The sequence below is a fragment of the Oryza sativa genome, chromosome 4 (assembly GCF_034140825.1).
Source record: "Oryza sativa Japonica Group chromosome 4, ASM3414082v1".
NCBI lineage: Eukaryota > Viridiplantae > Streptophyta > Magnoliopsida > Poales > Poaceae > Oryza > Oryza sativa.
The window spans coordinates 34,786,122-34,847,607 of NC_089038.1; the positions used below are offsets into that span (position 1 = coordinate 34,786,122).

Here is a 61,486-nt window from a genome sequence, read left to right on the forward strand (position 1 = left end):
AATTAGGTGGCAAGATTAGCAGCCTCAGATCATCATCATCATCATCATCAATTCAGTGTTTATTTCGTTGCCGCGCATGAGCGAAAAGCCGGCATAATATATTGAGGTGCAATCTTTTTGCGCGTTCACGAAAAAGCGAAAAGCCGGCAAATTAAGCCCAAAGCTTAGCTAGAAAGAGTAGCTTAGCTTGGAGCAGGCACACATACGTGATGTAGTGCGTGCTTGCGTGGTGACCTTTCTCTGCTTATCTCATTTCCTGCCGCTTTTGGTTCCATCGATCGGCAGGTGGCGCTGGTGCCATGCGCTTTACCCAAACCTTAACAGCGCCGTACCTAATTTTTGCAATATTGGAGATGAAATGAAAGGAAGATTCAGAGTTTCAGACGATTAATTTATACATAGGTGTGACTATTATTACTCTGTTACTCCCTCCCTGCTAAAAATAATCCAAATTCATTTGTACTAATTTGGACTAGAATGTATCACATCCACCCAAAATCTTTTACTTCATTCGTTTCACAATATAAGTCATTCTAGCATTTCTCACAGTCTAGATTTATTAACATCAATATTAATATGGGAAATGCTAGAATGACTACTCCATCCGTTTTACAATGTAAGACACATATATGTGTATAGATTCATTAACATCTATATAAATGTGGATAATTTTAGAAAGTCTTACGTTACGAAACGGAGGAAATGGTATAAAGAGCAAATCGATCGAAGAAGCTCTGCAAGCTCTGTAGCCTGCAGAAAGAGGAGGGATGGGAAAGGGTGGTGGACGTCTGTCGAGAAGGAAGGTACAAAAAGCAAGAGGGAGAAGGACCCGGCGCCATAGCCTCTAAGGGGAATTTCAAAGGACTTGGATTTCTAAGGATTAATTTCTATGAAATCCATTTGGTTCGAAGAAATCTAGATATAGGAAAACAAAAAAATTCTTTCCTACAAGTTATAAAAAGAAAACATAAAAAAATTCATCCGCTCTGACCAATTGGAAAATTCCTATGGATTGAAGTTCGCATGCATTCCTATTCCTTCACTTCTCCTATTCTTATGTGTTATTTTTTAAAAAAAAATGAATAGGCCCTGAGAGATGGAGATCAGAGGAGAGGAGAACAGCCAACTCAGGTGGTTTGACCAAGGGCAATATGCCGTCAGTGAATACCACCTTCAATACTACTTTGAAGTTATTTTATACCGGTTTAAGAAGTCGTCATAGCTGCGTTCAAGGGATACAAATTAAATTCAACCTATATGGCTGCGTTCGTTCAAGTGACATTGAGTGAGAAATCACATCGTTTTCCTCGCGCACACGTCCCAAACTACTAAACGGTGTGTTTTTTAAAAAAAATATAGAAAAGTTGCTTTAAAAAAATCATATTAATCTATTTTTGAAATTTATAATAATTTATACTCAATTAATCATGCGCTAATGGCTCACCCCGTTTTACGTATCTTTCCAATCTTCTCAATCCTCTTCTCCTCAAACTCAGTCTTAGGGAGTAGCGTTGGACTTTTTCCTTCTCCGATCGCTCTCGCGGTGATGGGCTGACTTTAGTGGGCCGCACGGTGAAGCACGGCCCAAGAAGTACTGCCCAGGTCGGCGAGAGGCGAGAGCTCATGAAATTCAACTGCAGTTCATATCATACACAGGCAATCCCCAGGTGCAGCTCCTTCTGCTCGTACAGACATAATACTATAAACACGCAAACCCTTTTAGTAATTATCTTATTATTTCAAGCACAAAAAACGACAGCAGACTGGTACAGTATCGGTAAGACTGTATATATCTTAGACGAAAGCCCAAAGCTGTGTCTTGCTATATCGCGTGCAAAAACGCTGGGACCTGACCTCTCGTTGCTTCAGAAGGAGACCTTGATGCCAAGCAATGCCATGAGCTGGGAGATGAACTCCGGGTGGCCAGGCCATGCCGCGCCGGTCACAAGGTTGCCGTCGGTGAAGCAGCGGTCAATGGGATTGGGCTCCAGCCATGTCGCCCCGCCAAGCACCACGTTCAGCTTCACCGCAGGATACGCCGTGCATTTCCTTCCCTGCATATCATATTATCATCCACAATTAGGGAGACTGGGGAGCATCGCTGCGTGCATCAAACAGGTTTGTGTCCATTTGTGTGAGATTTTCGGAAGCAATTCAGTGATCCTGAATAACTACGCTAAGAAGGATAGTGACATACTGATACTGTAATAGTACGTCTTGTTGCCTACCTTACCACACTATGAAAATGCTTTTACTTTGCAGGAATGATTTAATCATTTAATTATCCATTAATCAAGAATAGATATTGTTGCATTATTTTTGTTTTGTTCAAGGTAAATTTTCCTATCGCTAGGTATTGAGTTGCATGCACCGACCAGTTCAATCCAAAAGCTTAAGCTGATGAGGAAAGACGGACAATTCACTTTATATTCCAACACTAGGTATAGAAGTAATCAAGTAAGTACGATTAATGTAGAGCAATGGTAGAAAATTAATCATTATCATGTACCTGAAGGACTCCAGCAGCAGATAAAATCTGTTGGCCATGGCAAATTGAGGCGACTGGCTTTGCTTTATCCATGAAGCCCTTCACAAGGCTAATGACTTTATCGTTCAGTGCAAGGTACTCAGGAGCCCGTCCACCAGGAATTACAAGTGCATCATAGCTTGATGCATCCACATTGTCAAATGATGCTGTCAAAGCAAAATCGTGACCAGGCTTCTCGCTGTATGTTTGGTCACCTTCAAAGTCATGTATGGCAGTTGGGCATTTCTCCCCAGCACCCTTGTCAGGGCAAACTGCATCAACATGGCAACCAAGGGCTTGAAGAGACTGAAATGGTACCATAACCTCATAATCTTCCATGTAATCCTGTTATAAGCATGTAGTTAAGCAAAGAGGTTCAGCAGAGATGGTATGACTTATGAAAAATGAAGAAAATAAGAAAGTAGTCATACGAATTCAATTGAATGAAATTTCCCTAAACATACCCCACAAAGGAACAATATCCGTTTGTTTGAGCCAGTTACAGAGCCTCCAAGCGCTTTCACAAAAAGGCTGATGAATTCAGGATGTGCATCGTAAGCCACTGCAGTGACAAGATTTCCATCAACTGTGCATTTGTCCATAGTATCAGCTTCTTCCCACTTAGCACCAGCAGCAACCAAAACTGGTTTAACAGCAGGATATGCGGTGCATTTACGGTTCTGGACTACTCCAGCTGCTGCCAAAATCAACTGTCCATGGCAAACTGATGCAATAGGTTTCTTCGCATCAGAGAATTTCCTTACTAAATCAAGAACCTTTTCATCCATGGCGAGATACTCTGGTGCACGGCCTCCAGGAATTACCAAGCCATCATATTCATTGATATTAACCTCATCAAACGAAGCATTAAGTGCGAAATTGTGGCCCCTTGACTCAGCATATGTCTGCATGATGAATCAAAATGAATCTAATTTAATTTGTCAAAGCAAACTTATGTTAGAAAGACGAAAAGTACCACCATACTATCACACCTAAAAGAACCAACAATACAGACGATCCTTATAATCGAGTGCTTCAGAGAAAACAAAGATTCCATTACTAAAGGGAGTAGTAGTCCAGTAGACAAAGAGGACCCCCAAATTAGTTTTGAAAGAAGCAACACCATCTAAAGAGAAGCAGGAACTAATGCAATAATATGGGAAACAGACAAGGATATGAATTTATAAGAAATCTCTACAGCAACAGTTAACCCCCAAATCATGAACCAATCAACAGTTCACTTAAGTGACGAAAGAAATAAGAATGGCTGTCTAAGTATATTCAGTATCCAAAATGTTCAAATGATTTTTCCATTCAATCATGCAGAAGAGCTATCCCATTTTGTAGACAGTTAAGGAATATTTCTGCTCATGACTGATTATTCCGTCAAACTTATCTCGCAATGCTAAACCAGATATTTGGAGAATAGAAAGAATAACAGATAAAGCTAATGGATCAATCATACCAAGAAATCTGTCATTTCATTATGAGCTCTCAAAAATAAACCTAGTTGCACATATGTTTTCCCTGTCCCGTTGTGTGACTGTGTGTACTCTCCTTTTCTTTCCCCCTTCTGCCAATTGCGATGAGCAGATGTGTATTAATCCTAGAAATTACATCCTAAAATTACTCAAAGGCAAGAAAGCGAAGATATTCCTGACCACTCTAGAATGGGAATCCGCCATGTTCAATTCATCAGACCAAGCCCTAACTAGTTATACTAAACCCTATCCAAATCGAGCGGAATCGAATCATTCCAAGTACCTGGTGGCCAATCCCCTGATGGACGGCGGTGCGGCACGAGTCGCCGGCCTTCTTGCCGGGGCAGGCAGCATCCACGGACACCCCGTACGCTTGCAGCGCTTGGAACGGAACCATGGCCTGATCCACAAGATTCCAAGAAAACCCCATTGGAATCGCGAGGACACGAATCGAACACACAAGACACGGAACAAGAGGAAGATTTGCCTCACCTCGTAGTCCTCCATGTAGTCTCCGCAGAGCAGGAGCACCTTCTTGGGAGCCATCTCCGATCACTTCTTGTTCTTGGGTTGGTGAGCTTCCCTAGTCTAGAAGCCGAGAGACTGAGAGTAGTACAGTAGTAATCCAGTTTTTATATATGCCACTGAAGGCTCATCCTCTTCTTGTCTTCTTCTTCTCATGATGCAAACTGTTTCATTCTTTTGAGAATTTCTTTTTCAGTTTTTGCGATCGTGATTTATCCTATCTTTTTTTATAATGAAATTGTTACTGGTATTTTTTAGTACTTGCTAAATGCCGAAATTCTTAATTAGGAGTAACATCCAATGTTGTTTCTTTGGGGAAAAACCACAAGCCGATTGTATTTTACAGAAAACATTGCATTTCAGGATTACTCTCTCAATCCTCTCTCTCTCTCTCTCTCTCTCTTTTTGAATTTTAATTTGAATTGTAATTTTTGATCTAACGGAAGAAATACACATGCGCCCTAATACAATTTTGAAGGGCATTTGATGATGTGCAACAATATATGCATTTGGTTGTTGGTTTCCCCGTCCAGAAAGGTGTGCATTTGTTGCTCTTAAGAAGGCCATAGAATCTCACGATTGCGTTCAATGATCATGCAGGCAGATAATTTAGCATATAGCAGTACAGTTTGCAAGGGTATACATGTGAGCTTCCCAGGAGACTTAATATACTGATAATCTCGTGGTTTGCGAGGATTGATTTTCAGTCCTGTGATGATTCAATGCGGAACATTTTGGTCAGAAGCAGAGATCCAGTAGGCGCGGCACGATCACGAGTATATTTAAAAGATACTAATTAAGACTAGAGAAAAAAATAAGCTCGCGCGTTACAACGGGTGAAGGTTATTTTAATTTAGAGTAAAGTGCATTGGCAGTCCTTAAACTCGTAAGGTTATGTTATAAAGGTCTCTAAAATCTCAAAATACATATCCAGGTCCCATAACTTGTCAAAGTGTATCATCTATGTCCCAAATTGATACATCCCCTCTAGAATCCTACGTGACGCTGATGTGGCAATGCCACATGGACGTGACATGTCTTTTTCTCTTTTTTTTTCTTCTTTTATTTTTCTTTTTCGGTTTCTTCCCATTCTTTTTTTTCTTTTTTTCTACACGGGTCATAGAGAAAAGAGAATAAATGGGAAAAAAGAGAAGAAAAAAAGAAAAAGAAAAAATAATGCCATGTCATGTCTGTGTGGCATGTCACATCAATGCCTCGTAGATTTTTGAAGGGGTTATGACGATTTGAGACCTAGATAACACATTATGACAAGTTCTAGGATTTGGATATGTATTTTGAGAGTTCAGGGACCTAGATGACACACCCCTACAAGTTTAAGGAATGTTCGTACACGTTACTCTTTAATTTATTGTTGTTATACGATTTATTAGTTAAGATGATATTCACTCTAGGAATTCGCGGCTTGGATATATATTTTTCTAGAAAATCATGAGTTGCAATTAGGAGTTTGATCATCTCAAGTTAGCATGTGAGATTTTTAAAGAGATATCTTATATGACTCCTTCGATATTTTTAAAAGCAAACGAATTTAAAACCCGACTGAACGGATGTGTATTTCCAAAATCAAACAAACTTAAAAACCGACTCATACACGGATGATATATTAAAGTACTAGCAAAAACATTTTCAATTAGTAGAGATAGAGATGATCGTGAGTTGAGAATCACACTCCGTTAACCTGATAAAATAGTTCGTTATGATTATAAGATGATTATATTTGAATGAAGCAGCAAAATTTTACAGAGTCCCAGACGGCCAAATTAGTTGACCTGATAAAATAGTTCCTTCCCTCGTTCAGAGGCTGATGCCATCTTAAGAATCTTAGGAAAACTGAGGAACCACATATGTACAATCACACATTACTCTTTCGTGAAGAAAAGAACCCCTCCAAAATGGGGCTGATTATATTACCCATATCAGGCAAAAAATTTATCAAAGAAATATCTTGTCTGTTAGTTAGGAAACTAATACAATACAATAGTTTCAGGATAGATCAGATATATGCTGAACACAACGAGTGCAGCAGTTTTTACACGTAAAGCCCTTTTAATTTATGAATCCTACCCCCGCTTCATACCTGACCTATACTTATCAGTTATCAGCCTTATAAATAAAGGCTTTGGCACTATGAACTTCAAGAACAAAACACAAAGCACCAGAGGAATTTATCCAAATAGATTCACTAAGGCAAGCATTTTCAGCTTTGCTGCATGCAACAAAACCAGGAGAAGGCCCACAGAGCTCAAGAGAAAACAACCCCTACTTTCCGAGCAAAATCATCATCGTCATCATACTCTTCATCATCATCTTCATAAGCATTCTCGTCATCGGATTTGTAGTCCTGGCCTTCGATAGGCTCATAGTAGGACTCCCCCTCCCTCTGGTCATAATTATCAGCATCTTGATTTTCCACGGGATCCACCTCAATAATATCTTCAGCCTCAAGTTTGTCACCATGAGATGAAGATTGCCCATGGCCCTCCACAGGGATGTGGCCTTCGTCTCTGAATTCTTCATCGCCAGATCCACTTTTGTATTCATCAGAACTAATTATGTTGTCACCTTCCTTCTCAGCTTCAGCCAGAGAAGCTTGCCTGTGTGAGACCTCGGCAGATTTATCTTGTTTGGGGCTACAGGCAGATGTGCCATTGGCCCATGCTGCCTCTCTTTTCCGCTGTAAGATGACACTAAGGGGCTTTGGGCCCTCAAAATCAAGCGATGCTTCAGGCTCAACACTTCCATTGGCCTTACTGGAGTCCCTCGAGTTTTTGCGATGAGGGAAGTTGTGTGAGTCAGGCACATCCTTTGTCAAATGCTGGCCATCTGCATTCCTGGAACCTAAAGCAAGTTCACTTGATCTCCGCTGGGTCTGCTCTTCATGTTGTCCTGCCTCCCTATGCCTGGTACCCTGAAATTCCGTGCGCCTAACTGGAGACAGCCTGTCCCGGAGTCTTCTTCTATCTCGCTCTTTCTCGGAGCGAGTATCAACTCTGTCAGGAGATCTTCCAGGAAGCTTTATTCTGCCTTGCAGACGAGAGCTAAGAGTGCTTCCTCGAGAGCTCTGGTGATGATCCCTGTGTGAACGGTGACCATGTGCCCTTTCCCTGTAGCGCTCATCCCTCCGCCGTTGCTCTCCATTGCGTTCTGGACTAATTGCCAATGAAGACTCATTTATTCTTCTCCTACGGAGCCGATGACGTAAATCCGATCCATCCATCTCGACACGGTCTCTATCTCTTTGCAGAAACCTTCTTTCTGAGTGGAAAGGCCGTTCCATGCTCCTCTCAGATGATCTACGCCGTTTTCTCTCGTAGCCATCATACATATGTCCCATCTGGTCTTGCTCATCCATACCATTGAACCGCTCTCTTTCATGATGTGCACGAACATCAAAATCAGCTGGAGCATATTCATAATCTTCCACTGGATACATATCTCCTCCAAAATCTTCATCATGTAAATAAGCAGCACCATCTGCATCATTGTCCACGAGAACATCAAAACCTGGTGAAGATTCACCCAAAAGTTCATCAGCCTCCCTACTGTTCTGGGGCAGATCATCTGCAGGGGGCATTTCATAACTTTGGTTCCAATCTCGCACAGGATCACTATCCATTGGAAAATGGTTCTGGTAGCACTCAGGATGATCCCCACCTGAAGAAGTAGTGAAGCTTTCCTTAAGTGCTGCTGGCGTACTACTTTTTACCTTCTCTGACTTAGGACAAGACATTGCATTGGAAGCAACCGGTATTGCAACTGTAGCTGTCCTGGCAGAATTAACCGTTGACCGATCAACGGCTGTTTTGCCCCTCTCATTAGTTATTGGAGCACCATGCTGAATGGAATTAGTAGACTGCACAGAATCTTTAATGCCCAACAAATCATTCTTTTGAGTCTGAAGCTGCTCCAAAGGTAAGGAAGAAACTTTTACCACCTGTTCTGATGGATTATTTCCCACTGATTGTGGTCCATGATAAAATGCGCATCTGTCACCTTTCAAGCAGTTTCCCTTTTTAAAGTAATAGCATGGAACCAACTGCTTTCCAGAGTTAAATGGAGCGTAGTGTGAAGAAACTGCAGGCATTCCAGTAGTTGGAGCACCAAACATACCATCAATTGGCTGGGTAAAAGTAGAAGACAGAATTAGACTCCAAATAACTTCACTGGACAAAATGACCAAATAATATTAAGCTTAATAACTAGGAGCAAACACCCTGTTAGTTTCTGATGAACAGAAACATAACAGCAAATTTACTAGTCTTAGACAATGCTGCTTGCTGGCAAGTATTGATAAAAAAACATAATACCAGTGCATAAGGGGAAAAAGGAAGGAAAGGGACATACCGGATGGCGAAACGGACATTTTGGATTCAAGCAATTGCTATTTAACCAGTACCAGCAGTCTCTAGGGTTCATACGAGCATTATCACTGTGACGAAAATCACATTCGTTCCCCTGATGTAAGGAACAAAAAGAATCATTATCAATTAAAATATTCAAGCTAGAAGTTAGTAACAAATCCATGATGGACAAAATATTCATGGTAAATAAGACACAAAAGCCCATAAGGATTAATGTAGCATTTTTTTAGTGTTACATTAATGTTTATATATAGAGAATTGCACATATTTGCATTAATGTAGCATAATTTTGATAGTATTATCAAACAAGATTACAAAGTTACAACACATCAGATTGTGTGACAGATTTGATTTATGGCAAGCGTTTTGCCTCTCTCTAATTTAACCATAGTTCATCAGAACAGCTCCAGAACTAAATCAGTACAGCATCATACGTATTCCAAAATAATAGAGGGGCTAAAAGCAAATGGAATTCTGAGCCGAGCAAGGATTCCCAAAGAGAAACAAAAAAATTGTGAAGCAATGATCTTGAATAACTAGACTAATAAGGATACTAACATATTGTTATAGTGCTCCTGGTGACAAGGGAAGCATTACAATTCCTACCTTACCGTACTACTAAAAGCCATGTAGCCACTGCAATAGCGATATATTGGGAACAAATGCGATAGTAAATTACATTGTTTTCACTTTTCACCCGAAGGAGCATCAATTCAGGACAACCATACCATTCAAATTTTAAATTATAGAGCCGATTCAGAATTTGACCTAGCATAGAAACCCTGAAAAATTCAGGGGCTAACACCAAGAGGCAACAAATACCCCGAACCTGAAGGCACTACGAACTTATATTATTACGTTATCTACATTAAGCATCACATCTTGGATGAGGGGGAATAGCCATATGAAAAGATTCCATCTTGAACCAAAGAAATTCGTGTTTACTTAGCTCAGAAATCAAGATTCCCGAAACGAGGTGCGGAATTCAAATTCTAAGCTCCAATCGAGAAAAGACGAATTACCACCCCGCCCCAAAAACCAAACCAGCTTATATACGAGGGAAAAGAGACGACGAATCGTCGAGAGAGAACGAGCACACACCTTCTTGCATGTGAGGGGCGAGGCGAGGAAGTAGACGCAGTCGGTGTTGCGCCGCAGCGCCTCCTCCTCTGGCGCCAGGGGCCTCGCGCCGGCCTCCGTGCTCGCCTCCCCCGCCGCCGCCGCAGCCGCGGCACCGTCCGCCTCCATGGCCCCCGTCTCGAGAGGAGCCGCCGTCGGGCCCTCCTCCTCCTCCTCCTCCTCCCAACCCCACCCCGCACGAACGCGGCGGCGGGAGGACGCCGATCGCGCGCGCGCGCGCCTCCGGCGGCGGCGGGGAGGGAGGTGGGGCGGGCTAGGGTTCGGCGGTGGCGGCGGGATTGGATCTACGTGGAGGGGAGGCGGGTTAGGGTTGGGCGCGACGGGGGAAGGAGGGGTTCGCGTTGCGTTGCGCCCTTCGCCTCTCTTGGCTGCGCGTGTCGACTTGGGGAAAAAGGGTTGGGTTGGTGGACGCCGCAGGTTTTTTTTAAAAAAATAAATAAATAGATAAAATAATTGGGAAAAGGTCGGTATTATAGGCAACGGCAACGGGAGGGTTTTTCTGTAAATCCGATTTGGGTTGCGCTTGCGCCTCTCTGTCTATGCAATAGGTTGACCGTTGAATAGCACAGTGCTACTCCGGTTTGAGTACCTCTGTGATGTCTTTGACTCACTGCTCGGTGATGTTAGTGACTTTTTCCATCTATTTAACTCAAAATAATTTTTTATTTAATTATTTATTCATCATATCAAAGTTTGTATAGTAAGACATAAATACATTGAAAATAGATAAAAACAACAATAATTATATTAGGATTTAATAAAGTGGGATATTATACTATTTTTATTTTTGTTCGTACGTGCATAATGAGTGAAATATAAATTTATTTTGAGAAGAGGGGAGTAGTACACCACTACTAGTAGAACAACTCTATTTTACATTTTCCTTTTTTTCTCTCTAGGGAATACGTTTTACATTTGAATTCACTTGTTCAATTATTGGATTTGTTCATACGGCCTAGCTGTGGTTGCACTACAACCAGGCATCTAGCAGCAAGCAGCAGCTTCCTGCGCCATGTGTTTGTGCAGCCGAACGGCTAAGCTGTGCAACACAGCTTAAAACGCTGTAGCAAAAGTCTACCGAACAAATCCGTTAACTCATCACAACACCCTTGTAAAAGAATTTATTATCTACACTTCTCAAACATCTTTTATGGTAGCCCTTGCCTAATGTGATGTTATTGTCTCCAACTATAACAGGGCCAGCAATGACGTATCCAGAAAAAAATAGCAGGATGTCTAAGAAATTAGACAAAGGAACAGCAGCTCCATTTCCATCTATGTATGGCAAAAAAAAAATTGTAGAGATTATGTGAGTTGTCCATAATCCTCGCATCAATAGTAGAGGCTCGAGCCACATCACTCTTCTGATAGAATTGCCCCAAAGAACTAGGATTTACAAAACTAGTGAAAACCGGATGGTGACAAAAACTCGATTTCTCGGGCTGGTTCGAGGACATAAACCGCTTAGTTTAACAATCAAATTCAAAAAAAGTTCAAAGTAGATTTTTATTTTTTTATATAAAAATTAATCAGATTTTGTCGGGATCAAAAAGTTTTTTAAACGGCTTTGGTGAAAAAGAAATTGCTCCCTCTTTTTTTTCTCCTTTTTTGATCGGGAACAGTTTAGTACTATGTGGTCAGGAAAAATAAGGAGGGGGGGGCAATCGGATTGGGATTCGGTGACATTCCCCATGACATTCTCGTGTCACGGGGGAATATCACATAATCCCAATCGGGGGCAATCCAGGTTTCCTCGTCAGAAAGGAGGTGCGAAAACAACTGCGACAGATCGTACATTCCAATCCTTTATAACGGCATACGCCGCCATGGAGCCTGTGTTGGATCATGGATCCCATCTCACTCCACGCGAAAGCTCCCACAAATTACAGCTTCCTCCACCACCAGTTGATTCCCTCGCCGTCGTCCCGGATAAGAAACTCGGCGCACACGACGGTGGCAGGCGGCGCAAGGAGAAAGGCAAACACAAACGAGCCCACGCAAAACGGTATTTGCTCACTCTGCCTCAAATCTTACTCTCTTGCCAGTTCGTCGATCTATGTATTCTGTAGAGTGAACCATCGGGAATTCTGTTCTTTAGATTTGGATATTCAACAACAGAAAATATCACAACAGTATATGATTAGCATTAATAATAAAAGCAAAATATTAGGCACTACAGAAAAAACTTCAGATTGACAGCTCCTCTCGAAACTGACATAACCGGACAATCGGTGAAAATCCAGATCCTACAACACGAATTGAAACAATCCTCGTGCGCTTCGATTATTGCAGTTTTTTTTGGTTGAAAGCATGTAGAGGAATCTCAATACACATAAATCCTGATACAATATCAACTAAGTTTAATGTCTAGGAAGACTCGATGAAACATGAAAACAGTGGACTGCCGTGCGAGTTACAAATCATCTAGGATAAGAGTTAAACCGATACTGATTCCTAAGTGGAACCTACAAAATATCAGGTTTCGTGGTTCCGGTGGCCTGCACCGAATAGGTAACAGAGAGTTCTGGAAACATGTACGGCGTACATGCAAGATACAAATTTGGGACTTCTGACGACGTGCATTGTCGAGAGCAAGAGTGCCACCATGCACTGCAGAATCCTCCTGGAAGCCCTGTGATAGTATACCAGGACATGTTAGTATGCAGAGATGAATATGCATAAAAAGACTCTAAATTAAATTTGAGTCGTCAATTAAGATGTGAGTTATTCCGAGCAATAAAAATTAGAGCAAACAGACATTCTTCAACCCGCACAATGAGACCATTTTACATTCAATAAGGGACAAAAAACACATGATGCCAATATGTCAACAACTATCGAAGTACACAACATGATAACAGATTTACTCAGAAAAGAACATCTCTATCCAGTCATAGGTTTTTAAGGATTAGTGTGGGATTTGGTAATCGTTACAATAAATATAATTATGACATCTTACCAGAAATGGCACCATGTTCTCTCACTTCAGGACAGATACCGTGGATCATTTCCTTGCTTTCCCATCTTATGCACATCCTCAGGTGAAAGTATCTTGATGTACCATACACTATTCACAAAGGACCTACATCATATGAGGAAGGTCAGTTTCAAGAAGAATCATGTCTGATGTTTACTCTCACGAAGGGTCTTGGGTAACTGAGCATCAACATATAGTGACTGACCAACACATATTATTGAAGGAAGAACAGTCTAGTAAAAAAATTTAACATATTAATACACATTAAAGATGTATGACTGAATGCACATGAATTCTGTTTGAGATCACAATTAGGCACCGAACATTGCAAAAATATACTCCATATAACACTAGTACTTTTAAACATATTCATTAGATACTGTCCATGAGCTGTCAACATGTCTTTCAGTGAATGAAGAAGGGATATCCATTCACATTGTACATACCTTTCCTCGATAAGCTATTAGTTGTGGAAACCAGGAAACCAAAGTATTGTACTCCCTCCGTTTCATAATGTAAGACTTTTTAGCATTGCTCACATTCATATAGATGTTAATGAATCTAGACACACATATATTTCTAGATTCATTAACATCTATATGAATGTGGGCAATGCTAGAAAGTCTTACATTATGAAACGGAGGAAGTATAAGACAGCCACTTTTGCACTTGCTAGTCAAGCCAAATTTTGTTGATCTTAGGCACGTTTAATATCTTTAAATTATTTAGATATACAATGAAGTTACAATGCCTGATGTAGATTTGAAATTTTTACTTAGCATGTTAACTTGGCCGTTTTGAGGCCAACATCAATTAAGAGATTCAGTTTGTAGTGTGCACACATGGACAGGGTATGCCAAGTGTAGTACTAAAATTTAAGCAGATTTTTTTGCAACCAAATCATAGAACGGTAAGATGAAACTTAAATTTATATTGCTTACTAAAACTTGAATTTGTAGTGCGCATGCATGGATATTGATTACTAAAACTAATAAATAAATCAGAATTCTGAGAATATTTCTTACTCCCAAGGGTCGTCTCCAAGGAGAAGCACATCATTCTCCCTGTCGACGAATACAAGCTGCCAGCCTGATCTATCAGGGTCGTCCAATTGACCCTTAATGCCGAACATCTGACCCAGTTCTTCTCGAAGTTCAGCATAATTAGAGAACCGGGTTATGTCCAACGACCTCCCAACCGAACCTGACTTGTAAACCTGCAATTTTACAATGGTTCCATGAAAAGAAGAATATATATTTTTTGGAGGAAAAAGAGGAGCTCATATTTGACCTAGCAACAATGCAAATTATACTAGTTACCTTCACAAATGTTCTGGTTGCTGGATCGTTCTCTCCTGTATTTTGCAATAAACCAGAAGAGTCGTCCAAGCAACCATACATTGCATTCTGCAGATAAGTTGATCCAGAAGGGATCGTTGATAAGTTGCCATCCGAAACATTCGAAGTCAGATTAGGAACCATGTTGTACAGGAGGGATGAAGAGTCAACTTGTGGACTAAAAAGGGACTGGTTTTGCACATCACGACCAATTTTGTTTTCAACAGAACCATCTTTGCTTGTGGGTGAGTTATGCAAAACCGAGCCCCCAAAAGACACTGACTGTGAACCCATAAACTTCTGCTTCCATGCCTGTTGCTGCTGCTGCTGCTGCTCACTAGCTACAGGCTGATTAAATCGAGATAAGTCCACAGCTTTCGAACTTCCCTGAAGGAAGCTCGAATCCAACATGTTATCACTACTGCTAGAGGTGATGAAGCTTGAAGAATTCGCATTAGGATCAGAGAAGCCAAATTTTTCTCGCAAATGACTCGGTAATGATGTTGGACTTGGGAGAACTGCACTTGTAGGAACTTGGTAGCTTTGATCTGGTTGAATCTTCTGCTTCTGATCATTCTGAACTTGCTGCATTTGCTGTAGTTGCTGGAGTTGCTGTTGTATAGCACTTGGGCTCAACATCGTTTGGATATTTTGGGCATCAGGATTAATTATCTGTTGCTGGCTTGCTTGCTGCAGAATTTGTTGCTGCAATAATGGGTTGAGGTTGCAGTGTTCTTGAGGGGACTGCATAGGTTGCTGAAGGTGCAAGAATTGCTGTTTTAAGTAACCACCAGATTGGGAAGCAGCAGCAGCAGCAACTACTGCTTGGTACTGATCGTGATCGCTGCTCAGTAAGGATGGATGGAGCCTCTGTTGTCCCCAGGAGCCAATACCAGGTGACTGAAAGTTCAGAGACTGAAAACCTCCCTCACCAGCAACTCCTCTCAGCCACATTAAAGCATTGCTGTCATCTTAAGTGTGATACAGCAGTTAATAAAAGAACAGAAATATGAATGAGAGATACTAGAAAATGGAATTATGTCAGGCAGATCAATGCATTCTCCATAACAAGAATGCACAGAAAGACAATGAATAAAAAGAATGCATATTATAGAACGTTACATTTGCTACGGAAGAGCCTTATCAAATAACATTGATCCACCTTGGGTGCTTAAGAAATGGAAGGAAGAGATCAACTTTTCACTTACACCATAACTTGTTTTACTTTTAGCCTATATGAGCATTTTATAAAGTTCCCTGATCAATCTCTGTATCCAGAACCATCATTTGAGGCATATTGTTCACAGTAGAGAACACTGACTTGAACTATAGCCTCTTGCTCTTGCACCACAATCTCAACTTCAGGTTATTTTAGTTAGAATCATCAGCTGGTTGATGTGGCAGGTTCAGAAATTTATTAAGGCTGTGGCTTCAGTAATTTGAGTGTGATGGCTAAAACACTATGTAAATGCACCAAATAAACTTCCACATGATAGGCGCACACACATAGCAAGCATACAGCAAAATAGCTTCAAAACTAGTTTATGCCTGACACACAGTAACAAGAATCTTAAGCGTACCATGCAGGGAAGCAACTCCTGAATACCAAGGATGCTTAACTCTCAGTGGGAACAGAGATGGATACATTGGAAAGGTTGTCAATGGTTCAATTTCCCATAAAGAAACTCTTGGTGGTCTTTCCCCTGCAGTTGATTCATCCCAACCAACCTGAAAATATCACACTAGTTAGTGGAACTGTGGAAGCAAGCACTAGTGCAATAACATCTGAAGGCAGTTCCATGATTGTTATAATGAAAACCAGAGGTACAGATCATAAGAAAATGCAACTAAAGAAGATGAAGATAATCAGGAAAGACAACACAAATCACGTTTAAACCCCCACAGCTCTTTAGAACAACCTCAAGTAATATAAAAATTACCTTCACAGATCTCCAATAGGAACTAGGCCAACGGACTGGGTCTGCATCACTAACTTCAGTTATAGTCCCCATATACCTGTGTTTCATTAAAGTGTGCATTGGGCGCATTAGTATATTATGGATTTTTATAGAGGCCCAATTATAAAATTCCCATAAATAATGGGGTGATGTCCTGACAGATGCGCAGATTTTTCAAGAACATCAACGCGTGAAAGCATAAAAAGTACAGATAATGGCAATTTCAGCCACTGGCATAGTCACATACATCCTACAAACATGTATAGGATCTCCTGGTGCTAGGTAACCAAGTATTATCTAAAAAAAGTACCATCATTTATATATTTGGCCTAGATTATAGAATAAGGACTGAGCATTGACATTTGCTAGGTCACCTGCGAACGCTTGATTCCTCAGTCTCAAACAACATCCTGAACCGCATCCCAACCGATATCCGGGTGTGAAAAACAGCCTTGATGTATTTTGACAGTGGTATGACAAATTCTGATGGACTTGCCCTACAAACACTCTTTCTATTAACGGTGTACATGGGGAGGAAAAACAACAATGCATATATACTAATTTAAAAGTCCAACTTACCGGGGGTTGTAGAAAATAGTGAAACGGCTGTTTGTAGCAGCAGCATGAGCTGCTGCTGCAAGGAGACCTATGTGCATGCTATCGCTTGAAAGAACAGAGGAAGGCATCACAGTCTGTGGCCGACTGGCACGTCTTATTCCAAGTAAAAGCTGGTTTTTCTCGTTCCTGAGTCAGAGAATCAACAATGCGCCCTACTCATTAGCACAGGTAAAAAAGAAAATCACAAATGCAAGAGAGATGGAAAACAAACCATATGAAAAGCACAGAATCTCCAGCAACAAGTCTCTTAGCACTGACAAAAACGCTCCAGCCAGTGGTTAGCAGGTGTCGTTTGGGTTGGCCTGTCAAAAACAGCATATTACTACAAAAGATAGTAACATGGCATGTTCAAAAATATAAAACTACTAAACACAATTACTAACAACATCATTAGTGTTGAGCAGATCCCATTTCATAATCAATACAGCACAAGTACCTCAAGCATATGTACTATCAACATTTATGTTAAGACAACATTTTTTTAGTTATTGTGATCAATACAAAGTACATTCTGTGTCAGAAAACACACTAACAATAAGTTCAACCCTGCAGAAAGATGGGAATTCAAGGCATACAAAAAGAAGCCTACACCGAGAATTATACTGTCCAGTACAGTGATTGCTCATTGTGCAATTTTGTAAGACCTGCGAACTCTAGTAAATATTTCAGTACGCCTCTGAAAGTATCATGTATTCATATGTCAATTGTAACTTGATCCACTGCTAACTATCCTAACATATTAAAATTTGATATTTTTTATGTGCTTATCCAATTAATGATCTCGTAACTTCATTTCTATGCATAACCCTAATTCAATCAAGTATCTCTTGCTCCATTCACACCAACTGATTTTTAAGTGAAAAAGACGCTTACATCACATTGTGTGAGAATGGTTGAAGTTTTTCTCAGAACACTTGAAAACGTTTTTATTAGGAAGGTTTTAAGCCATGATTACAAAGGGTGAACTTATCGAATGGAAAAGGGGCAGAGATGATTATTAGGAAATTCCCTTTAAGAATATCATAATTCACCGTTATGAAGAATTCAAGACTGCCATAAGCTCTACAGATTTTTAAGAAGTTACCTCGAAAGATGTGCCTGAACTTCCACTCGATGTCATGAATATCCCGTGCAATTAGCTCCTGGGCTGGAGGCTGCTGTGTGAAATCCTACAAACCACACTATACCACCTGTTATTGGCAACAGCAAAACCCAACCACCCAAGAAGTACAAGAAAGGAGCACAGCCCCAAATTACACCACTCATCACACCAAAGGAGGGAAGACGCGCTCAGCAGCACGGCGGGGCACGGAGAACCCCCCGTGCGTGCTGGTGTCGCTCGCCGTCAATGTCTTGCAGAAGTAATTCGTCGGCTGCTTGCTCATTATCCCCATCTCCGCGGGAAGGTACGCATCGTTCTGCTCCTGCTGCACGAATGAACACATCCAAAAAAACCATCAAATTAACCGCTTAGAATATTTCACGCCTTCAAACCATCAAAACCTCAGCACTGCAAACATCATGCAAAAACCCCAGGCGCCTTACTGGGTTCAGTGGCTGGAGCGTCATCTGCGCGTACACCTCGTCAGTCTCCACATCCGCCTGCAAAAAAATTGCCAGCCCAAGTCAGCACCGACAGCCATGGAGATAAACCGGAGGAGTGGAGTGGAGGTGACGCCGCATCGATCTGAGAAATGCCCCGAGAAATTAGGGCAAGGAACCACGTACATGCATTGTGACATCGTGGAGCTGGCAGATCAGCTGCGCCGGCAGGTTGGGGTAGTTCGGGATGTGACCCTCCACCTCCTTGTTCGTCGACGCCGCCACCTTCACGTATGCAAAGCTCACCCGCGTCAGAAACAAGAGAAACCAGCAGAGATAGAGAGAGAGAAGCAAAGCAAGCGCGCCCACGAGACGGCTGAGGAGGTGAGCTCAGCCTCACCTGCTCGCTGTGGCCTTGCGGGAAGTAGACGACGCGCGTGCCGACGGTGGGGAGGCAGACGAGCGGGCCGGCGCAGGCGTGCCATAGCTCCGAGTTGAGGCACTTCTTCTCTGCAGCAGCAGCAGCAGCAGCAGATCGAGTCATCAACCAAACGAGAAGGGAAGTAAAGCGAACCGCGAAGCGAAGCGGCGGAAACAAACCTAGCCACCCACCTTCCTCGGGCGGCGCGGGGGGCGGCGGCGGCTGCGGCGGCCCGATGCTGGCCGCCGACGACGAGCTCATCTCCTCCTCCTCCGACCAAACCAGAGAAGCACAAACTCTTAATCTATCCCCTCACAAATCCACCCGAAAACCCCATCCCCCTCCTCAAATCGGCCGCATTCTGCACCACCACCACCAACACCAACACCAACAACAAGCATCAACAAACCACAGAGCAAAGCAAAGCAAAATCAATCCAACCCCCACCCCGCCGGCAAGGGACCAACCAACCTTTCTCTTCCGCTCACCCGAGCTCGGAGATCGCCACCATGGTGGGGAGAAAGGGTGGGGTTGGAGAGAGAGAGAGAGAGCGCAAGAGGGGTGGAAATGATTAGGTTTGTGGCATTTAAGCGAGAGAGAGAGAGAGAGAGAAAGAGAGGGGTTCGCGTGGTTCGAGTAGTGCGAGTGCGTGTGTGCGTGTGCGCGACGAGGGGGGGCGCAGCGCAGGGGGCCGTACAGTAGCGTGAGCTCCCGCACAGTGTCTGAAGAGTTTTTAAAAAGTTGGGAAGCGAGGGGGTTTTGAAAAAGCCGTATTTTATGGGCTCATGTAAGCGGCTGTCGGGTCGGTGTAACCACGGCCGTAAGAGCAAGTTTAATAGTATAATAGTATAGTTCACTACTAGCTTTAATTCATCTATAACCAATTTAATAGCTAATTCGTACAATAATTATTTAATATATTATTAATATATGGTCTCACATATTACATATATTGTGTCTTGAAGTTCGTGCTGCAGCTGGCTACATATCTATAGCCCGCGATCACTTATCTTATTAAAATATGTTTATATCTGGCTAATAGTCTGCTATTATATATGCTCTAATGGTGATGAGAGAGATCCATCCACCATCCCGGCATATGCAGCTCTCCATCGCACGCAGCGCAGACTGGTGTTCCCGTGGGGCACCACTGTTGTATCACTGGAGTACTACTACCGTTCCTTGTAACCTGTAGCCCGTGTTGGTTTGTGAACTCCTCCCCGTCTGTGTTACAGCTAGTACTGCTCCTCCTACGTGTTTGTCCAGTCCCGTCCTCCAGATTCTACCGGTATCATGAAGTATTGATTTCATTATTTGGGTTAACAATATGGTCTTATGGTGCTAATTTTGTTATATGTTCCCTTCGTCCTAAATAAAATCAACTTCTATAGTTTAAATTTTGTCCCATAAAAAATCAACTTCTACCATCCTACCTAACCTTGGCACATAAAACGAAAAGTTTTCTCCCTTAAAAACCCTTTACCTACCTTTCAACATTACTATTTTTTTCAATAATAAAAGGGTATTTTAGTCATTTTTACTCTTCACTAGTCTCACCTTAGCATGATAGGAATGGGTTTTATGTGGGACGGAGGGAGTACTCCTACTACATAGAATGTTAATCGCTCAACAGAATATATTCAACCAGGTGTAGGCAATATTTTATATACGTAGAGCTCCGGTGAACAGAGAGGGGAGCATTAGGTATCTTGGGACATACTTTCTCGATGCGCTGACTATAGTGCTTACAGTCTGTCTAATAAAAGCCATGGTAAAAGTAGGAACGGGTCCATCGAGTTAGTACATAAATATCTCGAGACATTACTTTCTATGTTAATAAGAGACATATATTATAGGTATAAAAAATTATGTACTTGATGCTTCTATTTTATGAGTTGGAAATCACAATTAGTCAAAAATACCATAATCATGACAAGACTAATCAAGTACTATCTTTTTTTTTCCACTTAAAGAGCTGCCTGCGGATTAGCGACTAGTAGTACTTAATTAACTGGGAGCCACTTGTGATGCTTATATAATCAGTCCTTGTATGCTTGTCCTCCTACGTACACATATGTTTGATTACAGCTAACCTTGCCTCCTTAACCCATGTCGTCGTCGTCATCATCATCATCATCATCCACACCCCAAACGGGCAACCTGTCCTAGAGCCTTTGATTCCACGAGTCCGGCCGGTTTTTACCATCCCCAACAACAGCAACGTAACGTCCCCTACGTGACAGCGCACAAACAGGGGGTCATTTTTTAAAAAAGGAGGAAAGGGATGGGGGTGTGTACGTACGGAGCAATCTTGTCACATCAACCCAACCCTAGTGTGCGCGACATGCCGGTCGTACCGTGACGTGACCAATCCAACCGTGAAAGAAAAAGAAAAAAAAAGAACTCGAGATTTTTTAATTTTTTTATTTTTTTGCTCTTGTCGACCACTGCATGCCATGTCCATGGCGTCCTCGTCCTCTTTCGCCGATTAAAAAAAGAAGACGCGACATAGACATGGAAAACACGTTTGACTCGTACTACATGGATGACTTGACGTTACGTCGCAGGAGGGGAAAAAAAATCTTTTAACTCGTCGTAAGAAAAAACACAAGTGGAATACAGAAACACATTTAAAGTATTAAATATATATTATCTAATAACAAAATAAATTAAAGATTTTGCCAGAAAACTGTGAGACAAATTTATTAAGCCTAATGAATCCATATTTAGAAAATGTTTAATGTAACACCACATTATCAAATCATAGCGCAATTATGTTTAAAAGATTTGTCTTGCAATTTACACGTAAAATATGTAATTGATTTTTTTTCACGTTTAATACTCAATGCATATGTTAAAACATTCTATGTGTTGGGTAAAAACCTTTTTTTTAAAAAAAAAAAGAAGAATGGTACTAGTCGACCAGTGTACGTTGCATGCATTTGCCCCTATCTACTGATCGAGTGAATATTTTGCCCGTAGTTTCGTACTCGTGCTGTGCATCGGATTAGTGCATAAGTACTTTCTAAGAATTTCGGATTGGCCCTCTTGATGATCTCTCGCTTTCTCCATAGCTGTACAAGCCTGTTCGATCGCTGTACCGATAGTAACACTGAAATTGCTTCGACGTGATCATAGTCTTCATTGCCAAGACTGTCGACATCCCTATATCTGTAGATTGACGTCAATATATATGGATGGGAGTCTTAATTTCTTGATGTTGTTGTGCTAGCTATAGCTTCCAACGTCTGCAAAAAAGATGAGTCATGTTAATTATGGTGGTAATGGGGGGGTGTAAAGTGTAAATTAACCTTCCAAAGGAAATGTGACCTGAAAAGTTGATGACAAGTGAGGCTCATGCTTTATATCCTACTTACCTGGGTCCAAACTGGTAAAGTTTATGGCATATTCAGGTTAATCTTTTGTGTTATGTTAACCCAAAAATTAAAAGAGAAAAGATCATCTCAGCTGCCAAACGAGAGGCTCCGGAGCCATCCGTACAAATGAGCTTTTGACCGTGCGTATCAACTTAAATGAGCTTGACAAGGAGTACTAGTATGAATTGGGTGCAGCAGTTCAGTGTACTGGTGCTCCGGCCTGCACTACAGTACTCCTATGTACTGTATGTACTGTACGCGAGCAAGTTGGGTTTATTTGTTGAGAATGATAAAGAGTGGGAGTATATGCTTTTATTTACCTTGGGTTTATTAGGATAGTAGACTTTGTACCAGCTAGCTGCTCTATTGATCAATACTCCTATGTTTGTTCCCAGAAGTGCAGATGAACAGTAAATTATCAGCAGAAGTTCTACTAATTAAGATATGGACCAGTCTGTGTACACTCTATACAGCTATATTTTGTTGTGTAGCCGTATTTTTCTTATTAAAAATTTGGAGGATCAAGACTGAGATTAGGGACAGAAGGAAGTTGTTTAGATGGAATCTCCCTATTTTAATGAGTAAGTACAGTTGCAACAAATATCCTAAGACATGGAGCATGGTAGCTGGATTTCATCAGCTAGCAAACATATCCAGCGCCTACTATCAGAGGATGATTTTCTGTTTCCCATCACTGGCCTGCGTCCACGATTCCTGTCGCGTGGACCGAGCTTAAACGGGGAACATGGGCTTGAAAATGTGGTTTCCTGTCACACTTAGCCGAACTAAACTTTAGACAAGCTTGACTATTTGTGTCTCGACGTGTTTCACGGTTATAGCATGGCATGCATGTCGTGCCATGGTATACGTTTGATTAGTCCTCTTTACTCTTTACTATTTGCGATAGTACTCTTTTTAATCACAGATAGTATTTGATGTTTTTGATAAAATTTAATCAAACTCTTTCAACTTTTAACTATTAATAATCTCTTAAATATTTAGTTTTAAAAAATGATGTGTAGATTCGTCTTAAAAACTACCACCACACAATATTAAGAAATTATAAGAATTTATACACTATAACTAATATAAAATTAACAATAAAAGTTAAATTAAATCTTGTCCTGTACCCCTTTTTTTTCTTTTTGATAGGTCAAACATCAAATATTTGTAGCCGAAGACAGATTGACCATCTCATGTCAAATTTTGGTAGATGAGTTAATATAATTAACATCAGTTTTATAACACCAAAATCCGAGTCACATGTCTGCTACATGCATATGGCTCACTGAGAACGTATAATAGGAGTTTTGTACAAGACTACTGTAGTTATTATTTCAAAATCCATATTTTTCTACCTCTAATACTAAGGGCTTATTCGTTTCTGAGTTTGGTAAGACACCCATGAAAACTCATTAACATATGATTAATTAAGTATTAACAACTATATAAACTAAAAAAATAATTTATTTAAAATTTAAAATAAATTCTATATAGAAATATTTAGAAAATATATCATTTAGCAAGATGCATGTGAAACGTGCCAAGGAAATTATCGTTTAGGTTCCAGTTGAATAGCATGATTGAAAAACAAAGTAATAGAAAAAACACGGGATTCTAACATGAATGTAAGTGTAAAATAAAGAAATGAAAAACATGGAAAAAATATAGGAATGATCGTTTGATTAAACCACATGAAAAATGTATGAATCAGATAAGAGGGATAGACTCAAAGAATTTTTTTTAAGTGGTTGAACCTCCTGCTAACTTTTGTTCAAAATCTTTATAGGATTACTTATTTCATAAAAATTTTAAAGAATAAGATATGATTAAATCATTTGTTACAAAGATTTTCATACGATCGAAATCATCCAAAAAAATTATTTTTTCTGAACAGATCAATGGTATATGTAGCTAGGTGGCGGTCCATCAGGTGGAGGCGGTGGACGGCGTCCAGGAAGGAACCCGGCGCCGGCGGGCGGGACAGCGCAGGAACAGCACCACCCCCTTCTGAATTTTCCACGCTCAACAGAGCCGGGGGAGCAGCGCGCTGGCCCACCCCGCTGCGCCAAAAGCTGCGGGCTCCTCCTCCTCTCCACCCTCTCGCTCTCTGCCGACGACCACCGTACGTGCGCCCCTCCTGGCCATCCCCTGCGCTGCGCCAAGCCACCAGCTTGCACCCGTTCAACTTCAACTCGCCGCCCATGGCTGGCCACCGCGCGCTGGCGTGGCTGATGAATTCGCAGCACGCACAGGCACACAGCAGCGGAGCGGCAAGCCTCTTAGCTATTGCTTGACTAGACTAGCTACCACTCGCTTCTGTTCCTTCTGTACCCGCGCGTGCAGGGGCATGACTGACGACGAGTCATGCTCATCTCGTCGCGTCCGTCTCCTACAGCTACAGCCTTATTCCTCCCGTTCGATCGGTTCGTTCCATGCCGCACTCGCGCGTGCGTGCGTGCATACGTGGGCGGCATGTGCGACTGGGGCGCCCGTGCACGTGTGCGATCTGTTTGCGGTGCACATACCCCCGAGCGTGTCCTCACAAAGCTAGGGATTCGGATGGCCAATCATCAGGGTTTCTGTGGAGGATCGCCTTGAATTTACCTGTGCCTTTGTAACCGGTGGTACCACACGTACTAGTGCTACTACTACTTCCGGCCACGGCGTTAACTGTTACATGCACGTGTCTGCTGCACGGAGCACATAGTAGCCTCCTGTTTGGTTGTCTACACGGAGTGGCATCAAATTCAGTTTGATTATCTTATGAAGAAAGCTTGTAGTAACCCCACAATTGATCGATCCCGGGTTTCTCAAGTCCAAGCCGATGCATGATAGATCGAGCAAATATATGCCAGTAGATAATGTTTTCGAGCAAAGGGCGAAGAAAGTTGGCAGCCCAAAGTTGGGCAGGTTCACAGCCACAAAAGGGAGAAGCACGATCTGGAAAAAGCTACCCACAATGTTGGGCGGCACACTGGATCAGATCAGCAGTCGGCCCGTGTCTCCAAGAAAAAAAATTGAAAAAAAAAAAGATCGATCGATCACTACTCATCGAGAGCCCACGAGGCCCCACCGGCCACTCGCGCAGTCGCAAACACCAACACCAACAGATCACAAAATGGTGATCCATCGATGAGATGAGAGGGAAAAGCTTGTGTGGTTTTTTAGTATGGTCCCCGTATTGTTGAACCCCCCCCCCCCACCCCCCCCCCCCCCCGGGGCGGTCGAGGCAAGTTGCCGTGCACCATCCCCCAACTTTAGCGGCAAAACTCTGAATGATTCGTCCATAATTCACCCAGCACACATCAGTGAGAAGCTATAGCTTAGCCTGCTGCTCCAGGAGGCAGCATAGATCTCCGTCTACGTCCCGTTTTGCTCTTTTGCTCCTGGAGGCAGCAGCTGCAACATTAGTGGTACTGATCCTAGCTACTCCAGCTAGCCATGCATCCTCCAGAATAATAATAATAGTCAAAATTCTCCTATTGCCACAACACATACGGCTGTTGGTCTCTTTCTTCTTACAACCTCCGCCCCAAAATACCCAAAATATGAGTTTTAGATTTGACATACTAGGTATTAAAAAAGTAGGTAAAACTAAACGTGTAATTGTTGTGATTGGTTAAAAGAGAAGGTAGGTGGGGATATTAAGAGGTGGAAGTTTGTTATTGGGTGAGAAAAAAAATAAGTTGTTATATTTTTTAGATAAATGTTGAAGTCTATAAGTTACTCCCTCCGTCCTAAAATATAAGAAGTTTTAGAGTTGGACACAATTATTAATAAAGTAGTTAGAAGTGAATAGTGGAGGGTTATGATTGGATGAGTAGTGGAGGTAGGTGGGAAAAGTGAATGCACTACTGGAGAACTCCTCATATCTCCCGGTTCGCAACCCCCTTTACTCCCGGGTAGCGAACCGGGAGGGAGAATCCGGGACTAAAGATGTCGGTTTTTAATCCCTGTTCAAATAACCGGGACTAAAGATGCCAGGCCAGCATCGATCGCTACTTTTTTTTATTGCCTTTAACATTGAATATTGATTTCACTCCATCCCCAAATCACCCCAAATAAATCATCACAGATTACAAATCCAAATCACATAACAAAAATTATCTCCAAATCCTCAAATCGATCATCTCCAAATACAACACAAATTCTAAAAAATTACATCACAAGTTCTACAAAAATCATCACAAATACATCACATGAATACATCACACACAAATCAAATGCATCTCAGATCTCCAATCACAAATTATATAGAAAAAATCGCTGACCCGCCGCCTGCCGCCCTCCCGGCCTCCTCCGCGCGCGCGGGCCGCCGCCTCCGCTGTCGCCAGCTCCTCGCCGGCTCTATGAGAAAAGAGGATAAAACTGTGAGAGAGAGAGAGAGGGGAGGAGGAGGAGGAATAGGAAGATAAGGAGAGGATAAGAGCGAGGAGGAAGAGTAGATAGAAATTTTTGAGGATACGTGCAAAGGGATTATATACGGTATATTGATTTTTACTCCAGGTTGGTTTTACCAACCGAATACCAATCGGGATTAAAGATCTCTATAAACTTTAGTTCCGGTTAGGAACAACAACCAGGACTAAAGTTAAGATCTACCAACTAGGACTAAAGATCTTTGAGGACCTGATAGCCTCTGACACGAGGTGAACCTGGATTAAAGATCACATAGTCCCCTTGCACAAATAAACCTGGACCAGAGATCATTTTTAGTCCCGGCTTTTCAAGCAACCGGGGCTATTGTGGAAATCGGCCGACCCAGCAAAGATCACTTCTCCAGTAGTGATGGTGGAGGGTTGTGATTGGTTGGGAATGGAATGTTAACGGATATGTTATTATATTTTGGGACAGATGAAGTATTATAATTTGGAACAGAGGGAATAACTCCCAGTCACCAAATAACAATGTTTCCGCTCGCGTTGCTCTGATTTAGGAGCAGCGAAAACAATAATTCGAGCTATCCCAGGAATCTCCTGTGGATCGCCATTACTACTCCCAGGAAGGAGTACGTCTCAATAACATTGTTGGTGTACTACCTCCATTCCATATTACTTTTTAAGTTTTTGTTTGTCAATGTTTGATCATTCGTTTTATTTAAAAAGTTTTAAAATTATTATTTATTTTGTTTGTCATTTGCTTTATTATCAAAAGTACTTTACATATGACTTATTTTTTTATATTTGTACTAATTTTTTAAATAAAATAAATGGTCAAACGTTACAAATAAAAAGTCAAAAACGTCATCTATTATGGGACGGAGGGAGTAGCTTGCGTTGGTCTGCTAGTACTAGGATCTGCCCAACAGGGAACGTAAGCCTAGTTTGCTCGGTGACGCAAGCCCCAGTAGCCTTTGTATTGATTGTACAAGTAGTACAGGAGTATACGGAGTACTCCTATATACTAGCACTACTTCTACAGTAGCAGTATTGGTAGTCTAGGAGTTAGATCAATACAAGTGATTAGTTTGCTACTACTCCTAGATGATATGACATGTAATAGTCCTTCAAAGGGGAAAAAAATGCATGTTTACTGGCCACTTTTAAGATGATAAATTTAAAGTTTAGAACTTAATTTTGAAGTTTCATGACTTAGCTTTAACATTTGGACCACTAAAAAGGGTGTAAAGTTTTTGCCTAAATATTACTACCATATATGTTTAGCTGTTTTGGTCACATGTCTTCTATTAAAAAAAATTCGAGGTCTTGATAATTTAAGTTTGAAGGGGATAATTAATACTTACCGAGCATGCATGTATGCATCCTTGATCCTACTAGGAATGGCTGAGGACAACTTTTGTGCTTGGGAGCTTAAGATGCAATGAGCCAATAACATGGCATCCCCATGAAGAGGCACGATCACGAATTGTGGATCTACAGCAATAGCCTCGCTAAATAATTGCTGCATACTTGAGAACCAACACCTTATGCAATCCCAGAAAGTGCTCGTCACACACCACCCAACAAGCGAGTCAGCCAGCATCCCCAAGGGAAAGGAAAGGGCAAGTTCAGTGGAGATGTCCCGTTAACCCGTCCAAAACCACAACTATCTCGTAGACTCGATCGCTTTGCAAACCTGATCTGTGCTCGGGGCATCTTCCGTTTCCTCTCCCTCCTGGTGTCCCTTTCCTTGCCTTCCCGAACATGAACATGATTTGATAATGCAGTGGCATTGGTTGGCGTCGGCTCTTCGTGGTTGATCTAGAAAACCAAGAAAAAATGCGATGAAAAAACACCTAAAAAATTTAAAATAAAGTTTGAAAATTTAAAATTTTGCTGCGGTTTATAAGCCAATAAGCAACAAACGAATCAACGATAACACTTTTTATATCTCTCTCGATTTTTCCTTCTTTCTTTTTTCTTCGGTTTTGCTATTTCACTTACGATAGACTTTTAGGTTTTTATATTTCGTATGATGCACTTACACTTACACTTAATTACTCCTACATAGCAATTACGCTTAGTTACAGCACATTTACACTCAGTTAAAAGTGCATCAAAACTAGAATTTTACAAATGTTTTTCTCTTAATTTATGGATTTTTTTTTCCTTTTGGGGGTGTGTGTTGAACCACATGCACCGCCTACTGCGTGCTTGGGCAGGCACGCCATTGATCAGTGTGGTTGTCTTTGAGAAAAAGAAGAGGGGGGATGGGGGAAAACCGAAAAGAAAACGCTCTCAAATCGATCAGTGGTGGCTGATGGGTCGATGCCGTGCGTGCGTGCGTGCGTGCGTGCGTGCGTGCAACTGGAGTATGTGTAGTATGGTGGTGGTGCGGTGGGGGCGGCGTGGTGATCGATCGGCCAACTTTTGGCCAGGTGCGCGGCGCAGTGGGGGGAAGCGGCACCGCGGGCTGCAGGCACACACAGGCTTTGGCTGCTGCGAGTGTGAGACCCCAACATGGCAACGCATCGCATGCATGGGTGCATGGGCCTCCTCTCGCCTGCGCTGCGCCACTGCGCCCACTGCTGCTGCTTGGCTTGCCTGGGGGAGGAGAGGACTTGCCTTGGCTTCGCCTTGGCTTGAGTTTTGGGATTAGCGCTACCTCCGTCATATCGTAGATGTCGCTTTGACTTTTTAATTGTAACGTTTGACCATTCGTCTTATTTAAAAAATTAGTGTAAATATAAAAAATGATAAATCATACTTAGAATACTTTTTATAATAAAGTAAGTCACAAATAAAATAAATAATAATTTTAAAATATTTTTAATAAGACAAATGATCAAAATTTATAAATAAAAATTCAAAGCGACGAGTATCATGAGACGGAGTAAGTAGAAAGCAAAAGTAGCCACCCACCAATCCACCATCACTATAAACCCGCCCTCTGAGATCTGCTCCCTCGTCTGCACCGCAATGCAGTCCATCCAATGACGCACTGCGTTTGCAACTTGCAAGTCGCAACTACATGCTGGTCCTTGTAGAGAGAGAAGGAGAGATGGAAATGGTGGCTAAAGAACAAATCATTTACCTCTCAAAAAGAAAGAACAAATCAATTTTTTTTTCATATCACTACTACTATAGTAGAAGTAGTACAACTCTATACATGGATGATGGATCGTCCAAGCTTTGGATTCCAGGGCACCGTCGGATGTGCCCCGAGCACATACTATCAGCGGACCAAATGTTGTACCAACGTGATCGAGGTGTGGGTCACCCGCTGGCGTGGCGGCGATCGGCTTCCGCTTGCCGCTTGCGCTGTGCGTGCGCGTAGCCGGGCCGAGGGGCACCACCACCATTGTTGCGGTCGAGAGTCCTTGGTGGTAATAATGGTGGCCGGAGAGGACCAGAGAGAGATGTTGCACTGCATCCCCTCTGGCCCCCTGCATCGTGAGATGACAATGCAATGCCAATGCCATTGCCGCCAAGTACTACTGCTACTGCTGCTGCTGCTGCTGCTGCTGCTGCTACCGGGGTCCCCCACCCAGCCAGCCTGCAGCCTGCCCCTGCTTCCGTGTTGCATTGCCTTCTCCTATGTGGATGGGAGATGAAATTATTCCCATGGCTCCCTTTTTCCGATTTACTCGATATAGAGAAATTTACTTAGGGTGTGTTTAGTTCACATTAAAATTAGAAGTTTGGGCCGTGTTTAGTTTCTCCCTATTCTCAACTTTCTATCACATCATATCACATCAAAAACTTTCCTACATACATAAACTTCTAACTTTTTTTTTAAACTCCCAACTTTCTTCAAACTTTTAACTTTTTTCATGAACTAAACACACCCTTGGTTTAAATTGGAACAATGTGACGGAAAAGTTGAAAGTTTATGTGCGTAGGAAAGTTTTGATGTGATGGAAAAGTTAGAAGTTTGAAGAAAAACTTTGGATCTAAACTTGGCCTTAGGCCTTGTTTAGTTGGGAAAAAAATTTAGGTTTGATTGTCACATTAGATATACGAACACACATTTGAAGTATTAAACGTAGTCTAATAACAAAATAAATTACAGAATTCGTCAGAAAACTGCGAGAAGAATTTATTAAGTCTAATTAATCCATCACTAGCAAATGTTTACTGTAGCACTACATTATTAAATCATGGCGCAATTAGGCTTAATCGATTCATCTCGTAATTTACACGTGAACTGTGTAATTGTTTTTTTTTCTACATTTAGTACTTAATGCATGTACCTGAACATTCGATGTGATGGGTGGAATTTTTTTTCTTTTGGGAAGTAAACAGGGCCTTACACGATCGACTAGCTCGAAGCCTCGAAGGCGAAACCCCACGCTGTCAGTGTTTAGTGCGTGTTATTGCCTCTGTTTGGCTTACTGCACGCTGTGTTCTGGTTGATTTTTATGAGGTGCGACCACCACCATCTTGTACAACTAGGAGTTTGTGTGTAAACCGATGGATTCAGACTACGTGGGGGCAAGTACAGTCTGTACAGATTGCAGAGGTGAAAAAGAGGAGAGAGGAGCGAGAGTCTGCACTGCTTAAGTTTTATGGGACAGGAGAGAAGAGCTTTGGCTAAATAGGCTCCACAGTGCTGGATCGAGATCTAATAACTTTACAGGCCTAATCCACTCCACGTAGGTAAGGATGCCCGTTGCTAAGATTAAGATTTAGCGGTCCAACCAAGCACATATATATAGTTATCAAAAAAAGCAACCATATATACGTACACTACACAAGTGAAGAAGTGTCGTGTGATACTCGAAACAGCAGGGCAGCAGGCTACAGCGAGCAGCTGTAGTCGTACGACCAGCATTGGTCAGGTGTTGCTGTTGTTGAGCTTATCTGCATCTGCTTGTAGTTCCCGTTTTTTGGCCCAACCAGTGGAAAATACCAAGAGAAGAGAATGCGAATAGGCTTATTTTGGGCCGAGCCGCTCGCGTGAGAATAGGCCGAAAGGCCGCCAGCCAGCCACGCGGGCTTTGCCGTTCGGATTCGTCCGGCTCTATCTCCTCTCCCCCTCTTTACGCCGCCTACGCCGAGGGCTTGCCTTTGCCTGTGATGTGCTCGGGTTCAACTTGAGGGAGCGAGGCCGGAAGAAACCATTAACCATGGAGCCGCGCGCGCGACGGGCGGCCTCGCCGGCTAATCCCCTGCACGCGCCGTCGATTCACGGGTGGTGGTTGATCTGGTACGCTGTACCACGCCGTTCTCTGCTCCTTCCGTGTTTTTCCTCTGCACTGTAGAACGGTCGACAATTTTGTGCATGAGCAAAGGAGAGGCCTATCCAGAATAGGTCATAGCTTTTTTTAAAAAAAGAAAAAAAAAGGCTTGGGTACTACAAGTTCCCTTCTAAACTTCTACTCGCTTCAAAAATATTTTTTTTAAAAAAAAACCTATAGGAAAATTGTTTCAAAAATCAAATTAATCCATTTTTCAAATTTATTTTAGCTATAATACTTATTTATTCCTGTTCTAATAAGTATCCTGTTTTACCTACACGAAAAAGAGTTCCCAACCTAAATCTTTCGAACAAATATGAGAGAACAGCATGCAACGTGGAAGAAATCACCCCTGCCAAAGCACTGCAGTGCCAGTACTGAATGCTGGCAAGGTCAAACCATCAGCCAAATGAAGACAATGGAGCTACTACAAGATCATAAAAGATAAAACCATACAGCAATTTACCAGTATAGGCTGAATGAATTCCAGAACAATGTAACTGGCCATACCATCTGTATCTGACTCTGATATGGCGGTGCTCGCATTCTGCAGCGCTGCATAAGACCTTGATTTCTCATATTTTACATGCAGTGAGAAGGATCAGATGTGAAAAATGGAAAATGGACATATAAGATAGCACTAGCTGGAGCAAATCACTGAAAACAAATGCCCCACAAAAGTTCATTCATACCATAGCAGTAGCTGAAATTACAGAACATACAATAAATCTGTAGAAAAGCCGGTTATGTAACTGCTAGGGTGTTATCCTGAGGGTTTAAACCTACAATGCATTTTTTACATTGTGGTGATCTTGCAACCACCTTATGAAGAAAGGAAAGAGGATGATATGAACTATTACTTGAAGGGTGGCATGAGAAGGAAATTGAACTCTTGGCATTTCACGCTATGTAAATATTATTTACAGAACTAATCATCTTAAGAAACTATCAGGATGGATCTTGATCGATCAAACTGAAACCATTTAAGAACTTGACTGAACCTTAACCTTCAGCGATATGGTCAAGCCATTCGACTAGCTGCTGCGATGTTGGTCTTGACTTAGGAGCAGCAGTCACACAAAGCAGTGCTATCTCCAGGATTCTGATCAACTGGCTTTCATTCTCCTTGTCATATATGGTTGGATCAAATACTTCAGTTTCCCTGTCTTCCTTCTTCATCTGAAGCACCCAGGACACTACATCTCTGCTCCCTTTTGGCCTGCACATGTCCACAGGCCGCCGCCCAGTGAGTAGCTCCAGAAGAACAATTCCAAAGCTGTACACATCACCCTTGTAAGTAGCCACAGGTGACTGCCCATATTCAGGTGGAATGTAGCCCAAGGTTCCCACTACATCTGTTGTGACATGCGTCTCGTATGCGCATATGAGCCTTGCCAACCCGAAATCAGCCAAATGAGCTTCAAAGTTCTCATCCAAGAGGATATTGCTTGACTTGATATCTCGGTGCAATATATGGGGCTCACACGACAGGTGCAAGTATGCCAGCCCCCTTGCCGATCCCTGTGCAATCCGTAGCCTCTTCTGCCAATCCAGCAGGGCACCACCATCAGCCCTCTCATGAAGCCAGTAATCCAAGCTGCCATTCTCCATGTATGCATAGATCAGTAGTCTGTCATTGCCTATCTTGCAATAGCCTTCTAGCAGAACAAGGTTGTCATGCTGGGCACGTGATAGTGTTTCCACTTCAGCTTGAAACTCCCGCTCAATCTGAGAGTAATCGCCTGAAAGCCGCTTGATTGCAACTCTCCTCCCATCTGGTAGTGTTGACTTGTAAACAAGTCCAAAACCACCACAACCAACTATATAGGCTTGATCAAAGTTGTTGGTTGACTTCAATATATCTTCAATACCAAGATCCTTGTTGTTCTGGAAAAGCAGCACCAAGCTTGAGTTCGGAGACTCTGAGCAGTCATCAGCATTCGCTACTGCCTTTGGATTATGCTCCTGCATTCTTGAATGAATAATCCTTGATATAACCACAGAAGCAATACACAAGACAAAAATAACCCCCACTGCAGTACCAAGTCCAAGGGCCACAAGGGTTGCTTTGTTCTTCTTACGATGTGGTGCTTCCGTATCAGGAGAATTCTTTGTGCTGGAGGAATTCCGAGGAAAGTGTAGTGCGTGATTGCCTGCAAAATCCTCACTAGTGAACGTGGAGAATTGGCCTCCTGCCGGGATATCTCCAGACAAATTGTTGTACGAAACATCAAACTTGGACAGAAAGTTCAGCTTCGTTAGAGATGATGGTATGCTCCCACTGAGATCATTGTGGGCTAAATCCAATATTTCCAAGCTCGACATATTTGATAACTCATCAGGAATTGGCCCAGAAAAATTGTTAAAGCTCAAGTCCAGCACATGAAGCTTCACTAGACGGCCAAAGGCTGGCAATATTGGCCCAACAAGCTTGTTATTTGAGAGGATCAGTGATGACGGGAAGCTACTGAGTTGGTTGTACTGCAAGCCTTTACCAGTGGAAGTCGAATTCTTCTTGACGAATAATGGGAGGTCTCCTGTTGACGCCTGCCCACTTGAGCCATTACTTGAAATTAAACTCTTCATCTGTGTAAAGGTTGCAGGAAGCTCCCCACTGAATGAGTTGTTGGACAGATCGATGTAGAAAAGACTGTCGAGGTTGCCTAACCATGGCGGGATCTCCCCATGCAAATTGTTCCATGAAATATCCAGCACACTGAGGCTCTTCAAGCTCTGCAGCCAAGGTGGAACCGTGCCCAAGAGTGCACAGTTCGCCAGGACAAGAACCTGCATTCTCTTGAACCCTTCGATGCCGTCCATTGGCATGGTTTCACCACCACGGAAGTTATTGGTGAGCACCAAGCTAGTTAAGTTGGGCAGGTGCTGCAAGACTTGCAATGCTGATGACAAGTTGGTAAAACCATTCCCCGTAAGAGAAAGGTATGACAGTGATGTCAAATTCTTGAAGCTCTCCGGTAGCTCCCCCTGAAGCTTGTTCCTTGCAAGGTTCAGCGTCCTCAACTCAGTGCACGAGGCAAGGCGAGGCGGTATAGCACCACGCAGCTTGTTGGTCCCAGCATCAAAGTTGTTCAGCCTCGTGAGCAATCTGCAGTCAATGGTAATCTCACCGGACAGCGAATTGTTCCTCAGGCTGACCACTCTAAGCATCGGGCAGCTCGACAGGGATAGAGGCAATGTGCCATTCAATTGGTTGGAAGCCAAGTTTAAGGACTCCAAGCTCCTCAATTTCCCAAACACATCAGGGATATTGCCATTGAACATGTTATATGACAAGTCAATCTGCGTAATCTCAGTGAGGTTACCGAGGTCGTCGTCGAGGCTGCCGGAGAGCTTATTCTCCTGCAAACTTAGTTTTCTCAGCGCTGGCATCATGTACAGATCTTTGGGGAGGCTCCCAGTAAGGCCATTGCCATCAAGGAAGAGGTCGTTGAGCAGCTTGCACTGACCAAAGCCGGCCGGCACATCACCAGAGAAGGCATTCGCCGAGAACCGCAGGACCTTGACCGGCGAAGCGCAGAGCGCGGTGACGTTGATGCCGCCGGAGAAGGCGTTGCCGGTGATATCAAGAACCGTCAGGTTCGGCGCGCCGGGGAACGCGGGGTGCGGCCCGGTGAACCCGTTGGAGGAGACGTTCACCACCTCGATCGCCGGGAAGCCGCCCGCCGGGAACGCGCCGGCGAGGCCGTTCGCGCTGAGGTCGAGGCGCCGCAGGCTCGGCAGCCGGCCGAGCCGCGCCACCGCCTCGCCGCCGCGAAGCGAGTTCCGGGAGAGGCTCCGGTTGGAGAGATCCAGCGCCACCACCCTCCCGAGATCACAGGACACGCCCGTCCACGAGCAGCAGGCGGCGTCGCCGGGGCCCCACCCGACCATCCCGGCGGCCTTCGTGTCCAGGCCATCGGAGAAGGCCAGGAGCGCCGCCAGGTCGGTGGGGTCGCACGTCTGGCTCTCGGAGCGGCCGCCATGGACGTGGAGCAGAACGGACACCACCAAGAAATGGAAGAAGCAGTAGTAACCTCTCATCTCCGCCGTCGACGGAATCAGAAAATGAACCCCTTCTTCCTGCAGGGCATGAACAACTTCAAGAATCCAGGAAAACAACTCACACCACCTTGCAACGAGGCAGCATGAATCTAATCACCAAGAACGAACACGCTCGCAAGAGTCAAGACTCCTCCTCTGGGCAAGAAATCCAGGAGCGCAAGAACGGGAAATTCCCTCTCATTCCGTCCGCCACATGAGCTGGATCGCAAGATTGTGAGGCGCCGAAAGAGGAGGATGGCATCACAGGAGGAAGAAGAAGAAGAGGAGGAGAGTGGGGGAAAGTCAGAGGAGAGAAAGAGACGGTTGGTTTTGACTCCAATGCGGCTCTCATCAGCAGCCGTTCTTCTTCCTCCCAACCTCTTCACCAGATTTGTTTATTCATTCATCGCAAACTTAAAAAAAATCAATTTCCTCTCTCTCTCTCTCTAAAGCTTTCTCGTGTCCTCTTTTCTCTCACTCGCAGACTCGCTCACTGGTAGGCCGCACCAGTGCTAGTTGCGCATTTGATATGGTGACGCAAAGCAAAGGCGGGGGAAATTTAATAAGCGGCGCGTATTTTAGTGGAGAAAATGGGTGAGGAAAATAAATGCCGGGTACTTCGTGGGCTGCTTGGACTTTGAAGAGAGATAGACTGAGGGGGTGTTAGGCCAGTCACAATGGGGGTTTCACTGGTGTGTCATGCACATTTAATAGGGGTAAGACTGAATAAAAAATGATTATTTGCATGAAATGGGGATGAGAGAGAAGGAAAGAGTTTCATCCTGGTGAAACTCGTCAGCGTCGTTTCCAAGTCCTCGGTAACAGAGTGAAACCCCCGTTGAGGCCGATTCGTTTCATTCACCGGATCTCTTGCGTCCGCCTCCGCCGTGCGACCTCCGCATTCTCCCGCGCCGCGCCGGATTTTGGGTACAAATGATCCCAGCAACTTGTATCAATTAAATGCTTTGCTTAGTCTTGGAAACGTCAAAGTGAAACCCCTCCACTGTGGGGATTGTTTCATAAAAGATTTCATTTGAGAGAAGATGGTATAATATTTTGGGTAGCCGTGCAATGACACTAGCCATTGTGACTGGCCTTACATCGAAACGTTTCAACACCAGTATAAAATATTAAATATAGGTTAAAAAATAACTAGTTGTATAAAATACGACTAATTTATGAGACGAATATTTTAAGTCTACTTGCTTCATGTCAACACCCGTATAAAATATTAAATATAGGTTAAAAAATAACTAGTTGTACAGAATGCGACTAATTTACGAGACGAATATTTTAAGTCTACTTGTTTCATGTTTTGACAATTTTACTAATGATGGATTAATTATGTTTAATAAATTTATCTCATGGTTTACTGACGAATTATGTAATTGGTTTTCTTTGTAGTGTATGAACTCCCCATATAACACCTTATATAATACCTTATATGACACGTTAAACTTTACACCTTGATCTAAACACCCTCTCTTGGGCCGTGTTTAGATCCAAACTTCCAACTTTTTCCATCACGTTAATCTATCATACATAACTTTTTAGTCACATCGTATCAATTTTAATCCAAACTAGTAACTTTGGAAGTACCTAAACACACTCTTGAAGAATAAGAGAAAGAGAAAGGGGCAGGTCAGAGTCAAGTCGATGGCGACTGCAACGGGTGGAGCAATTGGTGGACGGGTTACTGTTACCACTAAGCTACGAGTAACGACGGGTCTGCGCTGCAACATCAATGCGTGGATGGATGGATCCGATGCTGCTGCTGGTGGTGGTAGAACTGTGGAGACAGTAGAGGATTATTTTTCCCCGATCATTTCACACATATTAATACATAGTAATAAAAAGACTACAATATATGTATTTTGGCCTGGTTTAGTTCCCAATTATTTCTTCAAACTTTCAATTTTTCCATTACATCAAAACTTTCTTACAAACACAAACTTTCAACTTTTCCGTCACATCGTTCCAATTTCAATCAAATTTCTAATTTTGACGTGAACTCAACACACTCTTTATCAAATTATATTGTAACTATTCTTTATTTATCTATTTTCAATGTAATTATTCTCTGTTTTCATAGACTCCAATGTAATAACTATTTAAAAATAAACTTATTTTTGGATAAATGGGAGAAAAATGAATTTACTATGAAGCGATGAACTAAGTGGTAGTAACTGTTCACTTGCTCAGTATTAATATGAGCTTTTGCTTACGCTGGGAGAACCAAGAACAGTGGAGTATAATGTCCATCTTTTTTTTTTAAGAAAATGTCATGATACAAATTCCTGTGTTTTAAAGAAGACCACCATTGTTGTTGGAAAATATGCAATTTTTTATGTAGTTGCTGAAAATGTTCACTACATGTATGCACAAAATTTACTGTGGTTTTAGACCTGGTTTGATGCTAAATTTTGCCACACTTCCGATCAGTTTTTCTTCTTTTGGGGGAATCGTATTTTTTTTTTTGGATTGACAATTGTGCTAGTTCTTTTCATTTTCTTCACTGGATAATTTTTTCCTAATGCTGTATGTTTGGACTACATGTTCTAAGCTACTCCTTCCGTTCCAAAATATTACTAAAAGTTTTTGTTGGATGAGATATATCCTGATACTATGAATCTCGACAAGTAATATGTCCAAATTCGTAGTGCTAGTATGTGTCCAATCCAACCAAAACTTTTTATATTTTATGATGGAGGGAATATTCCATATACTAAGTATATTTTTAAAATATTTAATTTATCACTATGACGAATAAGGCCATGTTTAGATTCCAACTTTTTTTTCAAACTTCCAACTTTTCCGTCATATCAAAATTTTCTACATATAAACTTTCAACTTTTCCGTCACATCGAACTTTCCTACACACAAATTTTCAACTTTAGAGTCACATCGTTCTAATCTCTTCATACTTCCAATTTTGGTGTGAAACTAAACACAATCTAACCTGTTTCACGCTGTCTTAGTTAATGGCTGCCAGATTAATCCTACATTGACGAATTGATGAGATACTAGTACTACGTTAAACGCTATGGTCATTTGCAGAATACTCCTACTACTCTATCCTAAAAAGAATCCAATCCTAGTAATGAATCTGAACACATATGTGTCTAGGTTCGCTGCTAGTATTGGTTTTTTTTTTATGGAGGGGTACACTTCTAGTACCCCTGGTACGTACTGCTGCTCCTCTTTTGGTTTTGATATGGACCTTTGCATGCATCACTGAATTCTCTTTTCCATCCGCTGAATTTTGTCTGCGTGTAGGTAATGCTCGTCTTTATGAATGTGCAGAATTTTAGGTGAATGGCTGGCTAGTTCAGCTGCTTGGGACATCCAAGAGTAAAGCATCCAAAGGCAAAGTCAGAGCTGTGTCCAGCGAAAAAAAAAAGATTAAAAGACGGGTCGTGAAATTGAAAAGATGAGAAGGAATGAAATGGCAAAAGGAAAGTAAAGCGGGAAGGTCCAAGCTAGGCAGTGTTAGGCTCAGGGTTTTCCAAACCACCGAAACCGGGATTAAGCACGGTTACCGCGCGGTAACCGTATAAAACCGTGTAAAATTTATCAAAAATTTAAATTATTTTTTAAATTTATTTAAATTTAAGGAGGTTACCATGATATTTCTATTACCGTACCTCGCGGTAAGGGCGGTTACCAACGGTAATGTAAACGCTGGTTAGGCCTACCAATTACCTTGCTGGCGATGCAAAGATTTTACTCCAGCTGGTACTCCAGGTAACAACGCTAGATAGGAGTATCAAAGTTGTAGATTCTGGTACAGTACGCGAAAAATTGTCCTGAAAACATATGCTACTCCACTATTCAACTTGTTGTAACGTGGAAACAAAAACAGCAACAGCCTATTCAGGTTGTGTGTTTGTCGATGTTGTTGTGGACGATAAGCGGAGGACAAATTATCATCTGCATTTGGCTAGCTAGCTGTCCGTGCAACAAACGAACTGTAGACCTAACCGATGCTGCTAGGTGATCACTCTGTCAGTCACGGAGACAGACTTGGTTGTTACTCTACCGGTTGTTGGATTTTCTCAACCATCTTTGTGGCAACAGTTCGTTGATAATCATTTTTTTTTCCTTTGGAGAAAAAAAAAAGGGGAAAAAACGCATTCCTACTTTGGTCAAGCACGCTCGTCTACTTGGCGCATGGGCTTAAACGCCTTCGCTGTGGTGAACAGTTGGACGTACGCATGGCGCGAGACGCCGTGGCGTGGCGTGCGCGTGCCGACGCGTGGAGGGCGTTTTCCGCGTGCGAACGAAACGCTCGCTCGTGCGCCGCGGCCGCCGCGCCGCGCGCCGAGGCGAGGCGAGCGAGCAGCCGGCGCGCGTCGCGCGTCGCGGGCGCGTATGCTACGTATGTTCAGTTCGACGCGCGCGTTGCGCGCGCGCACGCCACCTCGTCGGTTTCTTTCCGCGCCACCGCTCGCAGCTCGCCTCGGTGGAGGGGTGGATCTCGGGGCCTATATTTGTTCTCTGACTCCCATATTCGTCCTCGGATTCCTCCTCTCGAGTCCTATATTCGTCCTCTAGGATTCCATATTCATCTTCTAGGGTTTCATATTCGTTCTCTGGAATCCCATATTCATTTTCTAGGGTTTCATACTCCTCCTCTCGAGTCCTATATTCATCTTCTAGGGTTTTACATGAGTCAGCTCAACCCATAGGGCTCGGTTGTTTGAGCTCATTATCTTAACGACTCTGCTCGGTTCGTTAGCGCTAACAAGCTATAAAAGATTAGGTTGGTTTGGAAGCTACTCTTTTTTTTCACATTATAAATTATTTTACATCTTTTGATCAATTTTTTTTAAGTTTGATCAAGTTTATAAAAAATATACTAATATTTTCAATTCAAAAGAAACATATTATCAATATATTTAATATTAACTTTAATAAAACTAATTTGGTATTATACATGTTACTATTTTTTTTATAAATTTGATGAAACATAAAGAATATTGACTATGAAAAAGTCAAATAACTTATAATATAAAACAGAGAGAGTAGCTAGATAAATTCGTTAGGCTATCGAGCTATACCTCTAAGTATATATGAAGACTATGAGTTCAAATCAATCCGAATCACGAGCTTTTAAGTTTTTTTTTGTCCACACCTACCTCGGTGGCTGGCTTGGCTTTGCTTTTTCCGCCTATATTCTTTGCTCCGCCCTGCAAGCAAAGCGGCTTCTCAAATTGCCCATGCATCCGTTTCCACTGGACCTTCTCCTACGCAAATTGCTCATGCATCTGTTTCCACTAGACCGGGCACGTTTTCGCGACCCGTTTTTGGACCGATTCTCTCGTCCGTTATTTTCAGCGAATTTCTCTAGAAACGGCGACTGCGATTCGGGCCGTCCTATTTTTACTCGGTCTGAAACTAAGAAACACATGCATGGACGACGTTGCTAGCTAATACTAATATTTAGTATTACACGGTTTGACACTATATATTCACAACAAATTAAGACGACTGTATATGAAAGCGATTAAATTAGTGAGGACTCAGGGTCGACCCGGTTCTTCATTTCTTTGCATCTTATTCACCAGAATATTGAAACGGATTGTTTGCTCATATTTCAAATATTATGTTTTCTTTAAAAACTTCCCTTTAGCTTAGACCATTTATTTTAACTATCTATTAAATTTATTTCTTAAAATATTTAATATATTTAATTTATCACTATAATCGAGTAGATATATAATTCGTAGCAATAATTTACCTAATAATCTAATCAAACAGCTAGCTATAGGGAGGATCAATGGTGAGCATGCATTTTTGGTTTTTCTTCCTCTTCTTATTTTTTTTAGAGAAAATCCTTCCTCTTCTTTTTTAAAAAGAGAGCAAAGCATTAGAATTTGGCCAAGTGGCTATATATGAAAGAGCAGTAGAGTCCTCAATGCGGTTGGCAAGGTAGCTTTGTTCACACTTTTGGAAAGTTATATTTGGGGCCCTTGATATCTTGAGTGTAGCCCAGAAAAGGCCATCGTTTCTGTTTGACTCTTACCTTGGTTCGTTAAAAAAAAAGCTTGTGTGGCATTTTTCAAAGCCAATTAGATGGCAATTTGACCATTAAACTTTGTTATCGCTTTGTGCCAAAGTATACTAACTAGTGTCTCAATATTAGTAGTAACCAATTGTGTAGCGAGTCACAAGTGACACCTCAAATTAAAGTTGTGTCCTACTAGTAGCTATAGCAGCCAACATCCTATATGCTGTGCTTGCTGTGTAAGCAAACATCTATGCCCCTTTTTCTATGAACAACTGAACTGAACTGCAGTCTGAACATATATGCTACTATGCCTCAAATGCTGAAACATTGAAGAATTGAAGCAAAGCCATGCTTACTGCTCAAGTTATACATAGGTAATCAAGCTAGGTGTTTCTTACACCGAGGTGAATATTAATAACACGTTGACGCAGCTTAACATCCGCGGCGTCCGTGACGGCCACGTCGGGGACACATGATCATGACATTTTCTGCAATTTTGACCCAGAAAATCTGCAGAATTCAGCCAAAAGCAAGAGCCTACTGGTTGCTGGGAACGAGACGTGTGTTTAACGTTTATGCATCTGATACTAGAATATGGAGTATAGATCATATAGACTGAACAAGTACAGAGAACTTTGCATTCTCCAATTGCAGAAAAGAGAGATATATGTGCATTGCTGCATTGCTTCCATGGCAAGCATGTTTCCTTCAGCTTTCCACGAAAGGTTAATTACTGCACTATCTAGCTACTAGTATTAGTATAATCAATCGCAGTTAGCTATCTCTAAGCTCACTGGATGGTGTGTTAAAAATGGCAGCTTGGTGCTGCTGCTGCGTTGACGTCGCCAAGTCAATATCTCGAACGTGGTGTAACCGTTGTGCTAGCTCCGATAATACTATACTACATTACTAATATAATCGACTAGCTTTGCCTGGGATCACGGTTCAGAAAGTTCAGAAATGCAGAATCACATGCAGTTGATTAATTTAATTAATTAACCTTCTTCTTCTACTACTACCCCAATAGTATCGATTCGAAGAACAACCTGGCTGTCGATTTGCATGCAGATCGTGTCCTGTTCCCATATGGTGATGACAGTGAGAAAAGGGCTGGGATCATACAGTGGTCAGTGGAGTTGCTAGATCATGTCAGACCAGAACTGCATGCCAAGAAGATAGTGCAAGCGTTGATCCTGAAAAAGAAACCGAATAGATTATCCAAGTTTTGGTCGACACACATGACCACCAACTCCTCACCTAGTCACCTTGTTCTGCCCCCACACAATACAAGTCAACTTCCCAACTTGTTTTGTTGATGAGCAGGAATCCAATTATTATGGCATGATATATTGCAAATCAATATAGGATGGAAAAGGCTATTACATTTTTCGATTTTCCTTAATTTGTCAAGAACAAATAAAGAGGCAAGATTAACTAAGGACGAGGCTTGCAAGGAATTCATCAGTTCAGAGTGTAACAGTGGCAGAAGAGATCGATTAATTAAATCCCCTAAATCATGCCCTTGATTACGGTAAGAAATTAATTCATATGGGTGGATCGATCACGTACGCACTAAGCCAGTCTATGCAGAGAAACATGCCAATGCATGCTAGCTGAATTAAGCTTTGCATTGCATGTGAGTATGTGACGCCAAGGCAGGCACTTTGAGCTAGCTAGATGAGACATTAGCTGCTAATTAATAACTTATTAAAACTAAGTAGAACTGGTTACAGCTAATATTTAAGCTCAGTTCTCACCCATTAACAATTAGGGTAGGTTGATCCGTTAGGTGCAAACCCACAAAATTGTCAAAACCAAAACAAGATTCGATTCATACAAAACTTAGGTTTCTATATGCCCATAGGACTCTAACCAAGAAAACAGGACGACAAAAAAATCAGATAACTTTGACTTCAGCGCCAGTTAGTTAAACCTGCATTTTTCATACATGGAATCTTTAATTTACTCCATATATATATATATATGCATAATACTACATCATTAATTTCTGTTGCTTGCAGTATCATACAGTTGAAAGCGTCTTTTTTTCTCTTTTTGAAAAAAAGGTTCATTTTACTTCCAAACTATTTCTGTTGAACACTTAACCCCTAAGCAATTTTTTTCAGCTTATTTTACACCCTAAATTATTTAAAGCGGTTCAACTTGCTTTCTAATAATATTTATTTTTTTAATGAATGGACTGGAACGGCCAATACATGAATGATATGTGATAATTATTCGAGAATATAAATAAATAAATTAACTGTTATGAAACTGAAAGGTGGATTTAAAACATATAAGTATAAAAGAACATATATTAAAAGTTCTTTTAAAAAAGGGGAATTTGCAAATTTGCCACCGGTTTTTTCAATATTACAAGGATGCCACTCGAATGATAGTTCTAGTGGCATTTTTGCAATTTTCTAGTGACAGTCTTGCAATAATGATTTAAAGTAGTGGTAAATTTGCAATTGCCCCTTTAAAAAAATAACATACCATTTAGAAGCTCAGAAAAAGCATGCTGCCATTTGCATTCTCCTATTACGAACAGGTTATAAATAATCTAGAAGCAAGAAGAGCTTGAAGTAAACGCTACATTGAAACGTTTACATCTGAAAGCGAGATGAATTTAAGTTTAGATCTGCAAGACGGCAGCAAGTTCAGTCAACACATGCCGGCGGCGCACGTGGACAGTCGTCGCACGCTGCATGCGATGGATGGTTAATTTGCTCGTCATTTCGATCGCCAGCCACACTGCCGCTGGAGCTAACGTAGCCACGTACGTACGCATCAAGATTAGGAGAATAATCTCTCGGACAAACGGAAGCTTACGCGAAAATTTTGACCAAAACTTGTTTGTCTGATCTGCATATGCACTTGGCAGCTGGTCAGTGGCAGCAGTCGTAGTCGGCGATCTAACGATGTTGTGGTCTCCAGCGAGTCTTAATTAGGGGGAAAAAATGATGAGATCACCAGATCGATCAGACAGCTGCTGCTTAATCGTTCATTAAAATACCAGTCATTGTCGAACAAGTACAGGTTTTAGTATTGCAAATTTAGCTGGATTTTGAACTTGATGTTGAGAGGGAAAGAAGAAAATTTGATTAATAAGGTCTGAGTTTATTTCAAGGAAGGTATATATGAGAATCGTACGTTGGACCGGCTGTACGTTGAAGGCTTGAAACGCGTTGAGCCGCTCACCTATATGTCCGTACCTAAGCTCTCTTCTGTCAAAACATTATCTAAGAAATTTGTTAATTATAGGTTTGGAGAAAGAATAATGTTTATGCAATTTATGATTGATGGTCCTTAATACTCTCTATGATCTCTCTTTTAGCGTTTGAGTGTGTGTTTGGCTGTGTGCATTTTAGTGATGCCGAGTTTGGGAGTGCTCTCGGTGTAATTGGATCACCTCGATGTATACTTGACTGAGATAAGTGAAGCTTCTATTATTATAATAAAACATATTTGTTTTTTTAAAGGGATGTATTTCTTTAAAGAAAAAAGAAAACAAGAAGGAGTAGACCACTCGACAGTCCTATCCAGTTCCAGGTTTTTATGTTTTTTGATGGGTAGTAAGAAAGACCTCGACCAAATTCAGTTAAAAAAAAAAAGGTCACGAAGCCTAGCCTCTCGACATGCAGAATCCGCTCTAACTCGTGCTTTGAGCTCCCTGTCTCATATATGATGTTGTTCACCATAGGTCATTTCTTAACACAAGTTTTTTTTTTATCAATGGACATGGAGTGATATTTTTTAAACCAACTCCGTGCAAATTTAACTGCATTTAACTACCTCTAATTTAAATCGCATGAAATTTAGAAACTAAATATATTACTTAGGTGAAAAATTAAAGCCGTCCATTTTTTGAACTTATCAAATTCAAGGTGGAATCATGTATTACATTAGGTTCATCTCTCAATTTAAAGCATGTTTGGGAAGAAACATATTTCACAAATTGCACAGTTAAGGGCCTAGCTAGCAGCAGGGCTCCTTCAGAACATATACAAAAATTTCAGGATTTTTACACGAATTACTTCAATTTTCATAAAAGGAATCTCTAAAATTTCTCCATTCCAAAGGAAGCCTAATATTGCGCGGAATATATGACGAATCTACCCTCCTAATTTGTTGATTCGAGACCGAATCTCACAAGGGAAAAGAAGGAAACCAGAGTGATTTTAGATATGGGTCCATGAAAAAAAAAGAACTGGATGGATATATATAGCTAGGAGCATGAATGAGATGGGCCTCTGCATTTGGCGTACTAGCTATTAGCTGCAGGTGGTGGTGGTGGTTAAGTGTCAGCCTTTCAACTTTTTCGCAAAGCTAAGCATGCATGCCTGCCTTGGTGTGGTGCCTAGTAGCACAGTACCAGTGATGATCCTGTTCGATGAACACGAGAAACCGGCCGGCCATGGCGACTGTTTTCGCGTCAATGATCATCATTAGGATCGCTTAATCGCCAGGGATTAATTTTGACGTGCATGCCCAGGCGACCACCACTGCTAATGCAAGCATAGGTTACCACTTGTGTGTTGATTCCAAATTGTGCCATTTCCACTTCTAGTGCCGTGCATTTATTCATGCCTGCATTTCACTTTCACTTCACGTGGGTTCCTTGATTCGTTGCTAATTTTCTTTAATTTGCCACAGGCAAGTGTTTCTTTTTTTTTACTGTTTAGTGATTTGCTATATGTTCAAACTGTAATTAAGCCGCTGGTCAATGTTTTACAGTTGCAGCTGTTCAAGGTTTGAAATAATGATGCAAACCAATTCCAGCTGAAAATTATGCGTGTTCTTTCAAGCTTCAGAAGTTCAGATTCTGGGTGCTGGGCCATCGATCAAAATCAACCGTACGTTTCCAAGAAAGTTTTAGTTGGACCATCCAAAGGTTCTTGTTCTTGTTTTGACTTTGGACTAGAAATGCCGGGGAGAAAATGGAGTATGTGATTCTGTTCCTCCACTTGCACAGCATTTCTACTTCTTTCTGAAAGAACACAGCATTTCTACTTTGTTGGAGTGCAGACCACGACATGGTTCTCCTGATAGCATCGTTCTCCTTTTTTTTTCTTTTTTGGGGCTTATCACAAAAGAATCTATAGTGCACATTGTGACTGCTCAATTCATCACAAAGTATTTCTGTTGGTTATTATGATAGACATTTTCCAGAAAAAAATCTTTAATCAATGCTGATCAATCATGACAGACTGACAGTATAGTTTTGAGTTTTCATCTGGTGCTCCTCTTGTTTCATTTTTTTATGCTTATTTTATCCATTCATCTTCCACAAAGCTTTTATCCAGGGAAGACCAAATTGCAGGGTGACATACACTGACATGAGGCGACACCACTAGCATCATCAGTGGAGGTTAATGCTATCTGAACTGGGACTCAGATGTCTGATGAATCTTTACACCCCGATTAGTGGAGGTTAATGGTGCAGGCATCCTAGTTAACAAAAAAAGTCTACTACGATCGAGTAATCATATCATTCTTTGACAGGCAGGTCAGTGTGCCTACTAATTAAGCAAGGGAGACATCACCTCAAAGTGCCACGATTGCCAGGCAGCGAAAGGAGGAAAGACTCATCAAAGTGCCATGTGTGTGTGCTGCTTGGCACTCAAATGGCCTAAAGGCTAGACTGGCCTTTCCAGTGCAAGCCATCATGATCCGACGTGGCAAGCAGCACGAGATGGTATATAATGGCTACATGCTAAATGCTCAAGCCTTTTGTCCATTCCATTTGTTGCTAGGCTCGACTAGCCTTTTGCTCAATCGAATCATTTCTCAAACTACTAGGCTTTTATATGATTAAATTCTGGATGGGTATGTATAGACTATAGAGAATGCCCTCCGCTAAAACTGTGAAAAATAGTACTTGGGCCGAAATTTAGATGGAAATCCTGCCCATAGTCTACATAGAGAATAGACTGGATCCCAGGCAAAAACAGCCCAACACAAGCCTATCTATCAATCTATGCCAACCAAGCTTGCATATTGGCATCTCAAAACTACTATCTAGCACTACCCATATATTCCAGGAACACTAAATGTACACTAGAGTAAACGAAAGATTAAATTTGACATGGGAACTAGGCAGGTATGTATAGCTAACTGGAAAACCGGCAACACAACCCATATGGACACCGAAGCAACACAACCCATACGGACACCGAGGCAACACAACCCATACGGACACCGAAGATACCAGCCATGACAAAGTTTACTGCCAGGGATGTGCAACGATTCACGTTCAAGTCGACAAGGTGACAGGTAACCTACAACAAACGAATCCATCCAACCGGTTTACACCACCTATAAGTTAAACGGACCGACCCATGGACCATGGTACGACGGTAAACGCTTTTTGGGCAGGACGGTGTATAACATTCACATCACATGTACAGCACTAGAGAACGGCCCAGCAAAAAGCAAAGAGCGATCAGCACAAGGGGCTGCAACATCTACCTGCCCTTCTCTCGAAGAGTTGATAGGGCGACGATGGTATCAGCTGCCCGAGCGACATTGCTGCTGCTAGCATCGTCTGGCCCAGACGATTGACTGTGCACTCCACTCTGTAAATGCTGGCCTTTTGACTCCTTAGGTACTGCAGTCACCAAGGAAGCATGAGAGTTAGCAAAAAAACAAGTGATGTTACCAACAATGTTGTTCCATGGCAAGAGTTTCCAAGCACCGTACTGGGTGTGGGAGCATTATACCCCTTGGTGACTGCATTAGGTGCTTGAGAGTGCTGGCTTTCTGAGACCATGCCTGCTATTGGAGATGCATCGTCCTTAGGCTCCTTACTTGATGCTGGAGGGTCATGGACATTCGGTGCAATACTCAGAGATAGAGAACCACGGGCCTCAGTGGCCAAAGCTTTAGGATTTCCATGCCCTGCACGTTAATGAAAGCATTGATTATCTACATTTTGTACACAAGAATAACCCTTGAAGTGCTACAGATGATCTGCAGTTGGAAGAGGGTAAACCTGGTGCATGTACTGGACGTGCGGCACCTGATGTCCCATCATGGCCTTTACCTGAATTAAGAACTGGGCTTTGTTGTGATGAAATACTCAATGAAAGAAACTCCTTGTCTTTAGGTGTCACTCTTGGTGCAGAATTGAGACCTTCTGCACCTGCACATTTGGAATTTCCCAATGCCAAACTAGGAACAAAAGATTCACCGCCCTTTGGCCTGATACCGGGAGGTGTCACTCTTGGTGCAGAATTGAGACCTTCTGCACCTGCACATTTGGAATTCCCCAGTGCCAAACTAGGAGCAATAGATTCACCGCCCTTTGGCCTGATACCCGGAGGAGTCACTCTTGGTGCAGAATTGATACCTTCTGCACCTGCACATTTGGAATTTCCCAATGCCAAACTAGGAGCAATAGATTCACCGCCCTTTGGCCTGATACCCAGTGGAGTCACTCTTGGTGCAGAATTGATACCTTCTGCTCCTGCACATTTGGAATTTCCCAATGCCAAACCATGAACAAGAGATTCACCGCCCTTTGGCCTAATACCCGGAGGTGTCGCTCTTGGTGCAGAATTGAGACCTTCTACACCTGCATATTTGGAATTTCCTAATGCCAAACTAGGAACAAGAGATTCACCACCCTTTGGCCTGATACCCGGAGCAAAAATCCCACAACTTTTAGAGGCATTATTTGGTTCTGTAGAAGCACGACCTGAAGGTCCTGTGCTTGGTCTAACAGAATTGCAAACTTGCGCTGCGAGAGATGCTGATTTTCCAGATGGCATCCTTAAAAGGCCATTATGAGCTACAGGTGCCACTCTTGATACCAATGGATCTTGCCTTTTGGCACAATCAGTAGCAATGTTTCCTGATAAAACGGTTTGTATAGGAGAATCCCTCACTTTGGGTTCCACACTTGGAGAAGCCCCATGTACGGGGCCGACAGAAGTAGAAGTTTCCGGCACACCTTTTGGTGCCAGAGAATCATAGCCCTTGGAAATCATGCCTGTTGCAGGAGTATCACATCCTTTGGTGCAAAGACTGGTGCTGTTTTCAGCTACTGCATTTGGGGCATGAGAATCACCATGCGCAACACTAACAATTAATGAACAATTCCCAGTTTGATCCAAAGACCTGTCTTCTGCAGCTGTCCTCGCAGGATCAGAAGATGCTATTTTGCCAGCAGATTTATACCATAATGATGGCTGCAACAGAAGCCAAGGACACAATGGCATCAGAAGAAAGGTGCAGTTAATCACACCAGTACAGATGCAGCAACAGCTATGTGAAATATGAGTACAGATAAACTGGTACAGTAAAAATAAGAGGATGCCTGAAACAAGTGAGGAAAATTTCCAAATAATTTATCCAAACATGAATTCAAAAGGCCTGTGCCTGTTTTAGGCATGTTTGGCTGCTTTGAGAGTTCCCTATATTTTTTTCAAGGCCTTGCTAGTTTCCTAGCCCCTACCAATTTTCTTATTACTCGTTTAAAAAATTTAGCAGATATTTCTTTATTTGACAAATATGTGTGATTTGATAAACAATGTGATAATAAACCATCTTATAAAAATTGCAACACCTGAACAAAAACTTCCTAAAATTGTGCCTGTTGTCGTATGCAAACTTGTCCATAATGTATTAAAAGTATATGAGCATTAAAAGTATCCTTAGTATGGATGTGAACTGAGAAAACAAGCATATGTCACCAGAAATTGTTTCGAAGGATAACAGCAGGGGACAGCCGACTTACACAGTAATGAAGCCTCTTCAAGGTTTCCAAAAGCAACTTCTCTCCAACTAATATTATCATTTGCTTTACCATCTCCTCACGAGTTATTTTGTTTTCCTGTCAAATAAACAATTAAAACATTTTAGTACCCATCACACCAACCAACCACACAGCCAATGCTAATAAATAAACACAGTGTAACTTGTTGGTTAGTTAGTACCTTCAGCTCTTCATAATGATGGAAGAGCAATTCCCTTGCTACCGATGATATATTTTCTTGAATCATGGCAAAAAGAACTCTGAAGGATATCCAAGGGGAAGTTGGTCCCTCAGCATTTCCACTCATTATCTGCATAAAAATGTACAACAAAGCCAAGATCATTTGTCATTTAAAGAAGGGAGGAACAATCTGTAGTGAAATTGGATTGCTCTCAGATCAGACTTCTATTCTACCACTGTTAGCAGTACATGCACATCTAGCTGGAAAACCAGAGTGTCAATGGAAAAGAAGAAACGAAGAAAACTAGGTTGCCTCACAGGTACAAGAGTAGAAATATCCACCGCAACTTCCTTTGGTGATGGGTGAAACCATAAACCCTTCAAACCAAGTAAATAATCTGAAAACAAGTGAACCAAAAAATATATCACTCCACCTATATCAACAAAACATGATAAAAACCTTTAACTATTATTTATCATCTTACTTCGAACTTTCGAGGAAAGCCTGAAACTAACAAGATATTCTAAACGAATATGGGTGCTAAGATGAGATGGCCACATGACGTAGCACTTTGGATTTGAGCAATCATCAACACCAGAATCATATATGTCACTGCTTGGAAAAGAATCTTGTGATCCAGGCATGACAGCCTCCATGTTCCCCAAAATCAACCGGCAGAGCAACATATATTGCACTCCTTTTTCGTCAACATCACAAAGACCAACACTGTCAAGCAAGATATAATGTAAATACATAAACAATTAAAATGGAATGGTCAATACATTTTTTTAAGTTTATAAAAAGTACCTGGAAAATGCTCGGTCTTCTGGTGAAAGATAAACACCAGCACTCAAGCCTGCCTTCTCAGCAGGTTTTCCATTGTTACCAAAACCATTAATTAGGATCCTAACTATGTCATTCTTCCTAGATCCCAGCCATCCATACCTTACATTTGCATCACCACGTTCTTCCTTGGTGGACATCATTTGTTTTTCAAAAGCTTGAAGTCTACACTGTGCAGTGATATCATTCGGAGAGTAGCGGTGGATGTGCAGTATATTATTTGGCGTTGCAAATGGACCCATGCCAGAGAGGAAAAGGTCCTGCGCAAAAAGAAAGCCTTCACTGCCTCGTTCCACAGATGCGATCTTTTTGCGTAATATGTCTGCAGTGGCAGGCTTCTGTGGAACTGGAGGACTAGATTCAAGGACAACTTGCTTCACCACTTCTGGTGGAGAATTTGCAACCTTATCCAACATTATTCCCTGTGTGGCGCCCTCAAAATCACCGCCTACTTTAGCCACTTCATCAGCTTCCTCATCAAAGAATAGAGAAGGATAAAAGCACTTCCCAGTGTCATCAAACCATGCCACAGACCGCTGCTTTCTAGATTTTAGGTTGACCAGGGTCATCGACAAGAAATCAACAAGAACAGGCTCATCGTCCATCACAGCAACAACACTAGATTTATTGCTTCTAAATTCTTCAATGAGAGACTTCATTATCTGCTCAGGAAAATTGTGCCAAGAACCCTGTTTGTAAAACATAACACGGCTGGGCACTCCACTTTTTAGGTAATTGACACAATCACTGGCAAGGTTAGGTCGAGTGCAACAGCATTTGCAGCGCTTGGCAGATGAATCAGATGATGGTCCCTTCTCAGTTTTGATGCGACGAGACTTGCACTCTTTTGACAGGCAGTCATCAACAAGCTTGCGCTTCAAGCACAAGGAATTGGATTCTTGTGGTGATGCCATGGGATAGCTCAGTTCCTAGCAGAACAAATGGAGAAAGATAAAAGAATAAACTAAGCCTAATATGGTATACAACTTAACAGATCTCCCTACATTTTGACTTCAGTGGCGGAGCATGCCCTGTATAAGATAACAAACAGATGTCTCGAATACACAGCTATATCCAATCTGTTCGGCTACTATATCTGTGATAATTAAAAGCTTTCTAAAATAGTAAAATACATGAGAGCCCAATTCGCGTTGCAACTTGCGAGCCAAGAAATCTCTTAGGAACCAACAAAAGAAAATTCTTGACTACATCCTCCACTAGATTAATCCATTAAAACTTAAGTTTCCAAAATATAGAATACATGACCAAATGAATACTCCAGGACCACCAAATCACTTTTATATGCGCCTATAAAAAAGGTAAGCGGTTCAAACAACTGATCATCCAACAAACAAAAATGAGTATTGCAGCAGGAGGGACACGTGAGCCAAAGGAATAGACAAAAAAAAAAACATCCCATAACGACATAGTAAATTACACACACCATCTCAAAACGGCACAAATAGCAGTTCTCGCTATCCATATCGCGACAAAGTGCATTAAAAACATTAATAAGAAGCTAACGAAACCTATTCGGTGACATTAGCAGGCACCCAAACCCTAAAAATACTAGTAGTAATCTACACACGAAGCAAGCCGCTTGACATTCTGATGAAGGGAAGAATAGCACCACCTCTACCAATCCATCAAACAGCACCAACGTAAGGTATCCTTTTATATAACTAAAAAATTCAAACCCTCCACCTGCTATTATCCTGTCTACTCGACTGGAATCAGGGGATGTGATACGCGCTAATCCGCTAAAGCTAAACCCACCCCGTCGACGACATCCACCCATCCATTCCCTAGCAGTAATCAAGCAATCAGAGATACCAACCAGGCCGACGGTCTTCCGAAACACCGGCGAGGCGACGTCGAGGCCCCCCAGAGAGCGGAGACGCACGCCCCCGTCGCCTGACTGAACGGCGCGGCGCTTGTTGTCCCGATCCCGGTGAGAGACGGCGCCGGCGGCTGTGGCGGCGCGGCGAGGTAGCGAGGTAGCGACGGGGAGCCGGGGAATCGAGCGAGCGAGCAGGCGGTGGCGGTGGCGGTGGCGGTGGCGCTAGGGCTAGGGCTAGGTCGCGACGCCACACTCCACCAGCATCGCGCGATGGGGGAAGGGAAGGGGATTGTTGAGGTTGGGGATGGAGATCGCTCGCTCGCTCGCTCGCGAGGCCCGCAACTGCACGCGCCGCACGCCGCCCGGATGAAGCAGGCCACGGCCACGGCCACGGACACAAACTTTTGTTGGGCCTCGGCCTCGAGATAATTTCGGCCTACATTGCGATTTCGGTTTGTGAAAAGGAAACACCACCGACGATTTTTTACGGTAAGAAGTATGAAAAGGGCATTTTGTTAAAGCAGATGGAGCCATTGATTTTCTTTTTATTTTTTAAGATGAAGAATCTTGTTTCTCAAGTAGAAGCTAATATTTTTTTTCCAATAAGAATGAAATATTATTTTAGCTATTTTGAATAACCTGTTGTAACTCATAGGTATTGTTTGGCTAGTAACATAAAATAAGTTCATGCTAATCCTGAAAACCAAGGGAAGAATGGTGCATGAAAGCAGTGAAAACGAGCAAATGACAAATGAAAGTGAAAAATAGGCTGTGCCAACTCCCTAATCCCAAAGCTCCATAGTTCGCTCTTGAGCTTATGAGCTGCAGCCAGAATTTAAATTTTAAAACTTAATTTTAGAGTTACTATAAAACATTGTAGTCCTTGTTTATCAAACCATGCTGAGCGCATCCACATTAAAAATCCCAGGAAAAAAAATACAATTTCCTATGCCAACTCTAAAACTTTCAATTCCGTCTGAGCCGCTCAGTTCACGAAACCAACCTAAAATGTGTTTGATGCATCCTATTGATATGAACAAAATTATATACTACTTTCTCTTTCATATTATAAGACTTTCTAGCATTGCCCATATTCATATAGATGTTAATGAATTCAGGCACACATGTATGTCTAGATTCATTAATATATATATATATATATATATATATATATATATATATATATATATATATATATATATATATATATATATATATGGATGTGGACAATGCTAGAAAGTCTTATATCCTGAAACGGAGGGGTAGTTCAGAGGAGAAAAAAAAAACAGTATCTGGCTGAAACTACGCAAATATAAATGTAAACTAATTACCTTGAATTTGCAATATACAGAGTATTCCACAGGTTTATGCTATAGCTGACTGACAAATAGCACGTGTGTAATGCAGAGTGCAGAGAAAATGCAGAGCCTGCGCGCATATCGTAAATGGGAGTCGTTGGCGGTGCCAGTGCCACTAGCAGAAAACGAGCATTCAAGAACCGAACCCCAGATGCACTGCAACTCCACAAAGGCATAATTATTCGCTTCAGATCTTTTACAGCTAAGCTGGGACTCGCATGGCAGAAATGGATAGCTTCGCCCCAGCTCATTTACACCAACAACAATCCATGGATCTCTCTTTCTCTCTCTCTCTACCTCTCAACAAAGGCCTCACAGCAATTTACATGTACAGATCAAAAGAATTCAGGGAGATCAGGTCAGGCAAAGGTGACAATGGAGCACTGATCGAGCAACACTCCCAGCATTGTGTGTCAGGCATGAGAGCCTGGCTGCATCATTGCTGCTGCTACTGTTGCTTCCTCCTCCAGTTCTCTCCTCCCAAACAAACCAAAATCTGATAACGAGAAGCGAAAATTCCAGCTATGAAATGCACTTCTGAAACCGTTGTCGTGTTTCGCTCCGGTGACGACTACGCCTCCGCTTTGCCACCGTTGATTGCGAGCGTGAAGTATATCAGTATCATTGTGCCCACGCTCGACCTGCGACGAGAAACAAGGAAGAGAAATCAAAATGGGTATAATAGGTTTGTAAAAGAGAAGGAAGATGTGGCTTAGAAAACAAGCAGCTAAAAACACAAGCAAATGATATTTGTACCATCAATGGCATAAATGCGTACCATCAATCAGTGTTTCTGCTATGAATACACAAATAATCTCTTGGAGCATGCAATACAGTTAATGTGTGAACGTGCATACTGACTAGGGCCTCAAACCTAGACAAATGGGCAAGCAAGGGATAGAGTACAGTATGTTCAGGAAATTGTGTAGCAGATTACTATGATAATGACTGACAAGAAAACCACGCCACACTATTCAAGTGCAGTTGAACAGTACAGAGAAGCACACACCAGAACATGGACCACTTGTGGGGGGCATGGTACCAATTGGAAACCAAACTCAGTGTCTCAGACCAGTTGCTTCAACAGCATAGACATATTACAATTTCAGAAAGGCAAGTGACTTACAGAGTTGCAAAGAACAGTAGGATTTTCCGGGGGTGAACCGAAGTAAGTCGATTAAACTTCTTGTTCCTTCCTTCCCCAGAGTCAGTTAGAATAGGTGCACAGGCAGCACATTGTGATTGTGGAGTGACCAAGGCTTTGTTCTGCACCAGGGGCATCTTAAGCTGCTCCAACTGAGATGGCACAACTGTGGAGATAAATATCCAACAAAAGGGCAAAAAAAAAAACAGCTGTCAGTGTTGATGCTGTGGCATACCAGATGAGTGTAGTACAATAAAAAAGGAAAACAAATATCCTTACTTATAAAAATGATGCTAAAATTAAGATTATTAGGCTTGGATGTAAACAGAAGTACAAGCTACTAAAGTCCGAGAATACCAAGCCAATACTTATTTAGCTAAATGTAAAGTTGGAATTGGAGAAACAAGGCTCCTCGATCTGCAGGCCACATATCGTAGGAACATGATAGAAAAAATCCGCTGGATGGAAATACAAGCAATCACACAAAAGAAAGCTAGCCGCTTTTGACCTTTTTCTCATCTACATACAGCTCACGGACACAATGTGATGATGGCTAAGATCAAATGGAACTTCACAAAGATTATGGTTTGAGTTGATCCAAACAAAATATAAGCTGTTTGGTTTTAAGTATGCAAAATGAAAAATTTAGAATTACAGAGACTACAACTTTTTTAAGAAAAAAAGAATTCAGAGAAGAACAGTAGCTTGTTACCCTTAATAATAAGTTTCTTCACCAAGTCATCTTGTTCCTGCTCTTCACCGCTCCTCCTTTCCATGCGATTTGAGCCCTTGCGAGATAGGGCTCTCTGCACATAAAAAATGGAAGGGTGGGAGAGTGAGATAACCACTATCCTTTTCTTTTTGGTCTTATGTGAGTCATTGAACATACAGTCATTTTTGGACTTCCAGTGCAGCATTTATCAGGTTGCTGAGGCAGCCCTTCAATATCCAATACCACATTTGCTGCCTTGTCCATGCTTGTCATCTGGCCCTGCAAGAAATCTCTCACTTCAATGCCATGTGCAAAATCACGTTTAGTAGCCATAAGATCTCAAAGTACTAATAACATGCCCCATCTGCCAATATGATTATATTATTGTACTATCATCTTATACAGCACCAAATGGAAAAGTGTGCTAACATGCTTTACCAACCACTAGTAGGACGTCTCCATACTCTCTATTAGTAACGGTAAGCAAACCATCATTTGGCAAAGCACAACAAAACAACATTATTAAAGCACCAGAACAATTGTACGGAACATAATGATTTCTTACAAGCTTTCATTTGTAAGCTTTGAGACCAAACCAACTAATTATAAAGGCTGCACCTATCTTACTGCAGCAATCATGATGCAGTACACGCACAATTCAGTATCGCACTATCATTAGTTTCTTATACAATCTCCTCAAGCTAATCCAACCTTTCAATGTCTAAGCAATACGATTAAGTAAAGTAGCCATACTTCCAAAAAGAAAAATGCACAGATACAATAGCGCTACTAACCTGCAGTAAACCTTCTTCCATAAGAAAAGCTTACCCCACAGCGAATGTGAAACGTGCAACACGCCAACTACAGACAGGAAAACAAGCAAATGACAAATGAAATGAATGAAACTGACTAACTGATGCAAACTAAAGGGGAAAAAACAGATAGGTAGGAGTAAGAAACACAAGAACAAGCATCAAGCTAGCATTTCATACGAATATTGCAGCCAATAAGTAGGATCTGAGAGGGCCGTGCCAAGATTGTGAAGTCTTTTCCAACCGTGCAAGATCCCCATATGTATGCAATGTTGCAAAGCAGATAAGACAAACGGATAGGTAAAATTAACAACAGCAAATGCATCCCAATTGGCCCACATGCTCTCAAGCTACACCACACATAATGCTAAAACTAAAGCAGTGCATAACCTAGTTGGAAATGGTCTTTGTTGGGTCATTCCTACCACTAGGAATCTGAAGCACACACTTAATAAAAGTGACGATGTAAGAAATGGGTCAGAACTAAAAAGTACCTTTTCACTGACTTTTGCTATCCCCAATTCCCTCAAGATAGAAATGGATCGTGATTCGTGAGTCCTCTCCACTTCTCTGCGGCCTCCTTGCTATCTAAACCTGCAGAAGTAGGTCGCAGCAGTTTATCAGTATCAATTTGTGCTGAAAATGCTCAATGCAATTTGGACCAATACTCTGTACAAAGCAACTAAAACTTTAGTTTGGCAGAGCAGGACTAACAACGATTTTTTAAATAAAAAGCAGAACTGATGCAAATGCAGTTCACGCGAGCAATAAAATACTGATCCTTTTTTTTAGAAAATATAAAAGAAAAGACTAATCTTTTCTCACAGATAACACTGAAAACCCCAACCATTTCGGAGCAATAGCGGAAATACATTCCGGTAAACACGTCAAAAATACTCTTAGTGCTCGCCTCACCGATCAGCCGCAGCCTGCAGCTAACAAGAATGTTAACCACGGCATGTACCGCCTACCAAGAAGGAAAAAAAGCTTAAGAAATTGCTGTAATTTCACAAATCCCTCCCGCATTGCATTAAACTCGGAACTTGAGACCAGTCATAGAAAACCAGCAGCTACATTGCCAAGAACCCAAACAAAACGAGTGACAGATTTTGCAGCAAACAACCCAAGCAGCCCAATCACACACGACGAACACAAGCCCCCAGCTTGGCCATGCACAACAGCCGGATCCGAGCCCTGGAATCAAAGGGCCCGTGGAATGCGTATGATTCTCCGCCCCCAAAAGAAGATGCAATCAAACAACAAAGCACAAGAGAGAGAGAGAGAGAGAGAATGAGGATGCTGCTTTATTACCTGATTTGCTTGCTCGTGAGTTGCTGGGTGCTAGCTCCGATGGAATGGCGCAAAAGATTGAGATGAGATGTGATGAGATGAGAGGAGTGAAGTGAGGAGGTAGCAAAACTGGAATGATACCGGAGGAAGCAAAAGAAGAAGAAGCGGTTCTGGTAATCTGGTTTGGTTTCCGTGGGTTTAGTTCACGAGGCGTCGTTGCGCTTTGGGGGATCCGGGACCCACCTGTCCTGTACCTCACCACAGTTGAAGCCAAAAGAGGCGTGAACCTGGTCCACAGAGCCAGAAACCCCAGTTGCCTCGGCCGGTGGTACATACTGCCATGGACAGCGTCCAGCCATCGGTAACTGGTGTGTGCCTGACAGGTGGGGCCAAGCGTGCGCGGTAACCGAGACGGTGACGAACGGTCAGACGAGGAGCGCTCGGCTTTCTCCTGTGGGCTGTGGCCGCGGCAGCGTAGTCCATGGTCCGCGGCTGCGTCCGTCCACCACCTGCGCTGCGCGCCCCACGTCGTCTCGTCTGCAAGCCGAGAGCGCCACGACGCGGCCGCGCCACGGTCTCGCTCTCGCTCTCGCGGCCGCTACACTCGTTGTCGTCACGGGGAGCGGCAGCCGTGGCCGTGTGGGGGAACAAGCTCGTCACGGCTCACGGCCGCGTCGCGCTCGGTCGCCTCCGTTGTTGTGGAGTAAATTTGCGTCGGTCCGGGTCACAGGCTACAGTGGAATTACCCAACAACGGGGGATCATGGATTTGACAGTTCATACTACTCCATCCGTCCCAAAAAAAAAGTCAAACCCTGAGTTTATAATTCGTATTTTCATTGTTGTTAGATGATAAAATATAATTAATATTTTATGCGTGACTTGTTTTTTTAATTTTTTTCATATTTTTTTCAAATAAGACGAACGGTCAAACGTTGGGCAAATAAATTAGTGTTTGTCTCTTTTTGGGAGGGAGGGAGTACGTTAGGATGACCCCATTGACCTCTATTCAATCTAAAGCGCTAGAATCATGGAATGGATGTGACCGGTGTTTGCTGGGGGTGCACGGTAAAGGTGCGCGAGAAAAGCGGCCATGTCGTACGTGTATCATGCATGGATCTTTGCTTTAGATCCCTCTGGCACGTACAACTACAGCGATCGTCGGTTGCACTTGCATTGCACAGTAGGGTGTGGGGGAGAAAAACAAAGGCTCGCATCAAACTTGGCTCATTTCAACTCGGACTCGAGTCGAGTTATGTATACTGAGGTTTTAGTTGGTGAGCTTCCCAAGTCAGTCAGCCTTAGTACAAAAGATCATCGTATATATAGGTAGCATGTGATATTTAATTATATTCAAATTATATGTATTTATTGAATTCTTTGGTGGTTAGTGAATGAAATATAGCTTTGTTATCGATCAAGCTCACGAGCCGAGCCAAGTTGGCTTATTAGTGTTAGAAAACGATAGGCGAACAAACGATAAAAAACAATAGATCAATCATCAAAGACACGAGATTTAACGTAGAAAACCCTCCCAAAACAGGAGAGAAAAAACCACGGGCACCAGCCAGCAAAATATCTTCATTATATCTGAGGTAAGGTTACAACGCCGCACGGTGGTTTACAAGAGGTATATATATGGTGGAACCCTAAAAGGGCCTCCCGGCGACGGACCTCCGCTCCACTACGGCAGAAGCTGGCCTTTATTAAGTGCAAATGAATTTGGATCACAACTCAACAATTAGGAAAATAAGTTCAAATGAGTTGAGTATTAATAAGGTTAGTTACGAAAAATGCTTCGAACCGGTCGTCCAATACGAGAGTAAAAAAATCTGTAAATTACTCATCCATATATTTCACTAACTCTCCTCCATGATGAACTCATTCTTACTGCAATGAAGCTTATGTCTAGTCAACATCTGCTTTCCCCTCGTCATCAAGCCACCGCTATCGCCCCCTCCTCCCAAGGCTCCTCTCTATCCTTCTACTTTTCTAGCCCTCTATATCCTCTACCATCCCTCATTTTCCCTAATGAGGCTACCATGGAGAGACAAAGGAAGGCAGTAGAGATGGTTTCGCGTAGGAGACTTCTTATAGCTAACATGTCCCTCACCGTCACCAAGAAGAAGGTGAAAAAGCGACACTGATGTAGATAAAGGTGAGGCCGATGGGAGCAACTAGATATGCGAGGATGTTGCACATCACACCATGGTCTTCGATGTTACACATAATGTTTACAATATTACAAACACAGTCTCTTTTGTTCTGTAAATGGTACGATGAGTTCTTAATGGAGCAGTCATTTTTCCTTAGACGTTACATTATTTGATTTTTTGTGTTAACGTCATTGTTTTTTAGTGTTGCATTTGATTGAAACATTTTTTTATGGAACGATGAAATGTTTTCGACTGGGTGATACAATATATTAACATTTTTTTTGTCAAAACATGTTTTGCCTAACAATAAAACAACATTTCTTTACATTACAGATGGTAAAAACGTCGTCCGATGTTTTGTCTTTTGTCGGATGTTCGGATCGTAGTCGCCTCCGGTTAAGGCTATCCCCAACCCTCTATATCATCTAGTGTCCA

The 61,486-nt window shown here is 42.1% G+C and overlaps 6 protein-coding genes and 1 long non-coding RNA gene across 19 annotated transcripts; 1 reads left to right on the forward strand and 6 right to left on the reverse strand.

The window, feature by feature from the left end:
* Positions 1 to 1,697: 1,697 nt before the first annotated feature.
* Positions 1,698 to 4,613, reverse strand: LOC4337361 (protein DJ-1 homolog D). The gene is made up of 5 exons (XM_015777956.3): positions 4,501 to 4,613; positions 4,292 to 4,408; positions 2,992 to 3,432; positions 2,510 to 2,872; positions 1,698 to 2,054 (listed from the first exon to the last, which is right to left on the reverse strand). The coding sequence occupies exons 1-5, from the start codon at positions 4,552 to 4,554 to the stop codon at positions 1,866 to 1,868; spliced, it is 1,164 nt and encodes a 387-aa protein (XP_015633442.1). The 5' UTR covers positions 4,555 to 4,613; the 3' UTR covers positions 1,698 to 1,865.
* A 1,813-nt stretch (positions 4,614 to 6,426) lies between these two features.
* On the reverse strand, positions 6,427 to 10,431 carry LOC4337362 (zinc finger CCCH domain-containing protein 32-like). Its single transcript, NM_001402456.1, has 3 exons — positions 10,017 to 10,431; positions 8,899 to 9,009; positions 6,427 to 8,674 (listed from the first exon to the last, which is right to left on the reverse strand). Exons 1-3 carry the CDS (start codon positions 10,161 to 10,163, stop codon positions 6,797 to 6,799), a joined length of 2,136 nt encoding a protein of 711 aa, NP_001389385.1. The 5' UTR covers positions 10,164 to 10,431; the 3' UTR covers positions 6,427 to 6,796.
* A 1,281-nt stretch (positions 10,432 to 11,712) lies between these two features.
* LOC136356087 (uncharacterized) lies at positions 11,713 to 17,717 on the forward strand. Its single transcript, XR_010740769.1, has 2 exons — positions 11,713 to 12,060; positions 17,498 to 17,717. It is a non-coding gene; the product is annotated as an uncharacterized lncRNA (long non-coding RNA).
* On the reverse strand, positions 12,179 to 19,612 carry LOC4337363 (auxin response factor 12-like). Of its 4 annotated transcripts, none has more exons than NM_001419944.1 (16): positions 19,380 to 19,612; positions 19,088 to 19,269; positions 18,888 to 18,997; positions 18,674 to 18,772; positions 18,491 to 18,547; positions 18,217 to 18,372; positions 18,030 to 18,114; positions 17,157 to 17,247; positions 16,907 to 17,071; positions 16,702 to 16,824; positions 16,310 to 16,385; positions 15,950 to 16,097; positions 14,352 to 15,340; positions 14,058 to 14,248; positions 13,015 to 13,137; positions 12,179 to 12,687 (listed from the first exon to the last, which is right to left on the reverse strand). In NM_001419944.1, exons 2-15 carry the CDS (start codon positions 19,167 to 19,169, stop codon positions 13,041 to 13,043), a joined length of 2,469 nt encoding a protein of 822 aa, NP_001406873.1. In that variant the 5' UTR covers positions 19,170 to 19,269; positions 19,380 to 19,612; the 3' UTR covers positions 12,179 to 12,687; positions 13,015 to 13,040. The 4 variants fall into 4 exon arrangements, with proteins under 4 accessions (NP_001406873.1, XP_066165302.1, XP_015636874.1 ...); XM_066309205.1 differs by having other exon boundaries at positions 12,314 to 12,687; positions 18,217 to 18,369; positions 19,100 to 19,269; positions 19,380 to 19,462; XM_015781388.3 differs by having other exon boundaries at positions 12,314 to 12,687; positions 19,100 to 19,269; positions 19,380 to 19,462.
* Positions 19,613 to 32,565: 12,953 nt separating this feature from the next.
* On the reverse strand, positions 32,566 to 36,253 carry LOC4337364 (phytosulfokine receptor 1). Its single transcript, XM_015781346.3, has one exon. It carries the CDS (start codon positions 35,946 to 35,948, stop codon positions 32,910 to 32,912), a length of 3,039 nt encoding a protein of 1,012 aa, XP_015636832.1. The 5' UTR covers positions 35,949 to 36,253; the 3' UTR covers positions 32,566 to 32,909.
* Positions 36,254 to 48,166: 11,913 nt separating this feature from the next.
* Positions 48,167 to 53,893, reverse strand: LOC4337365 (uncharacterized). Of its 8 annotated transcripts, none has more exons than XM_066309583.1 (9): positions 53,578 to 53,893; positions 51,705 to 52,669; positions 51,382 to 51,623; positions 51,215 to 51,294; positions 50,898 to 51,026; positions 50,699 to 50,794; positions 49,004 to 50,150; positions 48,681 to 48,858; positions 48,167 to 48,568 (listed from the first exon to the last, which is right to left on the reverse strand). In XM_066309583.1, the coding sequence occupies exons 2-9, from the start codon at positions 52,652 to 52,654 to the stop codon at positions 48,562 to 48,564; spliced, it is 2,829 nt and encodes a 942-aa protein (XP_066165680.1). In that variant the 5' UTR covers positions 52,655 to 52,669; positions 53,578 to 53,893; the 3' UTR covers positions 48,167 to 48,561. The 8 variants fall into 8 exon arrangements, with proteins under 8 accessions (XP_066165680.1, XP_066165678.1, XP_015636164.1 ...); XM_066309581.1 differs by having other exon boundaries at positions 48,661 to 48,858; XM_015780678.3 differs by having other exon boundaries at positions 48,953 to 50,150.
* A 1,197-nt stretch (positions 53,894 to 55,090) lies between these two features.
* Positions 55,091 to 59,068, reverse strand: LOC4337366 (uncharacterized). 3 transcript variants are annotated; one of them, XM_015780679.3, is made up of 7 exons: positions 58,918 to 59,068; positions 58,101 to 58,200; positions 57,589 to 57,655; positions 56,972 to 57,073; positions 56,795 to 56,888; positions 56,065 to 56,248; positions 55,091 to 55,579 (listed from the first exon to the last, which is right to left on the reverse strand). In XM_015780679.3, exons 3-7 carry the CDS (start codon positions 57,607 to 57,609, stop codon positions 55,510 to 55,512), a joined length of 471 nt encoding a protein of 156 aa, XP_015636165.1. In that variant the 5' UTR covers positions 57,610 to 57,655; positions 58,101 to 58,200; positions 58,918 to 59,068; the 3' UTR covers positions 55,091 to 55,509. The 3 variants fall into 3 exon arrangements, with proteins under 3 accessions (XP_015636165.1, XP_066166282.1, XP_015636166.1); XM_066310185.1 differs by having other exon boundaries at positions 58,101 to 58,800; XM_015780680.3 differs by lacking the exon at positions 57,589 to 57,655.
* Between the last annotated feature and the right edge of the window lie 2,418 nt (positions 59,069 to 61,486).

What these genes read in the sequence shown, in the direction of transcription:
- LOC4337361 (XM_015777956.3), bottom strand. Translation starts at nt 4,554, where the DNA reads ATGGCTCCCAAGAAGGTGCTCCTGCTCTGCGGAGACTACATGGAGGAC. An exon ending in ACTACATGGAGGACTACGAG is followed by an intron (nt 4,409 to 4,500) that starts GTGAGGCAAATC and finishes CTTGTGGATCAG; the next exon opens with GCCATGGTTCCGTTCCAAGC. An exon ending in ATCAGGGGATTGGCCACCAG is followed by an intron (nt 3,433 to 4,291) that starts GTACTTGGAATG and finishes TTCATCATGCAG; the next exon opens with ACATATGCTGAGTCAAGGGG.
- LOC4337362 (NM_001402456.1), bottom strand. Translation starts at nt 10,163, where the DNA reads ATGGAGGCGGACGGTGCCGCGGCTGCGGCGGCGGCGGGGGAGGCGAGC. An exon ending in CGCCCCTCACATGCAAGAAG is followed by an intron (nt 9,010 to 10,016) that starts GTGTGTGCTCGT and finishes TCCTTACATCAG; the next exon opens with GGGAACGAATGTGATTTTCG. An exon ending in AATGTCCGTTTCGCCATCCG is followed by an intron (nt 8,675 to 8,898) that starts GTATGTCCCTTT and finishes ACTTTTACCCAG; the next exon opens with CCAATTGATGGTATGTTTGG.
- LOC4337363 (NM_001419944.1), bottom strand. Translation starts at nt 19,169, where the DNA reads ATGAGCTCGTCGTCGGCGGCCAGCATCGGGCCGCCGCAGCCGCCGCCG. An exon ending in AGCGCGTCTTCCCTCCTTTG is followed by an intron (nt 18,115 to 18,216) that starts GTGTGATGAGTG and finishes TGTGGTTTGTAG; the next exon opens with GATTTCACACAGCAGCCTCC. An exon ending in GATTCTGTGCTTTTCATATG is followed by an intron (nt 17,072 to 17,156) that starts GTTTGTTTTCCA and finishes TCTCTGACTCAG; the next exon opens with GAACGAGAAAAACCAGCTTT.
- LOC4337364 (XM_015781346.3), bottom strand. Translation starts at nt 35,948, where the DNA reads ATGAGAGGTTACTACTGCTTCTTCCATTTCTTGGTGGTGTCCGTTCTG.
- LOC4337365 (XM_015780673.3), bottom strand. Translation starts at nt 52,654, where the DNA reads ATGGCATCACCACAAGAATCCAATTCCTTGTGCTTGAAGCGCAAGCTT. An exon ending in GAAGACCGAGCATTTTCCAG is followed by an intron (nt 51,624 to 51,704) that starts GTACTTTTTATA and finishes CTTGCTTGACAG; the next exon opens with TGTTGGTCTTTGTGATGTTG. An exon ending in TGAAGAGGCTTCATTACTGT is followed by an intron (nt 50,151 to 50,698) that starts GTAAGTCGGCTG and finishes CTTCTGTTGCAG; the next exon opens with CCATCATTATGGTATAAATC.
- LOC4337366 (XM_015780679.3), bottom strand. Translation starts at nt 57,609, where the DNA reads ATGGAAGAAGGTTTACTGCAG. An exon ending in TGGAAGAAGGTTTACTGCAG is followed by an intron (nt 57,074 to 57,588) that starts GTTAGTAGCGCT and finishes GATTTCTTGCAG; the next exon opens with GGCCAGATGACAAGCATGGA. An exon ending in CTGGAAGTCCAAAAATGACT is followed by an intron (nt 56,889 to 56,971) that starts GTATGTTCAATG and finishes TTTTATGTGCAG; the next exon opens with AGAGCCCTATCTCGCAAGGG.